The sequence below is a fragment of the Schistocerca gregaria genome, chromosome 5 (assembly GCF_023897955.1).
Source record: "Schistocerca gregaria isolate iqSchGreg1 chromosome 5, iqSchGreg1.2, whole genome shotgun sequence".
NCBI lineage: Eukaryota > Metazoa > Arthropoda > Insecta > Orthoptera > Acrididae > Schistocerca > Schistocerca gregaria.
The window spans coordinates 528,432,294-528,504,382 of NC_064924.1; positions in this window are offsets into that span (position 1 = coordinate 528,432,294).

A 72,089-nucleotide genomic window follows, 5' to 3' on the forward strand; every position below is an offset into this window, starting at 1 on the left:
AAAAAAGTATGAGGGCTAAACACGTCATTTTTCCAAACCAAACCACCTATGTTTCCAATAATTCCTAAAAGATTAAAACAAATAGCTGCAACAGATTTGATGGGGCCCCTCCCACGCACAAAAAATGGGTACATTTTGATATTTGTCGTTTTAGAACTTACTTCTAAATATGTTACCTTGACACCATTAAAACGAGCAACAGGACTTGCTATAAGTAAAGCATTTAGACAAGATTTTCTCAGACAAGTAGGTCGAGTGGGACGAATAATTTCTGATAATGGCCCACAAAACAAATCAGTGCAATGGCAGAACACGTTAAAACAACACAAAATAAAACCCGTCTACATATCTAAGTACAAACCTAGCGTAAATCCAGCAGAACGATCTATGAAGGACATAGGCACTTTATGCCGATTATATGCAGGCAAAAGACACAACACTTGGGATATATACCTTAAAGATTTTCAAGAAGTAATAAATGAAATGCCACATAGCACTGCACTACTACCTCCAGTTACTGTACTTAAAAATATTGAACCCCCAAACATAACCAGAGAAAATGTTAGATTTCCTATTGTACCACGTAGGCAGCACAAACAAATCATAGCAACAGCACTCTCCAACATCAGAAAGGCAGCCATTAAAAGAAAAGAAAGAGGAGATAGATCAGCAATTAAAAGAACATTCTCAGTAGGCCAGAAAGTATTTGTAAAAACACACCATCTCTCCAGCAAACAGAAACACAAAATACATAAGTTTTACGCTGCATACAAAGGACCTGTCATGTTGTTGTTGTCTTCAGACCTGAGACTGGTTTGATGCAGCTCTCCATGCTACTCTATCCTGTGCAAGCTGCTTCATATCCCAGTACCTACTGCAACCTACATCCTTCTGAATCTGCTTAGTGTACTCATCTCTCGGTCTCCCTCTACGATTTTTACCCTCCACGCTGCCCTCCAATGCTAAATTGGTGATCCCTTGATGCCTCAAAACATGTCCTACCAACCGATCCCTTCTTCTAGTCAAGTTGTGCCACAAACTTCTCTTCTCCCCAATCCTATTCAATACTTCCTCATTAGTTACGTGATCTATCCACCTTATCTTCAGTATTCTTCTGTAGCACCACATTTCGAAAGCTTCTATTCTCTTCTTGTCCAAACTAGTTATCGTCCATGTTTCACTTCCATACATGGCTACACTCCAAACAAATACTTTCAGAAACGACTTCCTGATACATAAATCTATATTCGATGTTAACAAATTTCTCTTCTTCAGAAACGCTTTCCTTGCCATTGCCAGTCTACATTTTATATCCTCTCTACTTCGACCATCATCAGTTATTTTGCTCCCCAAATAGCAAAACTCCTTTACTACTTTAAGTGTCTCATTTCCTAATCTAATTCCCTCAGCATCACCCGATTTAATTTGACTACATTCCATTATCCTCGTTTTCCTTTTGTTGATGTTCATCTTATATCCTCCTTTCAAGACACTGTCCATTCCGTTCAACTGCTCTTCCAAGTCCTTTGCCGTCTCTGACAGAATTACAATGTCATCGGCAAACCTCAAAGTTTTTACTTCTTCTCCATGAATTTTAATACCTACTCCAAATTTTTCTTTTGTTTCCTTTACAGCTTGCTCAATATACAGATTGAATAACATCGGGCAGAGGCTACAACCCTGTCTCACTCCTTTCCCAACCACTGTTTCCCTTTCATGCCCCTCAACTCATATGACTGCCATTTGGTTTCTGTACAAATTGTAAATAGTCTTTCGCTCTGTATTTTACCCCTGCCACCTTTAGAATTTGAAAGAAAGTATTCCATTCAACATTGTCAAAAGCTTTCTCTAAGTCTACAAATGCTAGAAACATAGGTTTGCCTTTTCTTAATCTTTCTTCTAAGATAAGTCGTAAGGTCAGTATTGCCTCACGTGTTCCTACATTTCTACGAAATCCAAACTGATCCTCCCCAAGGTCCGCATCTACCAGTTTTTCCATGCGTCTGTAAAGAATTCGCGTTAGTATTTTGCAGCTGTGACTTATTAAACTGATAGTTCGGTAATTTTCACATCTGTCAACACCTGCTTTCTTTGGGATGAGAATTATTATATTCTTCTTGAAGTCTGAGGGTATTTCGCCTGTCTTATACATCTTGCTCACCAGCTGGTAGAGTTTTGTCATGACTGGCTCTCCCAAGGCCGTAAGTAGTTCTACTCCGGGGGCCTTGTTTCAACTCAGGTCTTTCAGTGCTCTGTCAAACTCTTCACGCAGTATCGTATCTCCCATTTCGTCTTCATCTACATCCTCTTCCATTTCCATAATATTGTCCTCAAGTACATCGCCCTTGTATAAACCTTCTATATACTCCTTCCACCTTTCTGCCTTCCCTTCTTTGCTTAGAACTGGGTTGCCATCTGAGCTCTTGATATTCATACACGTGGTTCTCTTCTCTCCAAAGGTCTCTTTAATTTTCCTGTAGGTAGTATCTATCTTACCCCTAGTGAGATAAGCTTCTACATCCTTACATTTGTCCTCTATCCATCCCTGTTTAGCCATTTTGCACTTCCTGTCGATCTCATTTTTGAGATGTTTGTATTCCTTTTTGCCTGCTTCATTTACTGCATTTTTATATTTTCTCCTTTCATCAATTAAATTCAATATTTCTTCTTTTACCCAAGGATTTCTTGCAGCCCTCGTCTTTTTACCTACTTTATCCTCTGCTGCCTTCACTACTTCATCCCTCAGAGCTACCCATTCTTCTTCTACTGTATTTCTTTCCCCCATTCCTGTCAATTGTTCCCTTATGCTCTCCCTGAAACTCTGTTCAACCTCTGGTTCTTTCAGTTTATCCAGGTCCCATCTCCTTAATTTCCCACATTTTTGCAGTTTCTTCAGTTTTAATCTTCAGGTCATAACCAATAGATTGTGGTCAGAGTGCACATCTGCCCCTGGAAATGTCTTACAACTTAAAACCTGGTCCCTAAATCTCTGTCTTACCATTATATAATCTATCTGATACCTTTTAGTATCTCCAGGGTTCTTCCACGTATACAACCTTCTTTCATGATTCTTAAACCAAGTGTTAGCTATGATTAAGTTGTGCTCTGTGCAAAATTCTACTAGGCGGCTTCCTCTTTCATTTCTTAGCCCCAATCCATATTCACCTACTATGTTTCCTTCTCTTCCTTTTCCTACACTCGAATTCCAGTCAACCATTACTATTAAATTTTCGTCTCCCTTCACTATCTGAATAATTTCTTTTATTTCATGGTACATTTCTTTAATTTCTTCGTCATCTGCAGAGCTAGTTGGCATATAAACTTGTACTACTGTAGTAGGTGTGGGCTTCGTATCTATCTTGGCCACAATAATGCGTTCACTATGCTGTTTGTAGTAGCTTACCCGCATTCCTATTTTCCTATTCATTATTAAACCTACTCCTGCATTACCCCTATTTGATTTTATATTTATAACCCTGTAGTCACCTGACCAGAAGTCTTGTTCCTCCTGCCACCGAACTTCACTAATTCCCACTATATCTAACTTTAACCGATCCATTTCACTTTTTAAATTTTCTAACCTACCTGCCCGATTAAGGGATCTGACATTCCACGCTCGACCTGTCATAATTAGCCGAATTGCTCATGATAATGCTGTGGAACTAATGAACCCAAAAACAGGCAAAAACTTAGGACTTCACCATGTGAGCCATATAAAAAAGTTTGAAGATTAATTTTATTACTGGTAAATAATCAGCACAATATTTCAAGATTATGTTGCAGATAAGATCGTCAGGAGAAAGAAGAATGAAGAGAAAGGAAGGTGGGAAAAAGACAGTAGTTTCAATAATAACACCAATAGTACCATAGATTAAGGTGAGGGGATAAAGCGTAGATAGTCTAACAGCATGAAATACTAAAATGCCATACACCATGACACTACACAAAAATAAAAAACGAAATTGAGGATTCTTGAGTAGATGTTAAGACTCCAAATATCTTAGAATTATAACATGGAAAGGGCGCCCAAATTTGTAAAGCTTTTTAAGAAGGCGTATAACAAGTAGGTACTAGACATATGTTAGATGATTGTAAGTAAAACTTTTTGTAAGAACCATTGTAAAAACTCCAGCAAGGAAGAGATGCAACGACCCACAAGTTGCAACGCGAAATGTATCAAGAAAGAAAAGGACGTAATTAGCAAGACACGATTCCTACATAGCAGGAGCGTCGAGAGAAGGGAATGGACATCGAAAAAAACTGAAGGCCCTTGTAGCGAAAGTGGGCAATAAATTTGCCCGCTAGGTAGAACCTTGCTGGGATGGAACAGGAAGCCGCACAGTGAGAGCCCTGCAGAGGCGCCACGGGACGCGAGGACACCCACCGCTCGTAAACCCCAGGGCGCCCCCGACTCAGCGGGGCGAGCAAAAAACGGCCCGACGAGAAGACCGCTTGGGCAAGCCACCGCTGGCAAAAAATATGCGTAAAAGTCACACTACTTCTATTAAAGAGCACGCTGATGCACGAAACTGAAGAAGAACTTCCACAAAGTAAAAATGACGCGCCCAAACAATTTATCAAACTGTTACTAGGAGGAGAACTTCAAAGCGACTAGTATCAATAAATATTTCCATGTTCTGCCCAGAGAACTATCTTGTTGGATGTTTCCCCTTTCTTTAACATTTGTACCATTTATTAGGATAATACCTCAATACGTGTGTATGTATATTTCTTTGTCAAAGCAATTTTTTTAGCATTTGTAAAATTTGCTAGGATAATATCTCAATACTCGTATATGTATATTTCTTGGTCAAAGCAATTCTTGGAAATAATTCTTATTTGTTAGTGTAACAAAGTTGAAATGCGTGTCTAGAAACAAAAACATTTTACTGGTACATGATATTTAGAAAATGTGATAGGAATAGATTTTACTTAAATACTACATTTATAAAAACAATATTTCTAAAAAAATCGATGTGAAAGACTCCTCACTTTCGATAACAAACTTCTTAAAAAAACAAACTTCACACTGAAATAAAGAAAGAAAATAATTAAAAATTAATAATAGCATTAAAATATTCTTCTCTTGTCATTTTTAATTATAATGTGGAAGAATATAAAAATATAAATTAGTAATACAAACTAGCATAGAACATAATAACGTGGCTGAACAGTATGCAACAAAATTTAGATAAATTAGAAAATTTTTGACTGACTTAGACAACGATTCAATCATTGCCTAAATTCAGTGCAAAAATTAAGTTCAGAGGGGTGGTGATGTGTAAGGTGTCAGGCAAATCCAACACCTTACATGAAAACCCTGACATGATAAGCAAATCCAGTAGTATGTCACATAGCTCGGAATAAATCGTGACATTAAATTAACCAAAATAATACGAGTGACGAGTGAGCAAATGGAATACCACAGACTAACACAAGAATGCCTAAATGCATGTCGTACCTTCCCACCATGAGGCAGACGCAGTTCCGAGGGGAGAAACGAGGACAGAAGCCGAGAGCAGAACCGTGTTAAGCTAGAAGGCCCTACGATAAGGGAGGGGCTGGGCACCCACGCCGCGAGCCTACCTGTACGACTACACAACGCACACGTTTTAGCGTGAGACTGTTTCGCGTCTCAGGTATGTCAAGGACAACCCCCAGCCCATGTTAAAAGCTAGAACCCTCCAGAAAAGCAGTATAGATCTTACGATAACACAAAAAGGGCCACTACCACCCGCAAGTTTTAGCGTGAGACTTTTTCGCGTGTCTGTTACATTAGGACAATCCTCCAGCTCATGTTAAAAGATAGAGCCCTCCAGAAGAACAGTATAGATCTCACGATAACGCTAAAAGGACCACACCAGCTGCAGGATTTAGCGTGAGACTTTGTCGCGTCTCTGTTACATTGCAAACTTTAAAAAAACATTGCCCCACCACGAAAAGTATAACGTTTCTCATTGGATAGACAGAATTTTTGTAGGCGGAGCTTAAGGTTAACATTGAGACCCTGATTGGTCAGATGAAAACATAGCCAGATAGTTTTTTTAAACTAACTTCGGTAAATTGTAGTAAGTTAGGAGGAGTGGGTTCCGAGACGGCGAGCTGGATGGCTGGTGCGGCGGCCGCTGTCGCCCTGACGCTGCCTAAACACCGACAAGCTAATGAACGCACGCGATGCCGCATTTTTGAGCGCATAAGGCTTCACTCAGAACTGCAGAAGTCTCATCTGTTACACCCCTTTTCTGCTTAATACTAGTGTCGATCGTTAATTGAAACTCATGGTGTTCACATTTGCCACTTGAAGAAAAGATCTGAAACGCGATGATTTTTCTTTTATATAGTTATCAGCCACTGCAATTTATGACAAGTTAGATAAGTTATTAAAGATAATTGAGGGTCACTGTAGACCATTTTGATAGTTTTCTCTTTTGTGAAAATTAAATTAAACCTAGATTATAGATGTGATATGGCATAGGTCATCCTTCGATCGATTGTAGAACTTGGAAACCCATTTAGGGAATATTCGTTCACATTTTTGTTGAACGCAGTTGGTTTTTACCATCCTGTATTAAAACATTTCCTTTTATCAATAGTGCAATTTATAAACGATGTTTTGTGAGTAGAATAAAATTTCCAATGGTAAACTTAACTGCTTTTTCGACGTTATTTTACCAGCTAACTAAAAATAGGAAAGCCTTGAACCCTTTCCACTAAATTTAGTTAGTATTAAGATTGTTTTACAGGGAGTGCAGTGGAGCTGACGCTGAGATCATTTAGTATTTGGTTATATCATCGCTAGTCTCACTGAACTCTTCTGAATTCTACATGTCATGTGTGGTCTGGCGTCTCCTTACCAGCAACAGGTCCCAGGTTCAAACTAGTTAATTCCCTAAAAAACACGCTCAGAGCGTCGTTGCGCGAAAGTGGTAGGGAGACACGATATAGAACAAACAGACACCACCATGAATGTTTAGAACTTTCTAATAACTATCTGTTACGGTCGAACAACAGAACATCATGAAGCATCAAATGCGGTATTAAAGTCCATAATTAGGAACAATGTATACAGATTGGAATCCGACTTCAGTTTTACTAAGAAAGCTCTACGGAACTGACCCCCTACTTAGCTTGTATTTATCGCGAATCTCTCGCCCAGCGCAAATCCCAAGAGACAGGAAAAAAGCTCTGGTGACTCCTGTACATAAGAAGGGTAACAGAACGGACCCGCAGAATTACATACTAATATCCCTAACATCCTTAAACATATTCTCAGTTCTAAAATGATAAATTTACTTGACTGAGAAGCTTATGTTCACGAATCAGCACCGTGTAATAAAGCATCGCTTCTGCGAACCTCAACTTACCCTTTTCTCACACGATATACTGTGAGTTATGGATGAAGGGCAACAGATGCATTCCATATTTCTAGATTTCCGGAAATCATTTGACTCGTTGCCCCAATGTGGACTGTTAAATGAAGATACGAGCATATGAAGTAGGTTCCCAGATATGTGAGCGTCTCGAAGACTTGTTAAGTAATAGAACTAAGTATGTTGTCCTCTACGACGAGCCAATTAACAGAACTAAGTATGTTGTCCTTACGACGAGTGTTCATCAGAGACAAGGGTGTCGTCAGGAGTGCCCCAGGAAAGTATGATAGGACCACTGTTGTTCTCATTACACACAAATGATTTGGCCGACTGGGTGGACTGCAATCTGCGGTTGTTTGCTGATGATGCTGTGGTGTACGGAAAGGTGTGGAAGCTGGGTGATTGTAGGAAGATTCAAGACGACTTAGGCAAAATTTCGAGTTGGTTTGATGAATCGCAGCTGGCACTGAATGTGAGAAAACTTCAGTTAATGTGGATGAGTAGGAGCAAACCCGTAATGTTCGGATGCAGCATTAGTAGTGTCCGGTTTGACACAGGCACGTCAATTAAATATCTGGGCGTAACGTTGAAAGCGATATTGAATGGAACGAGCTTGCAAGGATTGTGATAGGGAACGCGAATGGTTGATTTCGGTTTATCGGGAGAGTTTTGGGAAAGTGTGGTTCATCTGTGAAAAAGACAGCTTGTAGGAAGCTAGTGCGACCTTTTCTTGAGTTCTGCTCGAATGTTTGGGATCCATAGCAGGTCGCATTAAAGGAAGACAGTGAAGCAATTCAGAGCGAGTTGCTAGATTTGCTACTGGCAGGTTCCAACAACACCCAAGCGTTACGCAGATGCTCCCAGAAGTCAGATGGACATCCCTGGAAGGAAGGCGAGTTGTTTTCGAGGAACGCTATTGAGAAAAAAGAATCTGCGTTTGAAGCTGACTGCAGAACGACTCTACTGCCGCCAACTCACGTTTCGCGGAAGGACCACGAAAATAAGATACGAGAAACTGGGGCTCACACAGAGGTATATAGACAGTCGTTTTTCCCATGCTCTGTTTGCAAGTGGAACGGGAAAGGAAATGACTATTTGTTTGTACATGGTACGGTGGCTTGTGGAGTACGTATGTAGACGTAGATGTAGGCGAATGAAGAATGTCATATATTCATCTGACAGTCATCACCCAATCTATACTTACAAAAAAACCATATCATTTAAAGCACATGTTTTTACTCATGACTATTTCTGTCTAGACCGACGTTATCTGTTAACTGCATCGAGATTATACGAATGCAGAAAGTACCAGATTTATACATTATGCATTATGTTAACAAGACGAAGATCAATGCCAAACGAAACTGACATACCCGTCTGTGATTGTAGAAGTCACTCCAGAGATGTTCTCTGTGGATAAATAAATATTCTTCAAGGTTTGTTTCTGATGTCTGCTGTCAACGAAAAATTCGAAAACTAGACTATAAGTAATGTATATAGAGCTACACCTTAGCATGTACTATCAGAAAATCTATAGCTAGAGGGACATGCACATGAAACATAACGATTTATATTTTTGAAATAAGATGAAGAGAAACTCTGGAAGGACAAAATTGTTAAATCCTGCCTACTCGTCGAATATGGGGTGTCTAGGAAACCTGCAGTCTCGGATCGCTAGAGAACATTCAAACAAATCGTATTAACGGGTTTTAGTACAAAATGAACAAATACAATACTTAACTTTGTGTTACACGGATGTGTCACAAGCAAGGTTCTTCAGTATAAACAATCTCAATACCAGCGAAGTAATACAGTTGACGCTTCTATTCAGGTCGCTCGTCCTGAAGCTTCTCTTTGGGCCGCGACCAGTCGGGCCTGCGCTTATGTCCTCTTCACATCGAGGCTGCTGCTGTCGCGTTGTCATCCTGGAGAAGGGTCAGCTTGTAATTGGCTGACGTCTTCTCACAGCCATCTCTGCTCTATCGTTCCCGGCGTTTGACTGTACGCCGTAACAAAAACAGCGCGTGACTTGACTTTTAATAAGGCGTGTGTAATGGAGAAGTGTGTCCCAACTACATCGGCCTGAAGATATGTGTCTGACTAAGTGCAGTCCTGAAGATATGTAACACAAAACCTAACGTAAGTAGAAGGTGATAATGAAAGTTCAGGAAGTTTGTCTTGCTTGCGAAATTTAACTCCTTTACGTGTGCATCATGACACCTCACCATGATGCGGAGAATAAATGGGCTTGACACACAAAGACGTAAGTAAGAACGAGTATAGGGGCGAAAACATCGAGACAAACCAAATTACATTATAGATGATAAGTTAACTTCCAGCAAAATTTTCTCATGAACATCGTTTGGTTGCAGATGGCAAGCTACCTGTAGTAAATAATACACAAGTGATCCGGAAAATTCATGTACACCATGTGTAAAGGTATTAACAACAAGAAACGAACTATTCTTTGAACTAAACATCCACATAGTTTTCTAATCATCTAACAAACATGTTCACATTACAGGATAAATAAAACGGAAACCCACTGATGATGGCACAGTGGTGCTGAAACATGTTTGAGTACTGAGAAAAAACGGTGTTTTGCATAACTGGTGGACCTCACATCCTACAATTTTAACTGCAAACACGGTCAACACAAGGAACCACAAATCCAAATCATGAATAAACTATTTTATTTAAGAAAAAGACTTTATTAAAAAGACTGATACTTAAGACTCATGCACAGTGCTACATGAGACAAAGTAAAGCTGAACTAGGTTAAGTTTGAGATGAATTCCTAAAAATAAGAAACAGGCAAGATAAGAAATTTCACAATTAGCTGCGGCATTAAAATGACTGTAGAATAGAGAGAGCAAAATGAAGAGACAGTTTCCAGTTTTACCTCTAAGTCATTAATGAAACAGAAAGCACATTTAACGATAACGGGTTACATATGCTTAATAAAGGTCTTAAATTGTAACATAGAACCTGTTTTAAACACAAAACCGTGAATGAATCGACTGGAGCGACTGAAATAGCAGCATATGTAGCTGAATTAAATGGGCACGAAAAAGGGCAAGCGGGTAAACTGGCTGAAGCCATTAGGGCCGAAAGAGATAATACTCGAATAAGAGCGATACTGACTCACAGTATCCCACCCACTAACCATCCGTTTAGGTGCCCTGTTGCGCCACTACATCCGTAATCCACCTTCTATGCACGTCCATGGCTTGTGCATCCTCTTCTGCCGAAATTTCAACCCACTCCCACTCCTCAACGATTATTAACATTACATCAGTGATTATACTATAATTGTAATATAAGATCAACTGAAAAGTTTTAAAAGTCGCACAATGTGTTTTTAAAAAACGTCTTTTTCTTTCTATGTACACTCATTCTCATAAATTAAGGATAATGCTTATACATGGTGAAACAACGCTCTGGTGGGCTGTTTGCAGGTTTAAATCACCTCAGGGTATGACCGTGCGGTGCATTTGACCTGTGATTGTCGCACGGTGGCGCTGGCAGCAGTCCACATACGCAGAGGTGTGTTGGCGCATGTCAGAGTACGGTGCAGTGAGTAAGTGTGCAAACGTTTTCAGACATGCTAATGATGACTGTGTGTTGCAAATGGTTCAAAGAACACATATTGATGACGTTATGAGGAGTAGAATACTAGAGGGACCGGAGGCTGCTCGAACAGAGCAGATCGTATCGCAGGCCCTCCGTGTGTCACAAAGTTTGATCTCAAGATTATGGCAACGATTCCAGCAGACAGTACAGGACGTCCACAGTGTACAACACCACAAGAAGACCGACATCTCACCATAAGTACCCCCAGACGGCCACGGAATACTGCAGGTAGCCTTGGTCGGGACCTTACTGCAGCCACTGGAACAGTTGTCTGCAGACACACTGTCTACAGACGACTGAACAGACATGGTTTATTCACCTGGAGACCTGCAAGGTACATTCCACTTACCCCTGGTCACAGGAGAGCCCGTAAAGCCTGGTGTCAAGAACACAGTACATTGTCTTTGGAACAGTGGTCCCAGGCTATGTTCACGGACGAGTCTAGATATAGAGTGAACAGTGATTTTCGCTGGATTTTCATCTGATGTGAACCAGGAATCAGATACTAACTCCTTAATGTCCTTGAAAGGGACCTGTATGGAGGTAATGGTTTGGTGGTGTGGTGTGGGGTGGGATTATGATTGGTGCACGTACACCCCTGCATGTCTTTGTAACAGGTCAGCTGTATCGGGATGTCATTTTGCACCAGTATGTCCGCCTTTTCAGGGGTACAGTGGGTCCCACCTTCCTCCTGATGGATGATAACGCACGGCCCCACCGAGCTGCCAACGTGGAGGAGATCTCAAGCGAATGGAGTGGCCTGCCTGTTCTCCAGACCTAAACTCCATGGAGCAGTCTGGGATGCTCCTGGTCGACGTATCGCTGCACGTCTTCAAACCTCTAGGACACTTCAGGAGCTCCGGCAGACACTGGTGCAAGAATGGGAGGCTATACCCTAGCAGCTGCTCGACTACTTGATCCAGAGTATGCCAACATGTTGTGCGGCCTGTGTACGTGCAAATGCTGATTATATCCCAGGTTAATATCGGAGTACATGCGCAGGAAGCAGTGGCGTTTTGTGGCACATGTGTTTCGGGACAGTTTTCTCAACGTACCACCAATTCTGAGGACTTACAGATCTGTATCATTTGTATTCCCTATGTGACTATGCTATAAGCGCCAGTTTTGTGTACTGCCACGTTGTGTGGCACCACGTTCTGCTATTATCTTTAATTTATGAGCATGTGTGTAGTTTAAATCTTTTAAATGTGTGTCGCCTTTGGCTGAAGAGCTGTTTTATCCGCTGCCAGCCAACCAGTTCGTGGTGAACTGAAATAACAATAAAGAGGGGAAAAGATCCGAGGCTTTACCTTGCCCATTCATGGAAGCAACATATACTGACCGAGAAACACAATCGCAACACCAAGGATTTGTGCGACATAAACGACAGTTGGTAGGCGTGTTTCTACACCTGAAAGTTGATGTCCATTCAAATTTTGCGCCAGTCGCATGAGAGTAGAAATCAGGTTTGCTTCAGATACACGTTGTAACAGTCGTGACCATTAGTTATCTTCGGGATTCGACGTGGCGAGTTATGTTAGTCAAGCATGCCTTTAAGACGACAAAGACGCCTTTATCATTGAGTTTGATCGAGGTCGTGTAATAGGGCACGAGGAGCTGGAAGACCCGTCCACGAAATTGCAGAAATACCTGGCAGGATTGTTGCTGGCAGCGACGGCCGAGAAAATGTACGGTTGCAAGAAGATCGGGCCGCGGGCGGCCACGTGGCACAACCGAGGGGGAAGACCGTCGTGATCGGCATAGGGCTCTGGTGGGCGCATCGTGCTGCATCTGCAGCAGCAATCAGCAGAAGTTGACAACACAGTGACACAACGAATTGTTACATATTAGTTACTTCAAGGACAGCTCCGAGCCATAAGCCATGTAGCGTGCGTTCCACTGACCCCAAACCACGCCATTTTCGACTTTAGTGGCGTCAAGCGAGAGTTCATTGGAGGGCAGATGTCTGTTGTGTCTTGTGATCAAAGTTGATTCTGCCTCGGTTTCAATGATGGCCTGTCGTTGGTTAGAAGGAGGCCAGTTGAGGACCTGCAACCAGCTTGTCTCTGCGCTAGGCACACTGGACCTATATCGGTGATTATGGTGTGGAGTACTATTTCGTATGACACCAGGAACACTCTTATGGTTATCCCACACACCCTGACTCCTAAGTTGTACTTCAGTCTGGTGATTCGCCTGTTGTGCTGCCATTCATAAACAGGAATCCACGGGGTCCTTTCCAAAAGGATAACGCTCACCCACATATCGCTGTTGTAACTGTACAAGCTCTACAGTGTCAACATGTTGCCCTGGCCTGCTCGATAACTAGATTTATCTCTAGTCGAAAGCACATGGTACATCGTCGGACAATTCCAGTGTCATCCACAACCAGCATTAACCGCCCCTGTATTGACCGACCGAATCCAACAGACACGGAGCTTTATGTTACAAATTGACATCTGGCACCTGTACAACACAATGCATGCACGTTTGCATACTTGCATTCAGCGTTCTGGCGGTTTACACCGATTTTTAATGTACCAGCATTTCACATTTGCAATGGCGTATGTCGCGCTTACATTAGTCTGTGGTCTTGCAATGTTAATCGTTTAAATATGTTATCTAGACAAACGTATTCCCGAAATTTTATTTCTCTACATTAATTGTTTTTTAGTGCTGCGATTTTTTCCCGTTTTAAGCACAGTGTCTTCAAAAGGAAATAAGAAAACTAGAAGATAAAGGAAGGCTGGTGTTGTGTACATAGTACCGTGTAGTCAGCGCGTACACAACTTTCCCACTAGAGCGCGCCCCGCTAACCACAACACTGCAGGCGCAGCGCTCGTCCGTCTCTGCACTACGAGATGGCGCTGCCTTAGAGACGGACCAAATTCTGCTTCCGCTGATCCACGTATTAACATGTAACGCAGTCAATGAGATTGCTGCTAACGTAGAACCTTTTCTCCTCGCGGATCACACTCGCATAGTGATACCTGAATGCGCGAGGTATTATAACGAGTGTACAGACCTACGATTAGTCAGTGTGCATTAGTCTGCATTTGTCTGCACCAGTCTGTAAGAGTCTGCATTAGTCTGTACCAGTCTATAGTCAAGTTTCAGTCAGCGCCTAATAAGATTATCATATTCCTGTACATAGCCATGAAGAGAAATGTATAGACTCTTTGTCAAGTATCGGAGATATGTGAGAATAAGATTAACGTACCAAGACCAAAGGAACTTCAGATTGTCAATTGTAAACAGCATCCAGAATCAAGTTACATAATGTCTGTGCTTTTAATTATTTTAATAAATGTGTGTGTGTAAATTAATCAAGTTCTGTTTAAAGTTGAACACCGTCAATCTGCTACTCTAAGTGTGCAAGTGGCATTTGTATCGTCTGACCCAACGGCAGAAGATAAACACGCCAGGATGCGACCACGAGACATATTGCTGACATTCGCCTACTTCGTTGGAGCGACAAGTCAAATAATCTGATGGTGTGGGTACCGAAGGTCTTACAGTACGCACATCACAGCTGGCATCTACGAGTATCTTCGCAACGGATAGCAGCTGCACTTCATCACCTATAAATGTCAGGAAGTCCAGTACGCGACACAATAATCTATTGTCGCAGATTTGTTTCGACCTTTTGTCGAAGACCCACTTCCGTGCACCACCAGCAATAACGCATGAGAATCGTCTACGAAATCAGGCCACTCTTGCCAGCGAAGCCCTGAGAGTAATTTAAATAACTGTCTGCAGTAGGTTCACACTGAGGCTGGCAATACGACACTAAATTCTATGAAAGCTTTAAAACCCGAATAAAACAAAATTATGCAAAGAAATAAAGAGACGAACCCAGTCTAGATGGTGTCCAGGCAGGCAGGCAGGCCGGCAGGCAGGCAGGCTTTTTGTCAGGTACAACTTCATTTTCCATGCTAATATTGTCATCAGTCGACAAGAAACGAAAACTGTCGGCTAATAGATATGTAAGGCGGCTTGATTTTGAATGATGTATAACTTTTTAAAATACTTTTTAGTGGGACTAACAAGCACATCAGATTTCAGCCTGCTATAAGATTCTTAACATTGGAAGCTTTCTTAATTACAGTTCAAGTACATGCGGTGTCACAGAGATATCTACGTTTACATCCACACTATGCAAACCACTGTGAAGTGCGTGGCCCCTTTTACCTCCCATTTTACTAGTCATTGACGCGTGAAGCGCGATATACGGGGTGGTCCTTTGATCGTGACTGGGCCATATATCTCACGAAACAAGCGTCAAACGAAAAAGTACAAAAAAAGAAAATTGTCTAGCTTCAAGAGGGAAACCATATGGCGCTATGGTTGGCCCGCTAGATGGCGCTGCCATAGGTCAAACGGATATCAACTGCAGATTTTTAAATAGGAACCCCCATTTTTATTACATATTCTCGTAGTACGTAAATAACTATGGCTGTTTTAGTTGGACCACTTTTTTCGCTTTGTGATAGATGGCGCTGTAATAGTCACAATCATATGGCTCATAATTTTAGACGAACAGTTGGTAACAGGTAGGTTTTTTAAATTAAAATACAGAACGTAGGTACGTTTGAACATTTTATTTCGGTTGTTTCAACGTGATACATGTACCTTTGTGAACCTGTCATTTCTGAGAACGCATTCTGCTACAGCGTGATTACCTGTAAATACCATATTAATTTAATAAGTACTCAAAATTATGTCCGTCAACCTCAATGCATTTGGCAATACGTGTAACGACATTGCTCTCAACACCGATGTTTTTGAGATTCCCGGTTCTTGCGCAGTTTGTCTGCTACTGACGTGCGGATTTGCCGCGTCAGCAGCTAAAACACCTACTTTGGCATCATCATTTGTTGCAGGTCGTGGTTGACGTTTCACATGTGGCTGTACACTTCCTGTTTCCTTAAATAACGTAACTATCCGGCGAACGGTCCGGACACTTGGATGATGTCGTCCAGCATACGGAGCACCATACATGGCACACGCCCATTGGGCATTTTGATCACAATAGCCACACATCAAGACGATATCGACCTTTTCCGCAATTGGTAAACGGTCCATTTTAACACTGGTAATGTATCACGAAGCAAATACCGTCCGCACCGGCGGAATGTTACGTGATACCACGACCTTATACGTTGTGACTATTACAGCGCCATCTATCACAAAGCGAAAAAAGTGGTCCAACTAAAACATTCATATCTCCTTACGTACTACACGAATATGTAATAAAAATTGGGGGCTCCTATTTAAAAAAACGTAGTTCACATCCGTTTGACCTATGGCAGCGCCATCTAGCGGGCCAACCATAGCGCCTTATGTTTTCCCCTTCAAGCTAGTCAAGTTTCGGTTTTTGTAGTTTTTTTCGTTTGATGCTTATTTCGACAGAAATTTGGCCCGGTCACTATCAATGGACCACCCAGTATATATTTCCTCTACGCTCCCGTCCCTCGCACTAAATATTACCCTAAACATAACCTGTCGAGAGTTTCAGATTGTACTATTGATGCCGTGCATGTTCGGCTGTGCTATTTTGGTATCGCGAACAGCAGGATCTTCACCGCACTTCCGCGGGGCGTTTCTTGTCATCATGTGCTACATGAGAGACCTTCCTCTCAGAACGACAGAGAGTTGCGAGAGTTTTACGAAAGAAGCCGGCAGTTCTTCGCCCGTGCTGTTCCTCGACGAGTCTGCGAATCAGCGCAGCGAGAACAGCACAGCTTGCTCAGAATAACTGCGTACGCTCGGAATAGCCGTGCCAGACGCTGTTCTGTTTATTTCAGTCGCGCCGCCAACTGAGCTTCTTCGACGGCCTTTTAGCGAGGACTGTTTTGTTTGGCAGAAGGTCGATTACATGGATGATTTCAGCAGGGCTGTTTCTAGGACGGATTCTGCTCGTGATAGACACGTTCCGCGTATATTGGTCCCATCAGTCTGGCACGACCAGTCTGTGTAGCAGAGGTTGGTAACGCACGTTACAAAACGTCCGTGGTGTGAGTTGATTTTGATGATGGCGGACACCACACCTTATTTCAATCTGTCGGGTAGTACTGTACGTGAAAGAGTCACCCTTCAACAGCATCACTGTAAAACTACGCTCAGCGGAGATCTTACTTCAACAAATTAATACACTGACGAGCCAAAGAAACTGGTGCACCTGCCTAATATCGTGTAGAGTCCCCGCGAGCACGCAGAGGCGCCTCAACACGATGTGGCACAGACTCGACTAATACCTGAAGTAGTGCTGGAGGGAACTGACACCATGAAACCTGCAGCGCTGTCCACAAATCCGTAAAAGTACGAGGGGGTAGAGATCTCTTCTGAACAGCACGTTGCAAGATATCCCAGATACGCTCAGTAAGGGAGTTTGGTGGCCAGCGGAAGTGTTTAAACTCAGGAGAGTTTCCTGTAGCCACTCTGTAGCAATTCTGGACGTGTGGGGTGTCGCATTGTCTTGCTGGAATTGCCCAAGTCCGTCGGAAAGCACAATGGACGTGAATGGATGTAGGTGATCAGACAGAATGTTTACGTACGTGTCACCCGTCAGAATCGTATGTAGAGGTATCAGGGGTCCCATATCACTCAAACTGCACGCGCCCCACATTATTACAGAGCCTCCACCAGCTTGAACACTCCCCTGCTGACATGCCGGGTCCATGCATTCATGGAGTTGTCTCCGTTCCCGTAAAGGTTCATCCACTCGGTACAATTTGCAAATAGAGTCGTCTGACCAGGCAAATTGTATCCAGTCATCAACAGTCCAAGCCGGCTGGAGAGGCCGAGCGGTTCTAGGGGATACAGTCTGGAACCGCGCGACCGCTACGGTCGCAAGTTCGAATCCTGCCTTGGGCATAGATGTGTGTGGTGTCCTTAGGTTAGTTACGTTTAAGTAGTTATACGTTCTAGGGTACTGATGACCTCGGAAGTTAAGTGCCATAGTGCTCAGAGCCATTTGAACCAACAGTCCAATGTTAGTCTTGACAGGTCCAGGCGAGGCGAAAACCTCTGTGTCGTGCAGTCATCAATGTTACAGGAGTGGACCTTCAGCTCCGAATGCTCATGTCGATGATGTTTCGTTGAATGATTGACACGCTGACATTTGTTGATGGCCCGACAATGAAATCTGGAGCAATTTGCTGAAGGATTGTACTTCTGTCACGCTGAACGATTCTCTTCATTCGTCCTTGGTCCCGTTCTTGCAGGATCTTTTTCCGGCCCCAGCAATGTCGGATATTTGATGTTTTACCGGATTCCTGATATTGACGGTGCACTCGTGAAATGGTCGTATGGGAAAATCCCCACTTCATGGCTACCTCAGAGGTGCTGTGTCCCATCGCTCTCGCGCCGACTATAACACCAGGTTCAAAGTCACTTAAACCCTGACAAGCTGCCACTGTAGCAACAGTAACTGATCTTAACAACTGCGCCAGACACTTCTTGTGTCCGCAGCTCGTGGTCTAATGGCTAGCGTTGCTGCCTCTGGATCACGTAGTCGCGGGCTGGATTCCCGGCCGGGTTGGGGAATTTCTCTGTCCAGGATTGGGTGTTTGTATTGTCCTCATCATTTCATCATTTGTGACAGTGACTAGATTGGACTGTGAAGAAAATGGACTGTGTAAAAATTGGGACTTTGTACGGGCGCTAATCACCGCGTAGTTGAGTGCCCCACAAACCATACATCATCATCATCACACTTGTGTTATATAGGCGTTGCTGACCACAGCGCCGTATTCCGCCTGCTTACGGATCTCTGCGTTTGAATATGCATGCCTATACCACTTTCTTTGGAGCTTCAGTGTATTTTGTACCTAATGGTGAAGCTGAAGTAGGCGTAATTCTCCTCTACTTCAACTACCTCCCACATAAATTATATTAAAAAAGGGCTATAGGCTCTGAAATTGAAGATGCTGAATGTGATTACACAGATTTATTGTTGTTAAGACTTGTACAAGAGTGAAATATTACGAGTCAACGTGATAACACATAATTAGAAAGAACATGAAAATTGCTACATTGCAGTTGACATAGACGGGAATGGATGGAATCCTACACCACGGTTCCCGATTGGAGTCTGGATAACGTAACCTGACTGTAATCCACTGAACTGACAGAGGTCGTACGTCGAGGTATGACTGCTGCTGTTTGCAGGGGCAAACGCCGTACACGGTGAGCAGTTCACCTCCAATATTCCTGTCAAGCCGGAGCAGCGTAATGTCCATTGTGCTCCGCTGGAAGTCTGCTGTGCGGTGAACAGGGCGCCACAGCGGTGACTCGAACGACGTACCCCAATCTCAGCTGCTCGTTGGCCGGCCCGAAGCTGCGTCTTCAAATCGAACGCTTCACGAGTCAAGCCTATTAGAAAATTTGCTCAGATTTACCTCACGGCAACAAACCAGAAATCGACTTGAGTTGTCTTCCACCTAATCCTACGTGTATGGTGGGCTCTGTGGCTGCCACATAATTCCAGAAGTCTAATTACGACTCGTCTCCGGTACTCTAATCGCTATCCTCGTTCTCTCTTCACAACATCAAAAACGCGAATCTTCGTCTTCTTCCTACAAATTCAAAAACGCAGATTCCTCTTGTCTGCTCTGTCCGGAAAGGTGTTCTGTGGAAGGTTGATGGAAAAAAGCATTTTCTGGACTACCTGTTACAGCTGTGGCATTTATGGGGTCCGTACATCATCCGTCTACCCACAGGGGGAAGCCGTGACCGAGACTCTTCGCCCTTCGCCCTTCGCCCAGCATTCCTGAGCTTAGCACTTTGCAAGGTGGCTACTTCGCTATCTACGTCGCCGCCAGCCACTGAACCGAATACCAGCTTTGGGTGGCCTTGAGGAAATCACTTTCCAACATGAACACAGCTCCTTCACCTCGAAATCCAGCATGCAAAACTACATTGTAAACAACAGCAGGCCTAATAACTGTCAATACTACAGTGGTTATTGAATTGCCCGCTGTCAATAGCCCCCTTTCATGACTGTGAATGGAAACTTTGTAGGATGCCTACCGAAGGTGACTCAAAGTTGAAAACTTGTTCGAGCGATAAACTATTGCAGCATTATAGAATACATAGTAATGTCTTGTTCTGTGATTTAACAAATAATCCGATTCCTGGTGTGCTTCTAGCCTTTCCATTTTTCATGCTAGTTTAAGTTGGTACACTCATTATGCATGGGGACAGTTTGGTGTTACAAAATGTACCAAAAAGATTAGTTTACATTGCTATTTTCTGAACATGTGTCGACGACTACACCAACTTTTGAGAATTCGTGTAATTTGTCAAAAAGCTAAATTGTTAAATAGATGCTGCCAGACCAAATTTTCCTCAATCCTGCCAATGACTGAAAATTTTGTCTATTGATGTCTCTGGCCCCCTACATCAAGCTTGAGGTGCAGTAAAGTATTTGGTAGCATTATATAACATCTGCTAAAAACATATCTGATTATATGCAAGAAAAAGAGCTATTTCAATCCCTGTCATCAAGTATTAAGAATAGAATAGACGATGACTGCTTACCACGAAGTGGTAAGCCTGATAATATGCTCTCGGATAATGCTTAAACTTCGCCAGTGCCAAGTGAAAGTCATTCCTCAGTGAATAACAAATTAAACTAATTTTAATCTCAAAATTTCATCCTATAGTGAACCCAGTCATGTTGATTTTCGAGAATTTAACCTGTTCATTGGCAATTATAACGCCAATCCAAAGACTAAGTGGATTGAATACGTGTCGCCCTTTGAATAGATAGTAAATAGTATTGCTCATTCCTTCTGAAACCTTGCTTAGAAAAAAGGAAACCAATGAATGGACAATTCTACTTCCCTGCATTCCAACAGATGAAGACTCTTAGGAGGAAGAGATCCAACAAACTATGGTTTCACTAAAAGAAGATGCTTACATAAGAAAGATTATTTTGACAGAAAGTTCACCAGAGTGCAAGAGTTGCAGGTAGGTGACAAAATACTTCTAAGATCGCTTCCAAAATCTGTCCCTGTTAGAATCAGATGCGATAATTATCATATTCTGGTTCGATTAAGATAGAATACCATGTAAAGTAGTGTACTTACTGGCCTACCCTGAATCGAATAAGATTAAAGGACAGCATCCTCATCAAGATTTTAAATGTTACATACAGTGATAATAAGTCTTGAGCAGTACATATCTTCGAGTAGCTCCTGTTATTTTGTTTATTACAATCAATTGAAACGTATTGCAGAACCCTAGAACCTATCTTTTGTCATTTATTTCCCACAATTCATATTCTCCAGTAATATATCCTACCTTTGTCGTCTCTACTAAAGTGTCCCACTCAGCTAAAACTATCAAATACTAACTCCTCCTTCACACACACACACACACACACACACACACACACACACACACACACAAGTTTCGTCTGTTCTCCAGTTCACTCAGATGAACCCATCATCATCGTGTGTAACCGTACACCACTGTTAGTAGCTGTTTTAATTTCAAGCCTCAGTAGACAATTTCTCTCAGTGCATTTCCCGTACTAATTCAGGCGTATCTATTCAGCTGGTGATAGCAATGACATACGTTGACGCCGCTATTACTGTTTTAGAATGACCTGATCATTAATCTCCTCTGTCTTTTTGTACTGTTCAGTAATTCCTGCTGAAATAACCTCTAAATCTACATAGATCTTCTGCAGGTCTTCCTGCATTTCTCTAGAATTTTGCAGTATTGCGACGTCTTTGTATACACTAGCATCATCTGCGGAAGAAGCCATGAAACTTACGACGTTAACCACCGTGTACTTGTATATGTAGAAAAGTAATGGTCCTGTTAGCTTCCCTGGGATACGCCAGGAGTTACTTTTACGTCAGAAGATTTCTCTCTGCTAAGGGTGACATGCTGTGTTCATTATGCTAGAAACCTCCAGTTGCCTATAGCATACGAACGTTTGACATTTGTAGAACGTTAGCCCCGTTTATTCCCCTATTAACAGAGTTATCTTCACCCGGAAATTGCAACAAAGGGCTACTTTACTTCTCGAGATATTTGTGAAACAAAGAATGACAATGACAATACTTCCTTTTAGACCATTACATGTCATGGGGAATAATCTGTTCGTGTTTAATGAGTTTCTTTGCAATGCTTTCTCCATTTTCAGATCACTGGTTATAGTTGATTCTGCACCGTAACCATTGATTTCCATCTCAGTGGGAATACGGTAGTGTCCTGAACCGCTTTCCTCTCTGTGGTGTTACCTTCTACACTCATGCTCATAAATTAAGGATAATTACAGAATGTGGTGTCACACAAAACTGGCGCTAATAACATAGTGCACACTCGACACATATCTGTAAGTCCACAGTATTGGTGATAAGTTGAGAAAACCGCCCCGAAACACATTTGCTACAAAACTCCACTGTTTCCTGAGCATGTACCCCGATATCAATATGGGATATGATCGTGCACACGTACACATGCCGCACAACGGGTTGGCATACTCTGGATCAGTTGGTCGAGCAGCTGCTAGGGTATAGCACCCCCTTCTTGCACCAATGTCTGTCGGAGTTCCTGAAGTGTCCTAGGGGTTTGAAGACGTGTAGCGATACGTCGATCGAGAGCATCCTAGACGTGCTCGATGGGATTTAGGTCTGGAGAACAGGCAGGCCACTCCATTCGCCTGTGCGTACTGGTGCAAAATGATGTCCCGATACACCTGACACGTTTCCTCTGTTTCGAAAGATTTTGGAGTGGGGAAGTACACGTCCTACATTGTTTCCAAGGGACTCTTATACCATTATCCCTGCAAAATAGTGGCTAGTTCAGTTCACAATGGTGGAATTACATTGCGATCACGCACCCTTCTCTCCAAAGTAGACCACAAAGGCTAAATAATACTGAGATCTGGTGTATGACAATGAGATGCGACAATGCATTCACGTGCCCTCTAAACCAGCTGTGGACGAAACCAGCTGTGTTAACATCGGTCTGTAGTCTTAGAACACAGCATCACCATTTGGTAAGAAACATTCTACCACGAGATGGACCTGATTAGCCAAAGTGGTCACATAATCCTTCGTTGCAGAGTAACCATGGGGTCCATGGAAAACCACAATATGGCTGTCCGAATCATCACCTAACCCCCGCCATGTTCCACTCTCGGGACATACACTCGACCAGAAGTTGAAACAGTGTGAAACAGGACTTATCCCACCAAACGACTTTCTTCCATTGATCCATAGTCCAGGTTTTATGGTTTCGGCACCACGTTTTCTTGTTATGGACGCTTGCATCACTGATGACTGGTATTGATATTGCAGCTGGTCATGCAATTTCCAGCTTCGTGTTGTTTTGATGTTGACAGGACTCGCGACTGCGACATTCACTTTGGGGTTACTTTTGCAGCTTACGTCCCCTTATGTTTCGTCTCAGTCCACTTCAGTGACCTTCTGTCACGGTCACTGAAAACATTGTAACTTAGCAGATGATGATTTTTCCACTATCACTGCATTCGGGATAAATCTTCGAAACGGTGCCGTTCGAAGCACAAAACACTTCGGCTTTCTCGGTTACGGTACCACGCACCACACAATCACCAACAATTTGCTCACGTTCCAATTCACTTAGCTTCGACATAGCGCACTCACAACACAGAGCACGAAATGATAATTAAAACACCGGCAAACTTCTCTTTTGCATATGATTTATTAACGCTACCAGTTTCGGTATTTCACAACACCGTCTTTAGACCCCTTCACCATCGTAAACTGGCAGGAATCCAATCTTGCGTGCAGTCGTAATAGGAGTCAATATTAAATAACCGATGTTCGTAGACCTCTGGTTTACACGACACGACACGAAAGTACAGTATAGTGTCATGAAAACCATAGATCTACAGACAGCGGTTGCACAAGTGTCGTTGGTAGTCAAATACAACAGCTCACTCTATAGGCTTGGTTAGAATCTGTATTTATGTTCAAGTATGCGTCTCTCGCGGTGTTTCGGTTTTTTTTGTCTAACTCCTGTATTTGTGAGCTACTCTCTTCACCAGTTATCATAGGTTCTTCTTAAGCTCCCGCACAATTAACATAAGGGACGAGAAAAGTTCTTTGTAGTTGTGGAAACGTACAGAGTTTCGCTGCTCCAACGTTATTCCACAGATCATTTGTTGCAGCCGAGGTGCTATTACTGAATTATGGCTTGTACAAATTTTATTATTGATTATAGACTTTGCTTGCCGCTTTGTAAAAATAAGCAGGTTAGGATGCCTGTCTTAAAGCTATCACTTCCTCTCTTTGTGTAGAATTGCTTAATAAGCTGCAAAATTGTTGCATTGGTCTTGTCAGTAATGTAAAATTAATTCTGCAGATATGATCGTTATTAATCTTCCATAATTATTTCGAAAAACTTTTAAATTTTTCAAACACTCTTCTCACTCATCATATGTAGTAAAAATGTTTAGGTATATATTCTTATGCCTGTCATAAACAGATATATTATTCTCATACTGTTAATTCCTTGGCAGATAATGTTATAAAGGCTTTTATAGTTCGGAATATGAAAATCGACTAACTGGTATTCATTTTCATGCATTTCATCCACACAGTGCACAACAATTAGACATCAGCGACGCAGTGGACAAACCACACTCACACAACTCTTCACATTAGACCGACACAGCGGCTTGCGTGCTCGTTTGCTGCCAAAGTTGCTTATCGACAGCTCATATCTCAGCACTCTACTAGTTTACCGGTGCTAATTTATCGGGCAACACCCCGGCTGTTCGAAATGTGCTCGATCGATGGCGCGGCAGCTATTTGCCGTTGCATTTTATCCCAGCTGCCGAGGCCAAAATATATGTTGTATATTGTTGTATTTGAGTCCTAGACGTAATGGGAAACTAAACTGGTTTTGTTCTGTCAGATACAGTCACGAGAAAATGAACATTTCCAATTGATAAACACAAACAAAAACAAATTTCACAAAAGATGCCACTGCAGACACTACAGTTTCTTCTCACTGTCACATTGCGTAACACATTGTTTAGAACCAGTTGACCTTCCTTGCAACTGGAGACGCTTTTGAATGCAGTTGTACATACTCCTTATCAACTGGATTCAGACCTCTCCTTGACTACTCGCATAGAATCTGTATACCAAAAGAAACTTAAAATTGGAGTAGTGTTAATTGACCAGTCAGCAGCTTATGACACAGTGTGGCGAGAGGGCATATTATTGAAATTTTTGAGAACAGTACCTTGCAAAACGCTAGGCAACCTCTTAAGTAACATGTTAAGCAATAGTCGGTTTAAAGTACATCAAGGAGAAGAGAAAAGCAGATGGCATGTACTCAATGACGGTGTACCTCAGGGATCTGTTCTTGCTCCAGTGTTATTCAACCTCTACACAGCTGACCTGCCGAATTTCACCTGCCGAAAATTTTAATATGCAGATGACCTGTCAATTTCATATCAAAGTGAAGACCTTTCTGAAAGTGAAGAACAGCAACGAACAGCCTTACTAAACTTTGTATTTTGAGATGTGGCGACTGAGACCAAATGTTTCTAAAACCGAGGTAAACCTGTTCCACCTCTCTAATCCCCTTTTATCAGCAAAGATCAGTACACAGTTCGGCCCTCCTGGCACAGTCAGATACAACGAAAGCCCAAACTACCTGGGAATCACTCTGGACAGAACTTTTACATACAAAAAACACCTTTACAACTTGGCCAAGAAGATACAAACACGAGTGAACCTTGTGAGAAAGCTGGCAGGCAATACAAGTGGAGCAACCGCATCTGTCCTCCGAGGAGCATCCCTTGAACTGGTATACTCTGCAGCAGAATACTGTGCATCAGTTTGGCCCCAAAGCGCCCACGTAGTGAAAGCAGACATCCAACTGAAGTCAGTTATGAGAGTAATTAGTGGTACAGTCCGGTCTACACCTACTTGCTGGCTACCAGTGCTTTCAAACATCTGTCCACCAGACCTCTGTCGAAAGGCTGCTCTTTACAACCTCTGTCAGCAAGTTTCTGAAAACAACTCGATCCCTCTTCATGACGATTTGCTATCACTGGCCAGGAAACGCCTCAAATCTAGAAGAACAGCATATGAAATGGGAGTCCAAATGCTATCCACAGGATTCGACCAGGACGCAGAGTGGAAACGTGAGTGGCAAGCTACAAGAACCCGAAACCACGAACTTGTAGACAATCCAACAGTTCCAGTTCCAGGCTTCCACCAACCAAGGGAGGTGTGGGTGCAGTTAAACAGATATCAGAATGAAGAGGGTAGGTGCAAATACAACATGCACAAGTGGGTCTTTTCAAGTGACAATATGTGTGACTGTGGTGACACCCAAACAATGAGCCACATTGTGAACGAATGTCCAATCAGACGCCTCCCTGGTGACGCTGAGAAGCTCCATCAAGCATCCCACAAGGCACTCCGCAGGATCGAGTCCATCAACATCCGAGTGTAGTCTGACCCGTTTTAAAACTTGTGTACTTTATATAATTTCACATGTTAATTTTTATATGTATTTCTTTGTTTTGCTAAATGTGTATTACTGTAATTGATGCATACGATAATAATAATCAACTTGTCTAGTTAAGTCTGTAGGATATTGCTCCATGCCCACACAGCGGCCTCTACGGGGTCTCTGGTGGGACTGGACGATTGCCAACCCCTCTTTTCAGAATGGCCCATGCATTTTCAATGCAGTTGAGATTTGGAGAATTTCGGGGCTATTCCATCTGACTATTTGCATGCTCCACTACAAAGATGTTCAAGAGATTGTGACGATAGAAGCGTGTATTGTCGCCCATCAACGTGAATCCCGCTCCAATATGTTCAGCAAGCGGAGCCACAGTGCGTGCAAGGACGTCGTCCCAAAACTTCACACCCAACATCTTCCCACGCATCGGCCCAAGGGGTGCCCTGCGGCCATAAGTGATTGCAGCCCAAAATGGGACTGAAGGGTGGCTCTCTAGGATACAAGTAGACCGCAAACATTGTCCTCCAATATCAGTATTGCCAGGATGGAGACTGATACGTGTCTCATCAGAAGAGAGCGTTGTGTCCCACTGTTGCCTAGTCCACAAAGAGTGGTTTCGTGTCGATGCGACACGAGCCCGTCTCCCAACCCATTTTAGAGGAGGAGCCTTTAGAGTTCTTCTGACACTGAACTCTGCTCATGGAGCTTATTTCGTATCGTCCGCATTGACACCTGCAATTCTGTAGCTGTTTGGAACTGCCACCGCAAACGTGTACCATTACGTTGAGGGTCTGACTACTTGCTGTCATACACAGATATCAGCCCTTCACAACTTTTTTTTCACCTTTTTCCTCCGTGGCCTTTTCTGTGACGATTGTCAACTGATTCCGTCGCTAAGAACTTATTCCAGATTCTAGATTGTTGTCCACGCCATCCTGAAGAAACACAACTCAGGTAATGAAACACGCCACGCGTGTTACAATGTTTACAGGTAATTCAACTGCCGTAGACTGCACATACAGCTCTCTCACGGTAGAAACATGGACTGTTTCCGCTAGAATTATGCTACAAACAAGCCAATTTATTGATATCATAGCGTGTTTCTGGATCACAACGTTCAGTTTTAAAGTTTCGGAAATGTGCAACATTTATTTTGACAACTGTATTTGCAGTCCCTAGACAGTCTCGCTCTGTAATGATTTGCGGTGGCGTCCAACACTAAAGACGAAAGTCGGTACCAACGAGAGGAGGAAAACAGAAAATGAAATTCGTATTTGAGTGAGAAGTAATTGTAAGCGAGATTTTCCCACATTCGTTTAGGCAAATACTGAACTGGTTCGCAACTTCCGCCGCTGGGCATGCGGTACACACACAGTTAAAATGGGATAACACTCAGAACAAAGTCTATCCGATTTACAGGCGGTTGGTGCACGATACTTCCCTCGATTAAGTTACTTTGACGACTGTGTTGTCGGGAGGAGTATCCGAGCACAAAGTTAAATAACGAAACAAAATTTGACAAATACGGAAAACGCAGACCTTGTACTAGACGGGATAAACGCTTTGGAAAAGAAAGAAAGAAGAAGTAATTGTACCAGAAACACGTATACAAATAAGTACGGCAGAACCCTTCTTTGATTAACCGAAATATATTTTCATAAAGATTCAAAAGTCGGCAGTGTTTAAAATTTACCGTCAAATTTTGCAGAAGATTTACATCATATCTTCTGCGGATAAACAGTGACACCGGACTGGGCTTTGTCACTAAGGTCTGATTAAGTCTTCTGAGGAAGAGCCAATATTGACGAACATTGTCATGACTAGCGACACCTACTAAGTTTTAAGTATAACTTATTAACAAAGCACCAGGCTTTCAGCGTGGAAACAACAGCTGCCTGAAATCCCCGGAAAGCATATTTTTTATAGCGCAGGTGTCACTGACAAGAAAGAAAATGTCTTTTCCAGAGAACTTACCACGCTCAAGACTCACCGGCCATTACGGGTCTGTCCGTCAGTTGTGGTCTCCAACGAAACTTTTCTTTATCCGCTAGAGTATTTTATTGAGTCGAAACAAACCGACAAAAACGTTTTGCGATTTTTCAGTATATTCACAAGAAAGTAGCGGTCGGTGTATGGACGCACGAAAAACGACTTGTGAATAATGAAACGTAAACATAGCACTGTAAAGTGTCTGATTTTTGTTTTGGCTAATCCAATAAATTTCAGGCCGCAATAAAAACGTGATGTGCTATGCAATTTGTATGCACTGTGTAGAGAGTCATCAGCAGAAGCTGGAGACTTTGACACGGATACAGTTACAACAGAATACCATAGGGGCATCAGCAGCCAGCAAGCGCAGTTATTGAGGTCTGTTGGGACTGCTGATTTTGTATTTCAGCACGGAGGTTATGCTAATGGGATTGGGCTAGTATACAGGTATACCCATACACAAGGCAATCATTGGAGAATGCAATACGCTGTTTGGCGGATAATCCACGCGCCAACCCGCTTAGTTGACTATTGTAGTGCAAATAATTGTATGTATAACATCGCAAGTGGAAATGAGCGTGCGGCATTGTGGGCCGGGAGTCTCCCATTCGGGGAAGCTCGGCCGCCGAGGGCAAATACTTACTGAATTCGACTCCACATTGGGCGACTTGCGCTTCTAAGACGGGTATGAAATGATGATGACGGCAACACAACCCTCAGTCCCTGAGCGTAGAAAATCTCCCACCCCAGCCGGGAATCGAACCCAGGCCCCTTGGCGTGGTATTCCGCTGCGCTTACCACACAGCTAATGGCGGCGAACACATCGCAAGTACTAGATTGTCAGAGAGTTTTATTATCAGCATGGAAAATCGTTACTGCCTATTATATGCGCCAAGTGACGAGGTGTATTGTAACAAATAAATGCCGGAGTCTGCGACAAGAGCACATGAAATCCCACTTACCTCGGGAGTTACAGTTTGAAGTCACGATGCCTCGTGTTCAGCTGTCAGCTGCCTGTGGTACAGTTTCTTAACATAGTTTCCTGGAACACTACGTACTCAAAAGTAATTTATGATGCCACTGTTTGAACACACTAAAGATACTGTTTACTGTTTTGGTGAGATAATAATGCTCTGATGTACGGCTGGATCTCTGTATTGGTGCTCAACGCTGGGAGAAATCCAAGACACACATTGCTTTTTAAACTTTCAGGCTCATCACCGTTGCCTCATCGCCTAGGTTTTCCGTACAGGTAATCCCGTACTTAAACAGCAAATAACTGAACTGTGAGAAGAAAAATTAGGATAGATTTTATCATCAGTATACTTGGAAACTCGTGGGCAGTCACTAAAGTTTCATTGTCGGATTTTCTGAAACCGTGGCCTGCGTTGTAGTTAATCTGTCGTTGGCCACTCTAACACTCCTGCTCTCTATGTCCATCTAAAAGTCACTGTTAAGAAATTTGACGATAATCATTTGTATTTTTTCAAATAGTCACATAGCTATGTAACTCATTAGTTATATAGTACCAGAAACTGCAGTGCTAAGAAACAGTTCTAAATTGGACGATGCAATGAGCAACAATTTTAATTTCTCGTGTTATTTCTCGAATGCATTTGTGGCTCCAAATGTCTTCTTGTCTAGGGGATGATTTAAAAGTCCAGGTTTGTCGAACATTAGTGAAGACATTTATTCACATTTTCATCACGCCTACTTTTATGCCCATCCAGACATGGCAAAACAATGGAATTTATGCACCAGTTTTTTGCACATCACGAAAGAGAAGCTTCTTTCGAGAATATACAGATTTCATACTCAACAGTGTCCTCAATCAACAAATGCGTAAAACATTCCGAGAGTTTCTAACACAAAAAATCGTTCTTGGCCCGCATTCTGTCCATAACACAAGGGCTGAGTTACAACCCAGCGTCTAAACGAAGACAGTACTACACGAGCCCGAGACAAAGACTGACTTACCCTTAGCGTGTATAATAAACTAAATATTATAGGATGAAGTTCTAGATATTTCCAAATCGGCTATTGGTCAAATTAACATTCGTACGTAATTTTCTGCAGGTCTGTGTGTACTATTACAAAGATAACTCGCCTCTTGAGATAAATAAAATTTATAATAATAAAATTAATTATGTATTATTGCACATAATTCTGAAACAGAGTTTTGTAAAACTTACGTCGTATGCCACATCGCAAAAATAATATTTTAAATTTTTTCACATATGACTCCTTCTTCTGAAAAATTGATTTGCTTTCGAAAACCTACACAGTTTTTGATTTAATAATAAAAAGTTATGAGAAATTTCTTAACTAAAATATTGTAAATTACGAACAAAATACATGCCGTTTATAGCCAAATAAAACAAATGGAATTTATAGAGTAATTAAATTATTTTAAAATCGAAAATAAAAATAATGTTACAAAGTATTATAGAAAAACTTGGATGTGTGAAATTTAGAAAACTATTTCCATAGAATACACCGATCGCCTCTTGTACTTCAGATCTGCAATTTTAGATGAAGCACAGCTGAAAAATGATGGAACCGCAAATTTCGTCAAACATGCTTAGCAGAGTAATCTACTATTGATCAAAGATTCTCTGTAATTGTGGTTCGTTATACTCTGTTTGACCGGTTGATTTGATGCGCTCTGCGTCTCGTTCCTAGCGTGCAGCGATCTTGGAATATACACTTTCCACTTTGCAGGCTTCAGAATTTGTCGTACGCTTCATCGGCCTATTCCGCTTTCAGGTACACCCTGCTTCACAGATTTCTGAGGTGGCGTAGTAGAATGTTGCAATGCAGCAGCGCTAGAAGCTGGACTTGTTGACGCTGGACGTGTGGGTGGCTGTGTTACGTACACATTACGCCACTGCCGTTGCACCTCTATCATGTTTTCGTACTTCCAGTACCACTTCATTATGGCCTTGCGTTGCTCAGACAACAACCCTAACTTCGTTCGTTGCTCCACAGTCGTCAACAGGAAAACGCGTGGAGAAAACAATGGACTATCTACCGCGTGAATTGCAACGATATGTCATTTTGTTCCAAAGATACTATCAAAGAGTGTCTACAGTTTTGTGGACCCCTCTTTACTGAGGGAATGAACGTAAGGTAAAAGGTGCAGATGCCGTCCTAGACAAGGTCCTACTGGAGGTGGTTTTCCGTTGCCTTCCTTCTATCTAATATGAAATGTCTTGTTTGTATCTGTATCGTTTGAATGACTGTGACGAATGGTCGTACAGTGCAGTGCTGAGGTTCTTATGTTTTGGGTGAAAGGAAGGGAGACGGTGAAACCTGGCGCCGGCACATTGCCTACACCCCCCGCGGCCATCTGAGCTTAACGTCCCCTTCCGACGGGCGGTTCACCATCCACAGTGTCACATGCACTCATTTCATGACACGCTGCGGAGGGGTTTGCAGGTCTGAAGGACATTGTATTGTCAAGATACAGACATTGTGTAAACATAGACATTGCAATTAGTTACTTAGTTACGTGTTCCACTGATCAATCTCTCGGTAACCGTTATGATGTGGAACGTGTCAAGTACATAGGAAATGCATACATTAATCAATTTTTTTAAAGCTTAAAATTTTTATTACCTACCCCATTCCCTTAAATGGCACAAAATGCGTATATTATATGAGGCGTGATTTTTAAAGTAAGTGCCGTTTTGAAATTAAAAAAGACGTGCTAAGATATCTCAATAATTTTATTTTTACATGAAAGCCTGTACCATAATCTACGCACTGACGCCATTACAGTCTGATTCTTCCTTGTTTACATTGCGTACTGAGTGTTAAAGATGCCTCCGATAATCTTGAGTCTCGCCGACTGTGAAGTACGGGCTGTTATAAGATTTCTTAGTGCTAAAGGCCTAAAAGCGCTCGATGTTCATCGTGAGAAAACATTATGAGTGATAGAATGGTAAGAAAGTGGGTGAGAGCATTTAAAGATGGCCGCACAAACGTCCATGATGAACAACGGAGTGGGCGTCGTTCGGTTGTTAATGAAAGTTTGGTGCAGGAAGTGGACAATAAGGTGAGAGAAAACAGACGCTTTACCATTTCCTCCTTGCGGGATGACTTTCCTAATGTTTCTCGTAGTGTTTTGTATGGCATTGTGACTGAGCACTTGAATTATCGCCGGCCGTGGTCGTCTCGCGGTTCTAGGCGCTCAGTCCGGAGCCGCGCGACTGCTACGGTCGCAGGTTCGAATCCTGCCTCGGGCGTGGATGTGTGTGATGTTCTTAGGTTAGTTAGGTTTAATTAGTTCTAAGTTCAAGGCGACTAATGACCACAGATGTTAAGTCGCATAGTGCTCAGAACCATTTGAACCATTTTTTTGAATTATCGAAAACTGTGCGCACGTTGGGTACCGAAAATGTTGACGGATGTGCACAAAACCAAACGTTTACACAGTGCATTGACTTTCCTTGAGCGGTACCACAACGACGGTGATGATTTCTTAAGCCAAATTGTTACGGGCGATGAAACATGGGTGGCCTACGTCACACCAGAATCAAAGCAACAGTCCATGGAAGTTGAGCAAAGGCATCGTTTTGCTGCAAGACAATGCCCGTCCGCATGTGGCGAATCTTTTTGATGGGAAACTCTAGATCATCCTCCGTACAGTACCGATCTTGCTCCCAGTGACTACCATCTGTTTCTACACTTGAAGGAACATCTGGGCGGTCAGCGTCTTCAACAAGATGACGAAGTCAAAACGGTGGTGATGCAGTGGTTAACAAGTCAGGAGGCAGACTTCTATGAGGAGGGTATTCATATACTGGTACAACGTTATGACAAGTGCCTCAGATTTGACGGAAATTATGTAGTAAAGTAGATTAAGGTACAGGCTTTCATGTAAAAATAAAATTATTAACATATCTTAGCACGTCTTTTTTAAATTTCAAAACGGTACTTACTTAAAAAAGAAACACGCCCCGTACCTGTAGATTTATTTATTCCTATTCAAGAATTCATTTATGGTATAGAAGGAGTTGTTAAGAAGATATGATTTCAATTAATATTTGAAACTGTTACTTGCGTCTGTCAGACATTTTATTTCATCTGGTAATTTATCAAAAAGCTTTACAGCAGCATATTCTACCCCATTCAGTGCTAAAGATAGGCTGAGTAGAGGATAGTGTAAGCCTTTCTTTTGGTGCTATAATCATGAATGTCACTGTCGTTTTTAAACTGGCCTTGTTGTTGACACGCATTTCATTACTGATTAAATGTGCTGTGAGGTTGTTATAAGAATGTCTAACCTTTTAAAGACATGCCCACAAGATGTGCGACTATGAACCCCACACATGATTCTAACCACTTTCTTTTGAGCAGTGAATACTTTTTGCCTAAGTGTTGAGTTACTCAAAAGTATTATTCCATGTGACATCAGACAGCGAAAGTTTGCAAAGTATGTTAGCTCCCAAACTTCTATATCCTCAAAATGAGCAATTATTCTGATTGCAAAGTGGCTGAACCTAGTCGCTTTAGGAGATCCAAAATATAAATTTTCCAATTAAGAGTCCCATCTATACGAACACCCAAACACTCAATATGCTCTACCCTGGCTTCTGAGTTCTGTTGATGTGTTATACTTATTGAAGGAACTGTACTCCTTGCAGTAGAAAACTGGATGTACTGTGTTTTTTCAAAATTCAGAGCAAGTCCATTTATACCATAATATCATGGTTCACACAAGTCACAGAAAATTCCTTTTGGTGACATTTTACTGTATAGGCTCTATTATGTGGGGAGTGAAATTGTACATTGCTGTTTCAGTGGAACAGCATTTTTGAAACCCAAACTGTGATTTACTAAGCACCCCAATACTTCTGAGATGGCTACCCACTCTTGAGTACATTAGTTTCTCAACAATTTTTCAAAATGCTGTGAGCAAGGGTACTGGCCAGTAATCATTGGTCAATAATAGTGCTGTCCTCTTTTTTTTTTTTTTTTTTTTTTTTTTTTTTTTTTTTTTTTTTTTGCAGGGAGGCTTGAAAATGGCATATTTTTTCCTGTCTAAGAAACTACCTTGAGTTAGTTATGCATTACAGATGTGATTCAGAACATCACCTGTAACTGCTCCACATTGTTTTAATATCTTGTTGGAGATGGCATCTACTCCAACAGAACATTTATTTTTCAGAGGTTTAATGATTTTCCTTATTTCACAAGACGTTAGATGAAAACTAATCTGACTAGGATTTCTCAGAACTGACTCTTCCATGTACTGCTTGGCTTTTTTAAAATTATTCTCACCATTTTTGTCATCGACACTTAAGAACTGGTTGTTAAATATATGTACTACTTGTGTACTGTTGGTTAGGATGGTCTCATTCTCGTTAATAGTAATCTAAAAATTCATGGTGGTGTCTGTTTGTTCTATATCGTGTCTCCCTACCACTTTCACGCAACGATGCTCTGAGCGTGTTTTTTAGGGAATTGACTAGTTTGAACCTGGGACCTGTTGCTGATAAGGAGACGCCAGACCACACATGACATGTAGAATTCAGAAGAGTTCAGTGAGACTAGCGATGATATAACCAAATACTAAATGATCTCAGCGTCAGCTCTACTGCACTCCCTGTAAAAGAATCTTAATACTAACTAAATATAGTGGAAAGGGTTCAAGCCTTTCCTATTTTTAGTTAGCTGGTAAAATAACGTCGAAAAAGCAGTTAAGTTTACCATTGAAAATTTTATTCTACTCACAAAACATCATTTATAAATTACACTATTGATAAAAGGAAATGTTTTAGTACAGGATGGTAAAAACCAACTGCGTTCAACAAAAATGTGAACGAATTTTCCCTGAATGGGTTTCCAAGTTCTACAATGGAGCGAAGGATGACCTATGCCATATCACATCTATAATCTAGGTTTAATTTAAGTTTCACAAAAGAGAAAACTATCAAAATGGTCTACAGTGGCCCTCGATTATCTTTAATTACTTATCTAACTTGTCGTAAATTACAGTGGCTGGTGTGGCTTCTCAATAACTATATAAAAGAAAAATCATCGCGTTTCAGATCTGGTCTTCAAGTGGCAAATGTGAACACCATGAGTTTTAATTAACGATCGATACTAGTATTACGCAAAAAGGGGTGTAACAGATGAGACTTCTGCAGTTCTGAGTGAAGCCTTATGCGCTCAAAAATGCGGCATCGCGTGCGTTCATTACCATGTCGGTGTTTAGGCAGCGTCAGGGCGACAGCGGCCGGCGCAGCAGCCATCCAGCTCGCCGTCTCGGAACCAACTCTCCTCTCACTTCTCCTTACTACAATTTACCGAAGTTGGTTTAAAAAAACTATCTGGCTGTGTTTTAATCTGACCAATCAGAGTCTTAATGTGAACCTTAAGCTCCGCCTACAAAAATTCTGTCTATCCAATGAGAAACGTTATACTTTTCGTGGTGGGGCAATGTTTTTAAAGTTTGCAACGTAACAGAGACGCTAAAAAGTCTCACGCTAAAACGTGCGGGTGGTGTGGTCCTTTTAGCGTTATCGTGAGATCTATACTGTTCTTCTGGAGGGCTCTATCTTTTAACATGGGCTGGGGATTGTCCTTCACGTACCTGAGACGCGAAACAGTCTCACGCTAAAACGTGCGGGTTGTGTAGTCGTACAGGTAGGCTCGCGGCGTGGGTGCCCAGCCCCTCCCTTATCGTAGGGCCTTCTAGCTTAACACGGTTCTGCTCTCGGCTTCTCCCCTCGGAACTGCGTCTGCCTCACGGTGGAAAGGTATGACATGCATTTAGGCATTCTTGTGGTAGTCTGTGGTATTCCATTTGCTCACTCGGTACTCGTATTACTTTGGTTAACTTAATGTCACGATTTATTCGGAGCTATGTGACATACTAGTAGATTTGCTTATTATGTCAGGGTTTTCATGGAAGGTGTTGGATTTGCCTGACACCTTACAGTAACACTACCTACCGCAGTGGTTACCTTTCCCGTCTCTGTTCTAACAACATTCCATATTGATTTGATTTTATTGCCCGAGTCGTTAAATTCAGCTCTAATGTACGTATTTTTTGATTTTCTGACTATTTTTGTTGTGTAAAATTGCTTCTGGGCCTTTACTAATTCTTGCTGCCTCTACTAATTCTTGCTGCCTCCTACAATTTTCCTTTCCTTTCTGAAGTTACTTTAATACCTGCATTGATTTAAGGTTTCTTTGAAAACTGTTTGGTGTTTTATTTAGTAATTTTTTGGGGGCAACAGTGTTCAAAAAGGGATATAAATTTATCAAGAAATATGTTGCATTGGTCATCGGCATTTGGCTCATTATATACAGGGTGATCATAATTAAATTTAAACTTTCAAAACGCTGTAGAAATAACACCAATGGTGAGAATGTCGTCAAATTTGCAACGGAATATTATCGGAGAAGGAGGGAAATGTGAGGCAGAAGAAAAAAATAGTATGAAAATTGGTCAATAGATGACGCAGTATGTGTCAATACGCAAATGAAAACACCTGCCATGTGCACGACCCATTGAAGTTGGTATAAACACGGCGGATACACGGCTTTTCCTCCTTTCGGGTCTGCGACGTTCTCTATGACTGTCTCAATCCAGAATCGCCCTCTGCTTGTAAAGCTGCATTATGGGAATGATGACTGTGCACACATCGCTCTGCAGAAGTTCCGGATACTGAAAAAAGGCGTTGGTCCGATGACTGCCTTGGGTCTGGGGAAACGACTTGCTTCTTGTTGACATGCCAACAAGACAGGCCTTTTATTTAGAATTTTTTGCTCTCATGGAAGTGGACAGTGATTGGCCTTGGAGGATTTTGTGGACAGACGAAGCCCACTCCCATCTGACAGGATTTGTCAATATATAGAATTGTCGAATATTAGCAACGTAAAATCCACACACAAATCTACCAGTACCACTTCATTCTGAAAAGGTCACTGTGTGGTGTGGGTTTACGGCACCATTTGTCATAGAGCCATATTTTTTCGAAGAGACATATGCTTCCGTCTCTGTTACCTGTCACTTGTGAGCGCTATGGAAGCTGGAAACCAAATGAAAGCAAAGATTTGGAAAAAATACGGCCCAGTACACTTCACAGTCACAAGAGAAAATATTCGGGGTAGTGTAGACAAATGGAGACCAGCCTAAAAGAAAGTAAAAGAACAACTATCGAGGAAGATGGAAAAGAATAAATATTTGCCGGCCGGGGTGGCCGAGCGGCTCTAAGCGCTACAGTCTGGAACTGCACGACCGCTCCGGTCGCAGGTTCGAATCCTGCCTCGGGCACCGATGTGTCTCATGTCCTTAGTTTAGTTAGGTTTAAGTAGTTCTAAGTCTAGGGGACTGATGACCTCAGATGTTAAGTCAAATAGCGCTTAGAGCCATTTGAACCAATAAATATTTGTCTGTTTTGTTTATTTTCATACAAAATTGTGGTGCAAGAAGTCTCTGTGCATTGTATACTGCGCAGATTACACTGCCCGTCGTAATTGCGTCCATGTTTACGTGCGCTGTTTGTTGTTGTTGGTCAGATTTAATTTCGTGCGCCAGATGTACCCAGCTAATTCCAAACAGCATTGATCTAACGGTGTTATCAGCTCGGCTCTCCGCAACCGGCGCAGACAGGTTAGTTTCAGTGCAGCGGGCGTTCGGCGATTCCAAGGTCCCTCGTTGTCGCCGACACAACATTCCTGCCAGCGATAATTATGTTGTTCCCTGGAGTCCGTCCGTACGAAGCTGTTGACAATAACAAAGCTCCAGGTATATTTATGGACAGTCGCCACAGGCGGCCCTGCTGTCCATTACTGTTTCTGCCCAGCCAGCCGGAATGGCCGTGCGGTTCTAGGCGCTACAGTCTAGAGCAGAGCGAACGCTACGGTCGCAGGTTCGAATCCTGCCTCGGGCACCGATGTGTGTCATGTCCTTAGTTTAGATAGGTTTAATTAGTTCTAAGTTCTAGGCGACTGATGACCTCAGATGTTAAGTCGCATAGTGCTAAGAGCCATTTGAACCATTTGTTTCTGCCAAACAGTAAGTGTTCGATCTAACATGAGACTATTCTGATGTGATTTTTGAGAAATTCTTCGCTTCGAAACCATTTCTAAACTGTCTGTGCACTACTTTGTAGTTAATGCGTGGTCATTGCTTCCTGACGCAACTTTCATCCTCGCTCTACAAAACCAGTTTTGGGTAAGACAAAGAAACCAGGTAAACTGTCATACCAAAGTTCTCTAATGTGCAAATGGTTTGCAACATCAGGGAGACTAGATGTGCAGAACACGTTCTCCGACCATTCTTCCGGACTCTGAAATTGTGTACCCCATATCAAACCAACAAAAAAACATAGAACGTTCAGATATGTCCGCTGTATGATTCAAATTCTCCGTAATGGTAGGCTTTAATTCGAGCCATTATTCAAATTGAAAATCACATATTCACAAATTGTATGAAAATTTTTTAAAATTAGAATCTATATAAAGTGATTCAAAAGTTTTCCGCCTCTTAAGGGTATCAAGTCATGAATTGCCCAATGTTTCCACAGGTTACAGAATACAAAATTCGAAAATTATTCTTCTTTACCCTCCTCCTTCCAGTTGTGTTCTGCAGAACCTGAGCGAATTGTGTCACACCCAGGTAAGGCTCTACAGTTCCACAATACAAGGAACTTGTGGTATGATCCTCATGACTCCACCGCTTTCTGTATTGTATATCGGTACACATGATTGATAATTGATCTGTACTTCAGAGTCAAAGCTCTTTGGATTTTAAGCTTAATTTACACATATTAAAAGTTGGTTCTAGTGTAACATAACACATACCTTTATTTTACTATAGCATATGATTACTTGTAATTCCCTTTTTCTTTAATTATCAAACATTTTTCCATTTCTTTACATATGTGGTAAATATGATTCAAGCTTTCACTTCACCTTTGCATTACTAATTGTGCCTGAAGCTGCTAACCTGTTTTGACAGAGCCACATTTAATTCACTGTGAGTTAATTAGTTTTGTGGCGTTCAACTTCCATAAGCTAAACTCTCCAGTAATATGAAACCACTGCAACATTTAGGTCATTTAAGAAGAAAACCTCAAAATCTTAAAGAAACCCAAGGAGCTTCACCTCTAAAAACGACAACGCTGTTAAATCGCAAAACACAAAGTGCTCGATCTACGAAAGTTGTGAATCTGAAGATCTACATATTTACTTTCACGGCTACTCCAAAACATGTTGAGAGTTGATTGATGACAATTAATCTTGAAACGTCGCTTTAGAAAAATTTATACACGACTGTGCTTAAACTGACACACAATATCTTTAGCGCAACGCAATCTGACTTCCAAAAATCCCTACGAAAGAATGGCCCTGACTAGCATTAACCTATACGTTTCACAAATCACTTACCTCACAAAAATCTTCGTTACTCAAGCTACTGCAATACAGCGAGCGCCACTACTGCCAGCTAAATAAAAGATTCAAACTACTGAAGGCACTAACTACTGATAGGCATAGTTAGCAAATGAAAGATTTTAATAGAGAACAAACAATGTATTTACCTCACTAGTCATAATATATATAGCAGTTCATGACACCAATTCTTACAAATTTCAAAACTCCGCCATCTCTCTCCCCACGTCCACCACTGCTGGCGGCTCACCTCCAACTGCGCAACGCTACGCGCTGTTAGCATCCAGCTGCCGCTGCTCAACACTACAATGGCAGACAACAATGCAAACTAAACACAGACTGCACACGGCACAGTCAGTGATTTTTATACATAGGGCTACGTGGCGGCGGCGTTACCAATAAAAAAAACCAAAACAGCTTACTTACAATCTTAGGCAGATCGCAAACCCAAAGTTCAGTCTGCGTTAAATCTTCACAGTTTATCTTCTCTGGAAGATTAACAATTGCCATGATTATCTAAATAATATTGGGTTCATTCATCCCAAGAAACTGTCATTAAGAGCATGTTTAGTATTAACTGAGGCAGCTACTACCTAAATAAACATAAGATGTTCGAAACAGATTCATCCACTTTCACAAGACTATGCCTCTGCGTGACAGAAGGTACAAGGGGTGGGCAAAACTACGGACATACCTAAAACAAAATGCATTACCGTGCCTAATGTGGTGTAGGAAAAGCGGCGATATTCAAAATAGCTTAGAGTTGTCTCGGAAAGGATACACACAGACCTATATAGTTTTCAAAGAAAAAATGAAATAATCGTATGGCTTTACTGGCCGGGAGGCCGCATCCAGGGAAGTTCGGCAGCCGAGTGCGAGTCTTATTTCAGTCGACGCCACATTGAGCGAATTGCGTGCAGGTGATGGGGATAAAAGGATGATGAGGACAACAAAATCCGTGGTCCACGAGCGAAGAAAATCTCCAACGCGGCTGGGAATTGAACCCTGGCCCGGCAGAGGCAACAACGCAACCACTCCGCTAAGCAGACGGACAGTATTCAAAGATATCTTATACCGTCCTTCCTACAAAATAGTGGCAACTTCAAGTAATAATGATGGAGGTGGGTAGCGAACAAGCACCCTTCTCTACAAAGTAGACCACAAAGGCTCAATAATACGGAAACCTGGTGATTGTGGCGGCTAGGGGCGATGCGAAAATACATCCTCGTGTTCACAAAACCTGTCCTGAGACACGACAATTACTTCTCGTGTTCATAAAACCACGCCTGGGATACAACAATTACTTCTCGTGTTCGCGAAACCAGTCCTGGGACTTGACAATTACTTATCGTGTTCAATAAACTAGTCCTGGGATAAGACAATTACTTCTCATGTTCAATAAACCAGTCCTGGGATAAGACAATTACTTCTCGTGTTCACGAAACCAGTCCTGGGATACAAAAATTACATCTCGGTTTCAATAAACCAGTTCTGGGATCGACAATTACTTCCCGTGTTCAGTAAACCAATCCAGCAATATGACAGTTACTTCTCGTGTTCACAAAACCAATCCTGCGATACAACAATTACTTCTCATGAGCAATAAACCACTCATGGGATATGACAATTACTTCTCGTGATCAGTAAACCAATCCTGCAATATGACAATTCCTTCTCATGTTCATGAGACGATACAACAGTTACTTCTCGTGTTCAATAATCCAGTTGTAAGATGTGACAATTACTTCTCGTGTTCAATAAACCAGTCTTGGGATGTGACTATTACTTTTGTTGTTCAATAAACCAGTCCTGGGATACGACAATTGCTTCTCGTGTTCAGTAAACCAATCCTGCAATATGCCAGCCGCGGTGGTCTCGCGGTTCTAGGCGCGCAGTCCGGAACTGTGCGACTGCTACAGTCGCAGGTTCGAATCCTGCCTCGGGCATGGATGTATGTGAAGTCCTTAGGTTAGTTAGGTTTAAGTAGTTCTAAGTTCTAGGGGACTAATGACCACAGCAGTTGAGTCCCATAGTGCTCAGAGCCATTTTGGACCAATCCTGCAATAAGACAGTTACTTCTTGTGTTCATGAAACCAATCCTGCGATACAACAATTACTTCTCCTGTTCAATAAACCAGTGTTGGGACGGTAATTATTTCTCGTGTTCAGTAAGCCAATCCTGTGATACAACAATTACTTCTCGTGTTCACGAAACCAATCCTGCGATACTACAATTACTTCTCGTGTTCAATAAACCAGTTCTGTGATGCGACAATTACTTCTCGTGTTCATAAAACAATCCTGCTATTCGACAGTTACTTCTCGTGTTCAATAAACCAGTCCTGGGATCGACAATTACTTCTCGTATTTAGTTAACCAATCCTGCGATATGACAATTATTTCTCGTGTTCACGAAGCCAATCCTGCGATACAACAATTACTTCTTGTGTTCAATAAACTAGTTCTGGGATGCGACAATTACTTTTCGTGTTCAATAAACCATTCCTGGGATACGACAGTTACTTCTCGTGTTCACGAAACCAGTCCTGGACGATGCGAGTCGTCGCCTTGGAACACAGCATTGCCATGGGGAACAACTATTGCACCGTGGAATGGACCTCATCAGCCGAAATTACCGCATAATCCTTGGCAGTAATGCAGCGAAACCGTGAGGTCCTTCGCACACCATTACTGTGGTGTGACCGCCAGACACCACACTTGCTAGGTGGTAGCCTTTAAATCGGCCGCGGTCCGTTAATATGCGTCGGACCCGCGTGTCGCCACTATCAGTGATTGCAGACCGAGCGCCGCCACACGGCAGGTCTAGAGAGACTTCCTAGCACTCGCCCCAGTTCTACAGCCGACTTTGCTAGCGATGGTTCACTGCCTACTTACGTTCTCATTTGCCGAGACGATAGTTTAGCATAGCCTTCAGCTACGTCATTTGCTACGACCTAGCAAGGCGCCATTATCAGTTACTATTGATATTGTGAATCATGTACCGTCAAGAGCGACGTTCATCATTAATGGATTAAAGTTAAGTGTTCCACCAGCTACGTCCGTTTTTCTAAATTCTGATTTCTTTGTCCTGTTCCAGACCTCACGCCAGCCTGCGTGAGCTCAAACGCGTGCATTTCGGCCTCCTCTAGTAACACGGTGTTGGCTCTCCTGCCAACCACAACATTGGCGACGAGGGAAAACCGCGTTCTTATCGATATTGCCCTAATTTACTTGTGTAATGGCTTCGTCACAATCTCCAGATGTACTGTCCGAATTTTATCGCTTACAGAATCAGCAGACGCAGGCCTTACTGGATGCCCTTGGACAGCTCGTCCAGGGTCAACGTGCGATGCAAAACGATGCGGCAGCAGCCGCTCCACCGCTAACGCAGCCACAACACGCAGTTGCACCCACTTTTCGACCTTTTGATGCTGCACTGGAAAGATGGACGGAGTGTCACGCCAATTTGGATTCCATCTCGCCGCCTACAGAATTCAAGGTAACGAGTGGTAGCCTTTTTTGTTATCATCAGTCGGGGTGAACACGTACCGTGTGATAGTCAAATTATTTTCCCGACGCGACATAGAAACTCTGTCCTACGAAGAAATTTTGTCTGCATTAGATGCATATTTCAAAGAAACAGTCAATGTAGTTGCGAAAAGGTATACCTTCTTTCATACAAAACGTATGGCAGATCAGACTAATCGGGAGTGGGTTGCAGCCTTGCAAGGCCTTACTAGGGATTGTGCTTTTGAGTGTCAAAGTGGACTCCCTTATTCAGATACTACGGTACATGATGCAATTGCACAGAACGTTTCTGATGTTTGTATAAGGGAACAGATTTTGAAACTAGGCAATCCCTCCCTTCAACAAGTGATGGACATATTGGATCGGCAGGACACACTTGACTTTGCTCAGGAATCATTTGAAACTTCGCCAGCCGTGTGTCAGGTTAACCGGCCCGCCGGGCGAGCTGCACGGAGCAGTAAACAGGCCTCGCGCCCGGCCGCGCCGCTGCTGCCAGGCTCTCAGCCATGTGTGCTGCGCAGGCAAGCAAATGCAGTGCTCACATCCTGCGCGCGGTGCGCTACTGGACATTCACGTGAGAACTGCCCGTCGCGCCAAGCTATTTGCTTTTATTGTAATAAAAAGAACATGTTCAGAGTGTTTGCCAGAAAAAGCTCAGATCGGAAGCTCAAAACCATTCCAGGCCCTTTGCTTCGCGCAACCAAGGATACTCAGGCTCGCGAAACTTCGCCCATGGAAATTCATGTAGTTCATTCCACTCCGCCCAGTGCCACTCTCTCTAACAGTGACTGTGTTCGTCCCACAAATAGTGTGCGTCGACATCGCCGGAACTCTAGGCAAGTCGCAAGTGATTTTGTACCAGTGTCAGTTCACGTTGCACGAGACAGTCGCTCTTGTCGTCAGCAGGACAATAAACTTTTTGTGGACTTGGACATTAACGGCAAAGTGATACCATTCCAGCTCGATACCGGGGCTGCAGTTTCACTGATCAATCAAGACACTTACAAACTGCTGGGCACACCTCCGTTGCGTGCCGCAAATGTTCAGTTACTAGCTATTCAGGTCAAGAGATCCCTGTGTTAGGACAGTGCAACCTTCTTGCAACATACAAAGGACAAACAAAACTTGCGTCATTTTACGTCCTTCATTCTTCTTCTGCAGTGAACTTGTTTGGTTTCGATTTATTTCAGTTGTTTAACTTGTCTGTAGTAAATCAGGTCCTATCAGTGAACCAGACTGTGCCTTCCGACAATGTTTCTCGTCTATCTGAAGAATTTGCAGACATTTTTGCACCTGGCCTTGGTTGCGCTAGGAACTATCAAGCACATTTGGAACTGAAAGTAAACGCGCAAACGAAATTTTTCAGAGAGCGCAGTTTTCCCCATGCATTGCGTGATGAGATCGCAAAAACATTACACGATTTGGAATCACAAGATGTAATTGAACGTGTGCAGGCTTCTCTCTGGGCAACACCCTTAGTAATTTTGCCAAAACCTTCGGGAAAATTGAGACTTTGTATGGACTTCAAGCCAACAGCGAATCCACAACTAGTGATTGCAACTTTTCCTTTACCTCACCTCGAAGGTCTTTTTGACAAACTGTGCCCGGGTAAATATTTTTCGAAGTTGGGCCTAGCAGATGCCTACTTGCAAATATCGGTGGACGAAGAATCCCAGCGCATTTTGGTGGTTAACACGCATCTTGGGTTGTATCAATTCAAACGACTGCCATTCGGATGTGCATCCGCCCCTGCATTGTCTCAGCAATATCTACAAACTATTTGTGCGTCGGTCCCTGCTGCAGCAAATTATGGAGGAGGAGATTAGTGTTTAACGTCCCGTCGACAACGAGGTCATTAGAGACGGAGTGCAAGCTCGGGTGAGGGAAGGGTGGGGAAGGAAATCGGCCGTGCCCTTTCAAAGGAACCATCCCGGCATTTGCCTGAAGCGATTTAGGGAAATCACGGAAAACCTAAATCAGGATGGCCGGAGACGGGATTGAACCGTCGTCCTCCCGAATGCGAATCCAGTGTGCTAACCACTGCGCCACCTCGCTCGGTTAGCAAATTATCTGGACGATATTGTGATCTATGGAAAGACGGAAGAAGAACATTTGGCCAATCTCAGAACATTATTTCAGGTCTTGCGACAAAATGGTCTTCGCTTGCGGAAGGACAAACGTGTGTTTTTGGCTCGTGACTTGCCATGCCTGGGACATGTACTCAATGCCCAAGGCATACATCCCAGTCCCACGCACCTTCGTCCCATACAAGACTTGCCTTCGCCGCGGAATTTGAAGCAGCTACAGAGCGTGCTGGAAAAAATAAATTACTATAACAGATATGTTCCACATGCCTCTTCCATTTCAGCTCTGCTTCATCGCTTACGCCGTAAAGGTGTTCCGTTCGTCTGGACGACGGAATACGAACGCGCCTTTCGCCAGTTGAAATCGGCGTTGCTTTCCAATACTTGCCTTACGCCATTCGATCCCCAGAAGCCCCTTTTGTTGATGGTGGATGCATCGGGTTTCGGGATCGGTGCTGTGCTTGCGCACAAAGATGGATTGCACGATCGCCCTATTGCCTTTCCGTTCAAATTGCTCTCGTCTGCGCAAAGAAATTATTCACAGATCGAGAAAGAAGCATTGGCTCTCGTATTTGGTGTTACAAAGTTTCATGATTTCTTGTATGGTCGTCATTTTACCATCATCACAGACCACAAACCTTTGACATCGCTTTTTCATCCGAACAAGCCTGTACCTCCACGTACAGCGCAGAAATTCATTCGCTGGTCTATTTTCCTCTCGCAGTACCGCAGTACCTCTTGTATCGGTCCACTGCTAAGCATGGAAACGCCGATGCGTTGTCCCGCTTGCCTGTTGCTGAGGATAGGGCATTCGATTCCTCCGAACTTGCTTGCATGTTCATTGATGCGGAAACCGATGACGTGGTCGAATCGTTTCCGATTGATTTAATCGTGTAGCTACAGCCACAGCTGCTGACACTGTCCTTGCTACCGTTCTGCGTTTTGTTGCTACGCAATGGCCCTTGTCAATGTCACGGATCGGGGACCCGTTCGCCGATTTTTTGCTCACAAGGAGAGACTTTTAGTTCGCCGTGGTGTTTTGCTGTTGCGTTCTGATAATGATCAGTCCAGGGTCGTGGTACCACGTTCGTTACAGTCCTCTGTCTTACAGCTTCTCCACCAAGGGCATTGGGGTATAGTGAGAACGAAACAACTTGCTCGTCAGCACTGTACTTGGTTTGGAATCGATGCGGCGATTACGAATATGTGCTCTTCTTGCATGGCGTGTGCCGAACAGCAATCAGCACCACCGCGGAAATTCTTTGCATGGCCGAAAGCCACTTCCCTTTGGCAACGCTTACACATCTATTTTGCTGGTCCATTCTGAAATGCTCGATGGTTGGTTGTGGTAGATTCATTCAGTAATTTTCCTTTTGTTGTCCGGATGTCTTCCACGACGTCATCTGCCACCATCCAAGCGTTATCTGCTTTCTTTTGCATTGAAGGTCTTCCACAGACTATTGTTTCCGTCAATGGCCCACAATTCATGTCCGCAGACTTTCAGTCATTCTGCAAGGCCAATGGTATTCAACATCTGACGTCCACGCCGTTTTCGCCACAGTCAAAAGGTGGCGCTGAATGATGGGTCAGGACTTTCAAGTCACATATTCTCGGGAGGACGCGTTATTGCTCTTTTTGTCCTCGTATCGCTCTCAGCCCCGAGATGGTCGCTCGCCGGCTGAGTTGCTTCACGGTCTCCCTCATCGAACCTTGATGTCTTTGCTACATCCGCCGCATCAGGTTCCTGTGCAGCGGCAGAAACCTGCTTTTGCTCCAGGCGACGTTGTCTACTATCGCCACTACCGAGGTTCACGGCGTTGGCTCGAAGGGCGCATTCTTCGCTGCCTCGGACGCGCTATGTATCTGGTTTTGGGGGCCTCTGGTGAGGTGCGCCGGCATCTCAACCAGCTGCGCCCCGTCGTCGCAAGGGATCTGCCGCTCGCCGTCTGCTTTCAGCGACGGTGCCGTCCGGTGAGCGCCCTGGGGCCCATCTACTGGCTCGCCTCAGCCCCAGGTGTTACCGAAGCTGCCTTCCTTTTTGCCCCATGGCGACGGGCCGCCGCCGCCGCCTGTTCTCCCGCCGGCGACGCCCGCAGTGGACGCGTCGCTGCAACCGCCGGGCGCCTCCCTGGGTCACGCGCCGCCGATCGCTTCCCGTGACCAGTTGTCCTCTGACATGGAATTCTTGCCCGCTCCGGACCATATGTCGTCTTCGCCCGTCGGGTGCCCCGGCCCGATGGAGGTCGACCCTTCGGCCCCTCCTGTCTCTTAGAGGGCGCATACATCGCATGTTGGCGTGCACCCTGGAGCAGGTTTTCAAGCGTTTCCTAGCTCCCCGCGGTCCGAATGGCAGTGTGCGGGTGGCACAGCCTCGCCTGTTGTTAGGCTCCCCACCTCGTCGCATACGTCAACATGGGGTCCTCCTCATGGCGAGCGGAAGCCTTATGCCACAACAGTACGCAGATTTGCGGGGAAGGAATGTGGTGTCACCGCCAGACACCACACTCGCTAGATGGTAGCCTTTTTATCGGCCGCGGTCCGTTAGTATACGCCGGACCCGCGTGTCGCCACTATCAGTGATTGCAGACCTAGCACTCGCCCCAGTTCTACAGCCGACTTTGCTAGCGATGGTTCACTGCCTACTTACGTTCTCATTTTCCGAGACGATAGTTTAGCATAGCCTTCAGCTACGTCATTTGCTACGACCTAGCAGGGCGCCATTATCAGTTACTATTGATATTGTGAATCATGTACCGTCAAGACCGACGTTCATCATTAATGGATTAAAGTTAAGTATTCCACCAGCTACGTCCGTTTTTCTAAATTCTGATTTCCTTGTCCTGTTCCAGACCTCACGCCAGCCTGCATGAGCTAAAACGCGTGCATTTCGGCCTCCTCAAGTAACATGGTGTTGGCTCTCCTGCCAACCACAGCAATTACGTCGTGAAACTGTATTATCGATATTACTTATAATGGTCTTTTCTAAGTTCCTTGTCTGTTTTTACTTAGTGTGACCTCTGTATAATCATGCTCTTTGATGTTATATCCATGTGAATGTTTTATTCATTATTTATGATAATTTATTTAACTACAATTAAACTGTGGATGTAATTTCAAAAGTAATGTGCTGTAACCGAATGAAAAACATTAATTGTAATACTGGTTCATACGTCGGGAAAGTAGGTTTGCAATCATGTAAAACTGTCTAGGTGGGGATAGAATACGTGGATCCGACGGTCGAAATTTCAAAGCTGCTGTGTGGCACGAGTCCGCCGGTGGATAGCAGGCAAAGGGTGCGCATCTTGTGAACTGAAAGACGCGGGAAGAACTGCGACAATATACAATACAGCCTTGAAGGCGGAAGGCATTCGGCTTATTATTCATCACATACTTCGGTTAGCTTTGTACGAGGCTATGAAAATCTGACGCTAAGGAGAGGATTTTCAGAGCTTCTTACAGAGGAAGAGCCATGGATACTTTTGCCGCCTTTTTCGAATAGCACAGGAGATTGAACTTAATGTCCTATTAATCAGTTGAGAACTGCGTAACTGCTTGATCCAGCTATGTGGTTTCTTTTTCATTAATAACTTCGTGTTCTGTAAACTTTGTGTTGAGTCACCGTATTTTGTCCTTAGTCATTTACCTAAACAGGGCCTTATCCCAAAATAGCTGATTGAGACACCAACCAGGGACACGAAACAGGACGGAAAATGTAAGTACAGAAACGTACATAACCTGTAACCTCGAAACAGCACTCCACAAGTACGCAATAATTTTCTTCATGGCTAGTTTGCAGATGACATGCTGTCAAAAAACGACGAAAATGAGCACTAAAATCGATGTTTAATAATACAGGTGAATTAGTGATGTATTTGAAGGTGAGTGTCCAAACGGAGCGAAGCAAATTGCAAATATTGTATTTCTTTGGCCTACAGTAGTTAAATTATTACAAATGTGATATTGTACTTTACAGAAAATAAAAGTTAACCAACAGAAGATGAGACATTGGTATCGGAACATGTCTGAGGAAATATAAAATTAAAACAGTTGTGTTTGCATAAGGCTAATTTCTGAAATAACCCAGTTCTTATCCCAAATGCTACAATGAATCCGAGTATCCCATCTTACCGAACTGAAAAGCAGTTATCGGTCTTAACGAATATTAATCAACTTTGTGGAGTCGTAAAGTACATAATTATTTAGTGCACACAAGTTTTGAAATACTCCTCGCAGTTTTCATAAAGAAGATTCTTACTGAAATATTAGTGTTACAGTTCTATGTGTTATGTAGTTAACAGTGTTTTCCATATTATGTTGTCAGTAAAGTGTTCAGACCACCGATAGATTAGTTTAACCCCATGCTAATAGTTCAACCAGATGTGTATGTCATACTACGATAACAGAATAAGCAACTGGATACAAATATTCAACTGTACTAGATCCAGGTATCACATGTTCACTTCAGATAAATAATATAAGGAAGTGAATGTTCCTTGAGAATGCAGTACAAAAGATACGAATACTATACAACTGTTTCAATAGTAGTAATTTCTTATAATTAAACTGACGAAAGAACCTCTTTTCCAAATCAGTAGTGCTCCACCATTACTAATCATTTACCTACAATTGGCCTTGTCTTCCTAGTGTAATGTAAGGATACTAAGTGTTATTGAGAGCCATTTGTTGCCTAAACTTATTAATACACCCCAGTGTAGTTGAAGTCAAATCACTGATACATTACCTGCTAAATTGTGCTACTATCTTGTGTCTTATCGACAAAACAGAAGTTCAGTATCAAGTAAAGGTAACCCCAAAGTTAACTTTCTTTATGAACCATACTAGCACTGAGCACAACTTTGCCTCATAAGGCCTAGGACCGTTTCCTGTTACGTAATTACAGTTTACTTGATAGTAATAGCTCCTTGGTTCCATTCCCGTTTATCTTGCCATTGCTTTCTTTCAATAGAAAGTAGTTTCAGTAGAAAGTAGTCCGATACTTTACTACAACACCGTCACGGTCACAGAATAAAAGCTCTTTCACAGGAATAACGTCGTTGGCGTATCACTAATTTAATAGTAGCTGGCAGTGTCGTAATGCCTGTCCAGATCGTCACCGAATCCCCGCCATGTTTCACTCTTGGCAGCAGTCAGTCTTCATCGAAGGCTTAACATGGAGGACGCTACACGTACGCTCGGCCAGGAGTTGGAACCAGTGTGAAACGAGACTCGTCCGACCGAATGAAATCCTTCCATTGCTTCGTAGTCCACCTTTTATGGCTTCGGCACCACGTTTTCTCTCCCGGCCATTTGCGTCACGGATGTGCGGTTTTGGAATTCCAGCGTGCCCTGCAGTTCCTAGATTATGGAGCTCACCTCGTTTTTTTGCTGAGATGGATCGCGAGTGCGGCATTTAGTTCTGTAGGGACTTTTGCAGCTGTCGTCCTGTTAGTTTTCGTCATGATCATCTTCAATGACCGTGCGACACAACACACACTTTCGTCCGCGTTGTGACTTAGCGGATGGTGTAATCCATGTATGCGGTATAAATCTTGGATATGGTGTCTCTTGAAACCTCAAATACTTTGTCTCCTTGGTTACGGAAGGAAAGCACTCACCATACGGGTGGAATTTAGAAATAAGTTATTACTAAGAAATAAAATAACAAATTTTCTTGTTTGTAAAAAGCAAAACAAGTGATTCTTCAGTTCTTTGGATCATTATTGTCAAACATGTAGTCTTGGAATGTGAAAATAGCATAAGATGCAAACCGTAAAACATGTGAACTTTATCATATTGCACATAAAAATACATATGCCGTATAATAAGACTCTGCTACGCAAACACGAACTCACAACACAGATAAGAAGTGCCCTTCGGGGAGACGAAGAGGTCATAACCCGTCCGAGGCTCCTCTCCCTCTTATGGCGCAGAAAAATGGAGAGGGTAATTGTACTAACAAAGAGTAATGTCATACCTCATACAAACTATGCATAGATAATCTCGCGGCACACATATTTACAATAGCAACCACAGCAGAAGAGAACTTGCTAATTCAGGTGAGACAGGCTCGAATGCCTTACCGAACCTCTCCCACTTGCAACACCCAGGTAAAGGGACCTCTTTTATTATCTAAAGCTTTCCTTTGTCTAGTATTTGTTTTGTTTTTCTTTTCCAAAGTGTATTTTATGCATCTCACTTCTTTTAATTAACAATCTAATTACGTTAAAGACGAGAAAAATAACAGCACTGAGAGAAGCTGCAGAAAAACAAGGGAGTGTCTCTGCTGCTTGTTACTAGTTTTTAGTAGGAAACGACTCACCATTGTTACCAGGAAGAGGGTCACTCTGTAATGTTACCAAATAAATAAATTAATTAAATTAAATAGTAGTAAAACACAGTTTGTTTGGTATGTTAGCACTTGATATATCTTTCAAAGCAAATGCAGTGAAAATTATCAGTTAACTCGAAATGTTGTCACTTTAAACATCTTTGTATTCTGAACATATGGGCGACACTGTCTCCGGTTTCCAGAGTTTGCATTATTGGGTAGAGCACGGGCAACAGTCGAGTAGAATCGCTTCGTTGGGCATCTGTGGTTGTTGAGTCGCGGAGAGAGGATGTTCTATCACGGCAGAATGAGCAGCTGGGATGGTGGATGTGCCGCACAGAGATTTCTGTCTTACCTGTTCCGTGATGGGTAACCTGAGGAAGAAGAATGATTTTTAAGATGTCTGTATGAAGAAAAAAGCAATTTATTTTGGGTTTGTTAGCTGCAAGCTCGAGTTCAGCAATTATTGCTGTGCAAAGCTTTCATTCTGTCTAATAACATCTACGTGTTTGTAATAAGAGAGAACTATCAACTGTGTGTTCAGTATTCTAATTAGACTTTCTACATTTAAATAAGTTAGTATTAGGAATTCAAGAAAACAAATTTCATAACAGCAATATTTTGTAGAAGCAGAGATTTTGGTATTACGACAATGTGCAGAAAGACAATGCTGTTTGTCAATATTAATTTGAGTTTGCTTTTGTGTCATTGGAAGGATTGAATATAATCTCAAAGTATTTCGTTTTGTCGTTTATAAATATTTCACAAAGCATGCCCGACTGTTGAAAGAGAAATGTTTTCGGCAAAATTTGCACTGTCACACCTTGCACTTTTGCTTGAACAAAAAGTAATAATTTTGAAAAGAGACTTAAAAAGGCAAATTAACTCGCATGATTTATTTCAGCTCATCATTCTCGCAGTGCAGCTATAGTGGAGACACTTTATCCGTTGCGAGGTAAGAATTTGTTGAAGGGACTAAATGAACTTTTTGACAGAATATTGGGAACAGTTTTCGGTTAGTGAAATTTAGTGTAAATTCTACAGGAGCATTTTTTTGTAAAAGGTCCACTTAAATTACGCAACAGTTAGTCATAGTGAGTATTCTCGTGAATCATTCTTTCTATGCAGTCAAATTTACAGACAGTCAGATGCATTTCTAGATAATTAGAATAACGTTCCTAAAACGAAATTTGCTAACTAAATTCACGTTCAAACGTAGGGTAGCTAAGCAGATACTGGACAGAACCTATAATTGGTATTTAGAAGTCATACAAATTTCAGATTATTAGCGAGACATTCAGCTACACACAGTTTCATCATACAACTTATAGCATACATACGTACATACGTACAACTTTCGCTTGTTCTGACCTCGATAGGCACTTATAACATATCGAGAACACTCCACAGGTGCCGGCAACGACATGAACTGGCCACTTACAAAAGGAGCCGAGGTAAACTTCTAGTTTTGATGCGCAAGTTAAAATTCACTTGCGTTTTCTATCTTCATTCATGTAGAAGATATAGTCTTGTGAAAACGGTTGAACATTTTTGAAATACCCTGTATGTTAGAAATGAGGATAAATCGTATCTGATGCTTTGTTTGTCCATAGCATCTGTAGTTGTAAATATGTAATTAAACATCACCTGTAAGATATTTTGTGACGCATACGAGGGTAGTTTGATAAGACTGGTAAATTTCTATGAAAGAATGGGCATTTTTGTTGCACCTTCAATGTTGGTAAACTTGATTATTCCAAGGATCGTGTAAAGAATTTCAACAATATACATTGAACGGTGCACTCTTGACAGTCATCTAAACTGGCCCGTGTGTCGACTGCAAATGAAAAAGGTGAAAATCAAGTTTTGTGCCGATATTAAATATTTTCATTTGAAGGATTGGACTGCTGCACAGATCGAAAGAGAACTGGAAGAAGTTCACGCGGATCCTCCACCATCACCGAAAATTATTTACTTCTCGATTATTGTATTTAAACGTGGTTGGAGAAGATCCGAAGATGACGCGTGCTCCGACCGTCCAGTTGTGGCCCACAAATAAAACCCACTGACAAAATCCGTGGTACGGTGATGCAAGAACAACGAATTAAAATACGTGAGACTACTAAGACTGTAGGTATCTCAACTGAGAAAGTACATAATTCCCTGCATAGAGCACTGACGCGAAGAAGCTATGTGCGAGGTGGGTGCTGCTATTACTCACAGACGTCCAAAACTGTATACGACACATCTCAACACAATGTCTGGCGATGTTTAAGCACAATCCGAAAGATTTTTTGCACCAATTTGTGACTGTAGATCAAACCTGAATCTATCATTGCACACCAAAATCAAAATGGTTCAAATGGCTCTGAGCCCTATGGGACTTAACATCTGAGGTCATCAGTCCCCTAGGACTTTGAACTACTTAAACCTAATCTAATGACATCACACACATCCACGCCTGAGGCAGGATTCGAACCTGCGACCGTAGCGGTCGCGGGGTTCCAGACTGAAGCGCCTAGAACCGCTCGGCCATACTGGCCGGCACACCAGAATCAAAACTGCAATCAGAAAAATGGGCAAAGACTGGTGTAAGAGCACTGAAGAAGGCAAAGAACAACTATCATGTTGTAAGGTGATGGCCACTGTTTTCGGAATTCCCAACAAATAACCCTCTTAGATTACTTGGAAAAAGGAAGAACCATAACTGGACCCTACTATTCTTGGATCGTTTGAAACCTGCGTTGGCTGAAAAAAGTACCACGGTTGGCACGCAGAAAAGTGATCTTATACCAGGATAATGCGCCATCTCACTCATCAGCGATAACACTGGCGAAAGTGTATGAATTGGTCTTTGAATTGCGACTTCATTTGTAGCAGAGCTTATTGTTGTAGGTAGATTGTAGTTTTTCTGCGTATGCCTTGCACTCACACCTAGCGAGTCAAATGTCATGTAGTAGCTCGAACAAGCTCGATACTTTATCGAACGCTGCACCTTATCGGGAAGCCTCTAGCCCGTTGGAACGCGAATATCATTTGCCGAGCCCTACTGAAAAGTCTGAAAGGCAGATTTTATCCGTAGAACATGCCGCGTTAATTCCGGATCAGCATATCTTTAGAAAATAAATTAAAACTAGTCAGAATTAGACTAAAGATGGAATACAAACGTCAATTTAAAGACGAAAGTCTATTAGTTTTGTATTCAAAAACCCAAAACTTAATTCCCCTAATTTTCTGGTTTCAGGTTACCTTAAAAAGTAGTTACGACTAATCCAGTCTGTGAAAGAAGTCACATTCCAGTGCTTTTCGTTTCTGCTAAGTACATGCGACCATCTGCTTGCTGAATGTAGTGGAACTGTGTGCCTCAGTACAAAGCGCTAAAGACACGACCTAATGCAAACTTGCGCCTTGCAGCTGTGCAGCTGTCGCCTGCGGCTTGCGGACTACTTTGAGTTCTCCACGGCCCTGGTGCAGCAGGCGTTCTGGGATACGGGGCGTAGGCCTGTTCTCGGGAACCGCCCTGCTACTAACATTGCTTAATGGCTTCCCAGACACGGCCCCCGGCGTTTATAGCGTTTGAGGAATTTCCTCAGCGCTGTTCGATAACAATTTACGATTCGTGTTAGTGCTCATTTTCCGCTCCATGGATGGGAACCCAGAACGTAAATATTTTATTTTCCCCGTTACCTTGCAGCATTACGTACAGAAATCGTTTGAGTTACTACGGTATGTGCTGATAATTCACTGAGGGTACCACGAATATAAATTGGGTCTCATGGTAGCTGTATATTTGCCCATTCTTTTCTTCTTTAAAACTTAGGTGTTCTAGTAATGCGCGTTTCGAGTCCCATTTACCGGTACACCTACTGTAAATTAAAAAGCACATTACTAGAACGCTTTCGTTTTAGAAAAGTAAATTCTTTACCTAGTTTATAAAGAAGTCTTTTTCGACATCGAACGTGGAACCGTAATGTCCATAACTGCACACAATACTTGTCGTAAGACTTTTCCAGACCTACTTACCAAGGATCTCCTAAATCACACTAGGTGAATGCTGGAATCGATCCTTACAGAAGGCTACGGCCGATGTATACCCTTTCCTTGACCAGACTGAGTCTATGCTCCGTCGCTAATGACGGTAATCTCTATTCTTCCTTCCATACTTTTTTTATTGATTCCATCTAAGATCAGCGCTACTTTGAAATTAAATTTTCGTGAAGGATCGCGTTGTACTTTTTTTTATTTTTTCGTACCTAAACACGATTCGATAAAGTAGTGCAGTCTTCAGTGGACGGTTTATTTCGTACTGAAAGTGTTAGGTAGACTGCCTCCAAGTGCATCATACGTGTTTTACTCGCATGGCGGAGAGTTATTTGTTTACAGATTAAGTAGCTACTTCTTACATAAACTACATTTTGTACTTTGAAGAGATTAATCTTCGATTGTCTGTTACATAAATTAATGTCAGTACGATGCTGCTATAATCTAATATAGCAAAATTTGTGTCTTTGTGGTATGAATCATTATTTATCTACTATTTATATACACGATTTCTTGACAATTGGTGTGCGACGCCTAAAGTACACGCAATAAACTGAAGATAAATAAATAGAATAAGGACAGTAGCTTATGGAACATTTGTTAACGAAATAAATATGCGATATATAAGATTATTGTGTGGAAATGGAATTTTGTTATCGAGTAGATCACTTTCACAATTTAATTCTTGTTCTGTTTAATACCCTGGTCGTTATATTTTATTTTTGCTAACAGATTGCAGCCCCTGTGAAAACATGAGAAGTGTCATGCACAGCTGGAACACTTTGCCGTGTAACTGCTGCGGTTTTGGATACAGGGTGTCTGTAAATTAGTTATACAGTAGTAACGTTTAACTGTGAGAAAGGCAAATAACTTACAGAACTTTTTGATACAGCACTGACTGCAGTTTATTTTCAAGTTTTATTTACAAATGATCAGTGTGGCTACCTTTTGTAGCAGGACGAATGTCGCATACTTAATCAGTTTCCTGCCATATCCTATGAAGCAAATCTTGACGTACGGCGTCAACGGCCCGTGTTATTCGTTGTCGCTGCTCGCCGACGTTCAAAAAATGGCTGTGAGCACTATGGGACTTAACATCTATGGTCATCAGTCCCCTAGAACTACTTAAACCTAACTAACCTAAGGACAACACACAACACCCAGCCATCACGAGGCAGAGAAAATCCTGACCCCGCCGGGAATCGAACCCGGGCGCGGTAAGCGAGAACGCTACCGTACGACCACGAGATGAGGGCTCGCCGACGTTTCCCGGAAGCGGAAAAACAAACGCTCTGTCTTTACTGTAACCCCACATACAGAAGTTCATTGGGGTTAAATCGGGTGATCGTGGTGACTAGGATATTATACCACTACGTCCAATTCAAGTCCGCACGTTCCTACGGAGATATGCGACTACTCACGATGATAAATGAGGTGGCGCGTCACCTTTCCCGAAAATAAATTCTGTGCCCGTACCCTGTTCTAATTGAGACATTAGATAATGTTCAAGTATGTCCAGGTACGATATGCCATTTACAGTTGACTCGGCAAAAACGAAAGGATCGTAAATCTTACAGCATAAAGAAACATTTTCCTTAGGCGAGTCCTGTACATGTTCGATACGTCACGTGGTTTATGCTCATCCCATACTCGAACATTAGGCCTATGGCGATTCACTTTACCGCTGGTGTAGAAAGTGGCCTCGTCAATAAACGCAGTTTTATTAAGAAAGTTACATGTCTGTAATTTGTTAAACATTTCTACACAAAACGCAGCTTCTTTTTCTGTGTCACTTTCTCTTGAAGCTTGCAGCAGTTCCAGTTTGTAGGGTTTGAATGACAGGAATTTGCGTAATATCTTCTACACTGTAACATTAGGCATATTCAATGTCATAGGACCGTTGCTATTCACAATATACATAAATGACCTGGTGGATGACATCGGAAGTTCACCGAGGCTTTTTGCAGATGATGCTGTAGTGTATCGAGAGGTTGCAACAATGGAAAGTTGTACTGAAATGCAGGAGGATCTGCAGCGAATTGACGCATGGTGCACGGAATGGCAATTGAATCTCAATGTAGACAAGTGTAATGTGATGCGAATACATAGAAAGATAGGTCCCTTATCATTTAGCTACAAAATAGCAGGTCAGCAACTGGAAGCAGTTAATTCCATAAATTATCTGGGAGTACTCATTAGGAGTGATTTAAAATTGAATGATCATATAAAGTTGATCGTCGGTAAAGCAGATGCCAGACTGAGATTCATTGGAAGAATCCTAAGGAAATGCAATCCGACAACAAAGGAAGTAGGTTACAGTACGCTTGTTCGCCCAATGCTTGAATACTGCTCAGCAGTGTGGGATCCGCACCAGGTAGGGTTGATAGAAGAGATAGAAAAGATCCAACGGAGAGGAGCGCGCTTCGTTACAGGATCATTTAGTAATTGCGAAAGCGTTACGGAGATGATAGATAAACTCCAGTAGAAGACTCTGCAGGAGAGACGCTCAGTAGCTCGGTACGGGCTTTTGTTGAAGTTTCGAGAACATACCTTCACCGAAGAGTCAAGCAGTATATTGCTCCCTCCTACGTATATCTCGCGAAGAGACCATGAGGATAAAATCAGAGAGATTAGAGCCCACGCAGAAGCATACCGACAATCCTTCTTTCCACGTACAATACGAGACTGGAATAGAAGGGAGAACCGATAGAGGTACTCAGGGTACCCTCCGCCACACACCGTCAGGTGGCTTGCGGAGTATGGATGTAGATGTAGATGTAGATGTAATTTGGCACGTCTCGTTGCTTTACACGGACTGTGGAAGTAAGACTGGCGAACTTGTTCAATTGCTTGGCCGATCCTGATCCTGCGTCCTATATGATACATACATAGTTTCGTTGAAACGATTGTACCAATTAATAACGGTCTGCCATTGAGATTGTGGCTTGCAATATTTAATACTGAATTGTTTCTGAACTGTAGTAACGGACTTGGGTTCATGAAACCATAAACAACACTGCGCAGCACACACTATACTGTTAAACGACTCCATGATGACTGCTGGAAAAATTCATTCGTCCACGCCACCTCCCGGGAACGTGTTAGATGGGAATAAAAAATTGAATTATACGCATTCAGTGCTGTATCAAACATTTCTGTAAGTAAAATTGAAGCAATAACAGCCCTCGGACGCAAAAATTATGTCTTTTGAGTTGGTTTCGGCACTATTATGAGTGCCTTCACCTGAAGTAAAACATTAAAACATTCAAACTGCACAGTACAAGAAAGAAATAGTACTTAACATGTCACGTGTAAAATAAAAATCAAGCGATAAAGCTTTAGTCACAAAATTTTAAAAAAGAATACATATAAGGCAAGCCACTATGGGCTGCTCACACATGTCAAGCCACAGGCAGCAAAAGACTGAGGCGCCCGCATTAGGAATTGCGGGCAGGCGAACAATACACCAAGAGTACCATCTAGTAGCCGCAAATACAAATTGGCTTCTTAACATTCAAAATATAGAGAGAAGAATATTATGATGAACATTATTTAGTACATGAAGTAAAAGGCATATTTTTCTGACAGCAGTAGGCATGGTAACATTTTGTCTACGTACGAGCTTAGAAGTACAGTTCAAAGGCTGAAAACGCCATTATAGAATTACAAAGTGGGTTGAATTTTGAATGTTAAGTAGCCAGTTTATATTTGCGTCTACTAGACGTCACTCTTGGTGTAATGCTCGCCTGCCTGCAGTTGTTAACGCGGGCGCCTCGGGCTGTTGACATGTGTGAGCACCCCATAGTGGCTTGCCTTCCATGTATTTTTTTTTTAAATTTTGTGACTAAAGCTTTATCGCTGGATATTTATTCTGTACGTAATATGTAAGTACTGTTTCTTTCTTGTACTGTTAGTCCGTACTTACACTTCCCATAATTTTTGTACTTAACGTTATAGGCCTCCCCCCATGAACCATGGACCTTGCCGTTGGTGGGGAGGCTTGCGTGCCTCAGCGATACAGATGGCCGTACCGTAGGTGCAACCACAATGGAGGGGTATCTGTTGAGAGGCCAGACAAACGTGTGGTTCCTGAAGAGGGGCAGCAGCCTTTTCAGTAGTTGCAGGGGCAACAGTCTGGATGATTGACTGATCTGGCCTTGCAACATTAACCAAAACGGCCTTGCTGTGCTGGTACTGCGAACGGCTGAAAGCAAGGGGAAACTACAGCCGTAATTTTTCCCGAGGACATGCAGCTTTACTGTGTGATTAAATGATGATGGCATCCTCTTGGGTAAAATATTCCGGAGGTAAAATAGTCCCCCATTCGGATCTCCGGGCGGGGACTACTCAGGAGGATGTCGTTATCAGGAGAAAGAAAACTGGCATTCTACGGATCGGAGCGTGGAATGTCAGATCCCTTAATCGGGCAGGTAGGTCAGAAAATTTAAAAAGGGAAATGGATAGGTTAAAGTTAGATATAGTGGGAATTAGTGAAGTTCGGTGGCAGGAGGAACAAGACTTCTGGTCAGGTGACTACAGGGTTATAAACACAAAATCAAATAGGGGTAATGCAGGAGTAGGTTTAATAATGAATAGGAAAATAGGAATGCGGGTAAGCTACTACAAACAGCATAGTGAACGCATTATTGGGGCCAAGATAGATACGAAGCCCACACCTACTACAGTAGGACAAGTTTATATGCCAACTAGCTCTGCAGATGATGAAGAAATTGAAGAAATGTACGATGAAATAAAAGAAATTATTCAGATAGTGAAGGGAGACGAAAATTTAATAGTAATGGGTGACTGGAATTCGATTGTAGGAAAAGGGAGAGAAGGAAACATAGTAGGTGAATATGGATTGGGGCTAAGAAATGAAAGAGGAAGCCGCCTAGTAGAATTTTGCACAGAGCACAACTTAATCATAGCTAACACTTGGTTTAAGAATCGTGAAAGAAGGTTGTATACGTGGAAGAACCCTGGAGATACTAAAAGGTATCAGATAGATTATATAATGGTAAGACAGAGATTTAGGAACCAGGTTTTAAGTTGTAAGACATTTCCAGGGGCAGATGTGGACTCTGACCACAATCTATTGGTTATGACCTGTAGATTAAAACTGAAGAAACTGCAAAAATCTGAGAAATTAAGGAGATGGGACCTGGATAAACTGAAAGAACCAGAGGTTGTACAGAGTTTCAGAGAGAGGATAAGGGAACAATTGACAGGAATAGGGGAAAGAAATACAGTAGAAGAAGAATGGGTAGCTCTGAGGGATGTAGTAGTGAAGGCAGCAGAGGATAAAGTAGGTACAAAGACGAGGGCTGCTAGAAATCCTTGGGTAACAGAAGAAATATTGAATTTAATAGATGAAAGGAGAAAATATAAATATGCAATAAATGAAGCAGGCAAAAAGGAATACAGACGTCTCAAAAATGAGATCGACAGGAAGTGCAAAATGGCTAAACAGGGATGGCTAGAGGACAAATGTAAGGATGTAGAAGCTTATCTCACTAGGGGTAAGATAGATACGGCCTACAGGAAAATTAAAGAGACCTTTGGAGAGAAGAGAACCACGTGTATGAATATCAAGAGCTCAGATGGCAGCCCAGTTCTAAGCAAAGAAGGGAAGGCAGAAAGGTGGAAGGAGTATATAGAAGGTTTATACAAGGGCGATGTACTTGAGGACAATATTATGGAAATAGAAGAGGATGTAGATGAAGACGAAATGGGAGATACGATACTGCGTGAAGAGTTTGACAGAGCACTGAAAGACCTGAGTCGAAACAAGGCCCCCGGAGTAGACAACATTCCATTAGAACTACTGACGGCCTTGGGAGAGCCAGTCATGACAAAACTCTACCAGCTGGTGAGCAAGATGTATGAGACAGGCGAAATACCCTCAGACTTCAAGAAGAATATGATAATTCCAATCCCAAAGAAAGCAGGTGCTGACAGATGTGAAAATTACCGAACTATCAGCTGCAAAATACTAACGCGAATTCTTTACAGACGAATGGAAAAACTGGTAGATGCGGACCTCGGGGAGGATCAGTTTGGATTCCGTCGGAATGTTGGAACACGTGAGGCAATACTGACCTTACGACTTATCTTAGAAGAAAGATTAAGGAAAGGCAAACCTACGTTTGTAGCATTTGTAGACTTAGAGAAAGCTTTTGACAATGTTGACTGGAATACTCTTTTTCAAATTCTAAAGGTGGCAGGGGTAACTTACAGGGAGCGAAAGGCTATTTACAATTTGTACAGAAACCAGATGGCAATCATAAAAGTCGAGGGGCATGAAAGGGAAGCAGTGGTTGGGAAAGGAGTGAGACAGGGTTGTAGCCTCTCCCCGATGTTATTCAATCTGTATATTGAGCAAGCAGTAAAGGAAACAAAAGAAAAATTTGGAGTAGGTATTAAAATTCATGGAGACGAAGTAAAAACTTTGAGGTTCGCCGATGACATTGTAATTCTGTCAGAGACGGCAAAGGACTTGGAAGAGCAGTTGAACGGAATGGACAGTGTCTTGAAAGGAGGATATAAGATGAACATTAACAAAAGCAAAACGAGGATAATGGAATGTAGTCAAATTAAATCGGGTGATGCTGAGGGAATTAGATTAGGAAATGAGACACTTAAAGTAGTAAAGGAGTTTTGCTATTTAGGAAGTAAAATAACTGATGATGGTCGAAGTAGAGAGGATATAAAATGTAGACTGGCAATGGCAAGGAAAGCGTTTCTGAAGAAGAGAAATTTGTTAACATCGAATATAGATTTATGTATCAGGAAGTCGTTTCTGAAAGTATTTGTTTGGAGTGTAGCCATGTATGGAAGTGAAACATGGACGATTACTAGTTTGGACAAGAAGAGAATAGAAGCTTTCGAAATGTGGTGCTACAGAAGAATACTGAAGATAAGGTGGATAGATCACGTAACTAATGAGGAGGTATTGAATAGGATTGGGGAGAAGAGAAGTTTGTGGCACAACTTGACTAGAAGAAGGGATCGGTTGGTAATACATGTTTTGAGGCATCAAGGGATCACAAATTTAGCATTGGAGGGCAGCGTGGAGGGTAAAAATCGTAGAGGAAGACCGAGAGATGAGTACACTAAGCAGATTCAGAAGGATGTAGGTTGCAGTAGGTACTGGGAGATGAAGCAGCTTGCACAGGATAGAGTAGCATGGAGAGCTGCATCAAACCAGTCTCAGGACTGAAAACAACAACAACAACGTTATAGAGCACTTCGAATGTTTTACTTCTGATGAAGGCAATCATAGTAGAGCTGAAACCAACTCTAAAAACTTAATTTTTACGACTGAGGGCTGTTATTGCTTTAATGTTATGTTGGAAACGGTCGCTGACCACGCATCCGTGTTTATAACTTCCTAAACACGCCGTACGTTACAGCTGACAGAGGAGTGTGAAACTGTTTGCACATAACCTTCTTCTCTAGAATGGCATCTAGGGAGTCGTAGAGCTTAACGTCACATGTCCTCGCTAACACGATTGGGATTTAGGCCGTGATACTGGCGCCTATTCTGGTCGTCCATCTCTCCTCCACTGGCGATGAAAACGTCACACGAGATGTCGGCCGTTGTGACAATACCGACATGGGCTTCGAAAGGAGGTCATGTAGGATGATGAAATTCCTCTAGGGCAGTTCTCTATCGATTCGATTCATCCCTCCTAGTCTTATTTCTCTACTGAGCTGGTGTTACATGGTACTTCTCAAAAATTTTCATAATTTATATTAGGCTACTCCTCATTTTGGTTCCATTCAACGTAAGAATGAGCTGTGTGAAATTTGAATACAGTAGTATGGTGCCGCTGTACCTTCAAAACCAGAAAACACACGAAAAATGGAAAGCTTTCAACTTCACAAAGCATTACTTCTTCATGGCAAACTGATTCATTACCTCATGTAGGCAAGTTGTTCACGCGTTTTTATTTCACAGATCGCACAGTTCAGGTGACTTGACAGGTAATTGCCCCCAAGCCAGGGCAGAGGGAACCCAGGCGTTCCTTTTAGCGACAATTTGCAGATGAGTAAATTAACTGTACGTCAAAGTGTCATACTAGCGGTGCAGGAAGTGGCAATTTTTTGAAAGAAAAAAAGCACGCGTTCCGACAAAGGAGCAGAGAAACGGCATATGTAGTTCAGAAACTTTGTAAGAATGGAGCGACTACAAAAATTTGCGGAATTGCGTGATAAACGCGAACTTGCAGAGTAGCTTTCCGTGCTACAGATCTCATTTAGAATGCAAGGTGATGGCAAAAGCTATTTATTTCTTGAAAATGTTTATACTGCCTGATGATTTTAAGTTAGCTCCACAAGAAGTGAATGCAATTTGCAATGTTTGCGTTTCCCTTTAAGTATTACTTTGTGGGAATGTCTTACTTTTCTTGCAACATTCAGTAAGAAATTTGTGCCTCGCGCGATTTGCGCCTTATGCTCTTTGAACAGGGTAAGCACGGGAGTGTTGGATCGCTGCGTGTGACGGACCAGTGGCGTGGTCCTCAACTGTTTTGCTAGAGATCAGCTGCCACTACTTGTAAGTAAGCTGTTTCGTGAACAGACGTGTTGCAAAATTGTTGTCGTTATTTTTGTGTTAGTTCTGGAGGAAAACCACATTCTCTGCTTTGCTAATCCGAAAAGTTTTATCATGTAGTTACGTGACTTTAGTATTAAAGCTTGGTTTTCACAATATTTATGCCGTTTATTTACTGAGGGTTTAACAAATGAGTAAGCATCAAACTAATCTAAAATGACCGTCCAGTTAGCTACCTCCAGACAGAAGTCGGGGTGCTCCATATCTCGCAGACAATCGGGAGAGACGGACCACGTGGACCTTCAAAACCAGAAAACACACGAGAAACGAAAAGCTGTCAACTTCACTAAGCATTACTTCTTCATTGCTAACTAAAATACATTGTAGAAGATCACGAAAGTAACTTTCATGAATAGGATAAAGATTAATGCATTGGAGTGGTGAAATCTTATTACAAACTGATGATGTGGAAGAGATGGAGCCCAATTAAATTTACATTCAAGGCATGTCTAATAATTCCATTGAATATGGCCGCAGTCTCAAACATGCTTATTTGTCGGAAGATACGCCTGTGCCAACAAATGGGAGCGTAGAATCTCACACACAGGCCAGCCACCCAACCACTACAAAGCTCATCAAAAGTCCTGATGATCACTAGCACATCAAAACAGCAGAGTTATCTGCTTATGTTGAATTCCTTCACTGATAAAACTTTGGACTCCACACCTACTACGGCTAAGACCTCCAAGGTTACCACTTCAAAACTGTTGTCTTGGACTAACATATTTAAAAATATAATTCTGTATTCGTTACAACATGTTCCAAATAAAAATATATAACTTTAATTGACTCTTTTCCTTATGTATAACCTTGTGTGTATGTTCCGCCTCCCCCAGTACACTAGCCTATCTCATCCGTAAACCTATGCGTGAGGTGGACCACCGATGTTAATTTTCATTTTAACCTATATGTTATATTTTAAGTGGCAGTGTCTCAATAATATATTTTGCTTAAGTTTATATGACACTCTAAACGAACATACTGCCGTAAGTCAAAGAACACTGAAAAATACAAAAATTTTATGTTGAATAAAAATTGTTTTTCTCTTCGTAAGATATGTTATATTTTTCATGTGCACTATGTGACTAAAATTATTCGGATACCGCCAAAAACAAACTTTTTTCATATTAGGTGCATTGTACTGCCACCTACTGCCAGGTACTCCCTATCAGCGACCTCAGTAGTCATTAGACATTGTGAGAGGACGGAATGGGGCGCTTCGAACGCGGTCAGGTGATTGTGTGTCACTTGTGTCATACGTCTGTACGCGAGATTTCCAAATTTCTAAACATCCCTAGGTCCATTGTTTCCGATGTGGTAGTGAAGTGGAAACGTGAAGGGACTCGTACGGCACAAAAGCATACAGGCCGACTTCTTCCGTTGACTGACAGACACCGCCGACAATTGAAGAGGGTCACAATGCGTAATAGGCAGACATCTGTACAAACCATCACAGGGGAATTCCAAACTGCAGCAGAATCCAATGCAAGTGCTGTGACAGTTTGGCGGGAGGTGCGAAAACTTGGATTTCATGGTCGAGCGGCCGCTCATAAGCCACATCGTGTTTTTCATGGAGGGGGCTTGCACCCCTTGTTGTTTCGCGTGCTACTATCACAGCACATGCCTACATTGGTGTTTTAAGCACCTTCTTGCTTCTCACTGTTGAAGAGCAATTCGGGGATGGCGATTGCATCTTTCAACACGATCAAGCCCCTGTTCATAATGCACGTCCAGTGGCGGAGTGGTTACACGACAATAACGTCTCTGTAATGGACTGGCCTGCACAGAGTCCTGAGCTGAATTCTATAACACACCTTTGGGATGCCAGGTCTCACCGACCGACATCGATACCTCTCCTTAGAGCAGCATTCCGTGGCGAATGGATTGCAATTCCCCAAGAAACCTTCCAGCACCTGATTGAACGTATGCGTACGAGAGTGGAAGCTGTCATCAAGGCTAAGGGTGGGCCAACACCATACTGAATTCTAGCATTACCAATGGAGGGCGCCATGAACTTGTAAGTCATTTTCAGCCAGGCGTCTGGATACTTATGATCACACAGTGTATCTTCTTCTTTGGCCTGCCTTAGGAAGCAAAAGCATATTTTAAGTTCATATGACATTTGCTGGGTTAGACCTTATAATTTAATGTAAAGGAAATGTAAAGAAAAAAAATGGTTCAAATGGCTCTGAGCACTATGGGACTTAACTTCTGAGGTCATCAGCTCCCTAGAACTTAGAACTACTTAAACCTAACCAACCTAAGGACATCACACAATCCATGCCAGAGGCAGGATTAGAACCTGCGGCCGTAGCGGTCGCGCGGTTCCAGACTGTAGCGTCTAGAACCGATATGTAAAGAAACCCATTTTGATTATTCTTGTCATAAGTTCTCTTAGTGTGGATATTTACATGTTTGTGTACTAATGAATACTGTTTCAGATCGTTTTGACGGAAATAGCGAAGTTGATAGATGTAATGAAGGAAAGCGCACTGCGTTCAGTCATTAATCTGTTAGTGCTCACAGCAAATTGCGGCCCTGAGATTAGATGCTGATAATTTTAAGGTGTCTTGCTCTTATTACGTGCAGAAAATTATTACGAATGATTCGGTCATTCGTCTCTAAACAATGATCCAATCGGGTTTCGGTTTTGTCTGGTAATAGCCCCACTATACAACAATGTCGGATGATGGTTGATAAAAACTAGATCACATATTTGATGGTAACATATCTACACTCCTGGAAATTGAAATAAGAACACCGTGAATTCATTGTCCCAGGAAGGGGAAACTTTATTGACACATTCCTGGGGTCAGATACATCACATGATCACACTGACAGAACCACAGGCACATAGACACAGGCAACAGAGCATGCGCAATGCCGGCACTAGAACAGTGTATATCCACCTTTCGCAGCAATGCAGGCTGCTATTCTCCCATGGAGACGATCGTAGAGATGCTGGATGTAGTCCTGTGGAACGGCTTGCCATGCCATTTCCACCTGGTGCCTCAGTTGGACCAGCGTTCGTGCTGGACGTGCAGACCGCGTGAGACGACGCTTCATCCAGTCCCAAACAAGCTCAATGGGGGACAGATCCGGAGATCTTGCTGGCCCGGGTAGTTGACTTACACCTTCTAGAGCACGTTGGGTGGCACGGGATACATGCGGACGTGCATTGTCCTGTTGGAACAGCAAGTTCCCTTGCCGGTCTAGGAATGGTAGAACGATGGGTTCGATGACGGTTTGGATGTACCGTGCACTATTCAGTGTCCCCTCGACGATCGCCAGAGGTGTACGGCCAGTGTAGGAGATCGCTCCCCACACCATGATGCCGGGTGTTGGCCCTGTGTGCCTCGGTCGTATGCAGTCCTGATTGTGGCGCTCACCTGCACGGCGCCAAACACACATACGACCATCATTGGCACCAAGGCAGAAGCGACTCTCATCGCTGAAGACGACACGTCTCCATTCGTCCCTCCATTCACGCCTGTCGCGACACCCACTGGAGGCGGGCTGCACGATGTTGGGGCGTTAGCGGAAGACGGCCTAACGGTGTGCGGGACCGTAGCCCAGCTTCATGGAGACGGTTGCGAATGGTCCTCGCCGATACCCCAGGAGCAACAGTGTCCCTAATTTGCTGGGAAATGGCGGTGCGGTCCCCTACGGCAATGCGTAGGATCCTATGGTCTTGGCGTGCATCCATGCGTCGCTGCGGTCCGGTCCCAGGTCGACGGGCACGTGCACCTTCCGCCAACCACTGGCGACAACATCGATGTACTGTGGAGACCTCACGCCCCACGTGTTGAGCACTTCGGCGGTACGTCCACCCGGCCTCCCGCCTGCCCACTATACGCCCTCGCTCAAAGTCCGTCAACTGCACATACGGTTCACGTCCACGCTGTCGTGGCATGCTACCAGTGTTAAAGACTGCGATGGAGCTCCGTATGCCACGGCAAACTGGCTCACACTGACGGCGGCGGTGCACAAATGCTGCGCAGCTAGCGCCATTCGACGGACAACACCGCGGTTCCTGGTGTGTCCGCTGTGCCGTGCGTGTGATCATTGCTTGTGCAGCCCTCTCGCAGTGTCAGGAGCAAGTATGGTGGGTCTGACACACCGGTATCAATGTGTTCTTTTTTCCATTTCCAGGAGTGTATATCACACACAATAGCGGTGCGATGTTTAGTCTAAATCGTCATATAAATGATGTGTTTATCTCGCTGGCGGCAGCTGCACTATCGTTGAAGAACTTCATTTGTGTCAGTTAGCACTAAATTGATCTCCCTATCTGACAACTTCACGCTCGACCAGTACCGCTATTAACTTATATATATGTAGAGAGCAATGCGTCACCCTTATCAGTAATACTGTGTTTAAACATTCTTTCAAAACTTCACAACTGTAATGCTAGTTCATCACGATTTTCTTTTGTCACTTAACAAAAACTGAAAAATCCTCTATGATATTTGTCTCCTGAGCCTGTCGACTTGGCGTTTCGTATCTTAATATTTTTGTGAGAAAGTAATGAAAGTGACACGGAACCATCAGACAACTGTGTTATGGACGTTTAAGTAGAAACCTATCAAACCTCATAAAATATTAAAAACTTAGTTGACTCTTCCTGAAACACAACACTATTTTTTTTATCAAAGTTGACGTAGAAACGAGTTCCTTACGAGAGACCCTACACAGTAGCTTTAGAATGAAAATTTTATCAACGTTATACACTTAGGTCTTACAGAGACGTCGAGCACGTGAGAAACTAAAAGGAATAATTTACAAAAAAAAAAACGAGTAATAGAAGCAGTAGTTTGCTACATTTGTATCTAAAGATCGCCGTAAGTTTCCAGGACGTAAAAAAGATGCTTTGTCAAAAAATAAGGATTTTTAACATAAAATATGTTTTTCATGCTATTTATCCCACGAAAGTTGTACATAGGGGTGTTGCAGATGCTATTTTTAAGGTTAATATTAGCTGATTAGTAATTAAATCGAAAGTAATAAAGTTATTGATAAATCATCTACTCACGTAAAATATTTTATCGTACTGTTACGCAGTTACTAATTCTCTTACCAGATGTAGGGGCCGAGAGACCACCTTCCTCATTCCTCATTGAGACTAAATTTTCTGTGCAGTACAACCAAACTACGAGATAGCACAAAGTAGAAATCATACTTGAACAGTAAGAGCCATTCTATTCCCTATACTGTATGTTTTGTGGTTTTATTTACCACAAAAGTCGTGTGTATTGCAAATTTCTTCTCATATATATATATATATATATATATATATATATATATATATATATATATATATATATATATATATATATATATATATATATATATGACACATTCGATTTGTGAACGTAGCTTCTGAGTTTAATGTGAGCCTTATAGAATCGAATTAAATTTGCAACTGTAGAAATAACTTTTGCTTTTTTAAATTCTTGAAAATAGCACACAGTTCTCAGGAAAACTTGAAAACGGCTGAATTATTGTAACGAGTCACCTAACTGCTGATTAAGTGCTTGTGTCTCATTTGCAGACTTATCTCCTCTAGGTATTTCTATAATCTCAGTCACTTTACTTAATGTTCCTTGTCATCGTCGGCTTGGAATTTTGTTTATGGTCTTCTATGCGTTACCTTGTAAAGGAAAGTTTTTCTGTTGTGATCTGACCGTCCATTCCACAGATAAAAACGTTTTTGCTAGCGATATTCAGTTTTTGTACTGTATGACCAATCCGCAGTAATCAAATACTGCATATTTAAAATGAGATTCTCAGGAGATCATGTCGTGAGTTGTTAGACGCTCATGCTTGAGCATTCCACTGTAGGTCGTGCATAAATGGGTTTCTTAATAACACAGATTTTTTTTTTCTTAGTAGTGGATTCCACAGCAATTCGTAACTAGAAGGCTGAACTAGTTGTGAACAAAAAAAATTATACGGCAAAAATGGAAAATGACACATTCTATTAAAAGAAATTTTCGCTTTTCGGAAGTCTGTGGACGCCATTAGACGAGCGTTTGAAAATAGAGATAAGGAGTCCCTTCCATCGAGTATTATCATTTTTATAGATTTCTTCTATTACCTTTGCGTGTCATCTGCATGAATATAAAGAACGTTAGTATTAAACATGTACGGAGTTCTTACACGCCTGTTATTTTAAGTAGCTTATGAGGAGGCATAAATCAGTAATGTATTACGATTTTATAATTTTCAGTTTCGGTCTTTTGCTTTAGGTACTTACAGTTTATGTGGATGTCCAGCACATCAGCTGCTGCAGAGGTTTCAAAAACAGATGTAGTATAGCATGGATAAGGTGCATACTCTCAGTACTGCTGATTGCATCTAGAGTAAACTCGAAGTGAATACAGAGGTGAAGCATATAACGCAAACTGCGTTCCTCTACAACGACAAGGAGCTTGTGAATGGAGTTCTGAATCACCCTATATTAGAAAATGCATTTTATTTTTTGACAGCCGACATCTGAAGATGGAGTTCACTGCACCAAGCACATATCAGGACAGTCTTGGGACTGTAATTTATTACAAGTGGATTCTCATGTCAGGAGGGTCTGAAATTAGTGGGCAGTAATCACGTAAGTAATGGGACAGGGTGAGCATCAGCATAATTTGTTAATGGGGTTGCCTGCATCGGGGATAAGTATGCACTCAGGGGCAAATCTATTGTTCTCTTTTGATTGACCCTTTATGAACCCCCTGGGGATAATGCTTCCTTTTGATTGACAGATCCTTAATTTATTGTTCACCCCCCATCCTCCCTCCCTCCTAAGCCCCTACAGCTGCTGGTCTGGAAATACTCTGTAGCCACAATTGCAGGAAAGGGGCAGCATCCTGCCAGAGGTGGATGGTCTGCTTCGACATGCTTTTGAACACTCAAACATAGAAGACATCATGTTATTCTTAGATGTCACAGAACTATCTGTAGATACCCTGCCCCATCTTGTTCAAACCAGTCTGTAGAGGCTCCTATGCCCAGCACAAAGGATGTCTTGTGAATGGAGCATTCTGATTGGTTCTTACCAAACTTATCTGGCAGACTGCTTCCACTGAAAGTGTGGGAGCACTGTCCGCCATTTTATGCAGATAAGACTTTCAGTGGTAAAACTATTTTGTACAGATCAAAAAAGAAAAACACACAGTAGTCATAGTGCACTGACAACTAAACCCTAAAGTGGTCTACAGATCATGAAATGTGGAGACTACTGCCAAAGACACTTCCTCTATCACACTGCTCTGTCATAGCATTAATGTGATGATTTCTGATATCAAGCACATAGCAATATCGCATGCACAGTATAATTCCGAAGATAAAGAGTGGAAATTATTTCTCTAGAAACCCGAAACTTTAGCGAGTGGGACGTTTACAATCACTGACTAACTAAAAACTTTTTTCATCTGCAGAGATCTTTATATGAAAACTTGAAAAAATAGAGGAAACTGGTAGTTCCAGTCGTGAATACCGCTACCAGTGATATAACAGGTTCCAATCACCCTTCTAATTTACCAGGTCAGCTTACGGGTTCCTCATGTCTGTCACCATCTATATGCACACAAGACACACCACAA